At 42.7% G+C, this 72,089-nt stretch overlaps 5 protein-coding genes across 5 annotated transcripts; all 5 read left to right on the forward strand.

The window, feature by feature from the left end:
* Window positions 1-23,015: 23,015 nt before the first annotated feature.
* LOC306943709 (forkhead box protein Q1-like) lies at window positions 23,016-24,080 on the forward strand (the record flags this gene model as incomplete). The annotated part of the gene is made up of 1 exon (XM_079530238.1): window positions 23,016-24,080. The coding sequence occupies exon 1, from the start codon at window positions 23,109-23,111 to the stop codon at window positions 24,078-24,080; it is 972 nt and encodes a 323-aa protein (XP_079386364.1). The 5' UTR covers window positions 23,016-23,108.
* A 4,058-nt stretch (window positions 24,081-28,138) lies between these two features.
* LOC306943979 (forkhead box protein F2-like) lies at window positions 28,139-30,322 on the forward strand. Its single transcript, XM_079530562.1, has 2 exons — window positions 28,139-29,263; window positions 30,150-30,322. The coding sequence occupies exons 1-2, from the start codon at window positions 28,297-28,299 to the stop codon at window positions 30,311-30,313; spliced, it is 1,131 nt and encodes a 376-aa protein (XP_079386688.1). The 5' UTR covers window positions 28,139-28,296; the 3' UTR covers window positions 30,314-30,322.
* Window positions 30,323-40,283: 9,961 nt separating this feature from the next.
* On the forward strand, window positions 40,284-41,129 carry LOC306943710 (DNA repair protein complementing XP-A cells homolog; the record flags this gene model as incomplete). Its single annotated transcript, XM_079530239.1, has 1 exon — window positions 40,284-41,129. The coding sequence occupies one exon, from the start codon at window positions 40,284-40,286 to the stop codon at window positions 41,127-41,129; it is 846 nt and encodes a 281-aa protein (XP_079386365.1).
* Window positions 41,130-46,145: 5,016 nt separating this feature from the next.
* Window positions 46,146-46,550, forward strand: LOC306943584 (small ribosomal subunit protein eS17-like; the record flags this gene model as incomplete). Its single annotated transcript, XM_079530005.1, has 1 exon — window positions 46,146-46,550. One exon carries the CDS (start codon window positions 46,146-46,148, stop codon window positions 46,548-46,550), a length of 405 nt encoding a protein of 134 aa, XP_079386131.1.
* Window positions 46,551-50,577: 4,027 nt separating this feature from the next.
* LOC306943311 (forkhead box C1-A-like) lies at window positions 50,578-52,991 on the forward strand. Its single transcript, XM_079529553.1, has one exon. The coding sequence runs from the start codon at window positions 50,956-50,958 to the stop codon at window positions 52,498-52,500; it is 1,545 nt and encodes a 514-aa protein (XP_079385679.1). The 5' UTR covers window positions 50,578-50,955; the 3' UTR covers window positions 52,501-52,991.
* The last annotated feature ends 19,098 nt before the right edge of the window (window positions 52,992-72,089 follow it).

Below are 72,089 nucleotides of genomic sequence, written 5' to 3' on the forward strand. Positions count from 1 at the left end.
CCGAACGGATAGCGGCGCGGTCTTGATACCGGAAGGTTCCTAGTTCGAATCAGCCGTCCGACACGTTAAAATTACCACCGTTGAAGTGCCCTTGAACAAGGCATTGAACCACTACGATGAAATGTGTTCTATGAGCAGGGCCTGGCTGGAAACAAGTTCTTGAGCTTAGCCCAGATACCCTGGGTAAATATAGATTTCATTTCATTTAATTTCATTTGGTAGAAATAAATACGGTAACTATGCGGTATACAGTTACACAAAAGTACTGTGCTTAGGTACAATGTTTAGGTGCTTTTTCCTTACTTGAGAATTTGAATTTCTTGCTACCTTTGTACAGATTTCTACTACATCTCAAAGTCAAAATTATCGCGTACACACACACTGCCTCCGTGACCGACAGACATACACTCCATGCACACCGTCACACACATCCATGGGCAGACACAACCTGGTACACACACACACACACACACACACACACACACACACACACACACACACACACACACACACACGATCGAATTATTCCTGACACCATGGTTACAGGGAGCACGTGCAACCAAGTACATCATGACAGAAACGGCAACAAACCTATAATGTTACAATACAGTCAAATGTAATCGGTAATCAGTAATTGCCCTCCAATTGACACCTGTGCGTGTGTGTGTGTGTGTGTGTGTGTGCCCGCATGTGCATGCACGTGAGTGTTTAAGCGTGTGTACATACAAGAAACGAGGTGTGCTCCGGTGAACGTGCGTGAGGTTTCGTGCAAAGCCTGTGTTTCGCAGGCACTCCACTCACCTGAAGGGAGTTCCTCCTCCCTGCTTGCACGCATGGCCCTTTGTTGTCTACTAGCATACGTTGTGAGCCTTCCCCTCCCCTCCCCTCATCCCCCCCAACCCCCCCCCCCCCCCCCCCCCCCCACCCCCGCGTCTTTCTCTCTCATTCGAAAATAACCCAAACAGGTTCTGTGGACGTAGTAACGGTGATATTATCTAAAGCACACTACACCTGAAGGGGGATCCCGTCACACAGGGCTCTTTCCCCTCACCTCCCCCTCCTCCTCCTCCTCCCCCTCCCCCTCCTCCTCCTCCTCCTCGTCTGCACGAATGAGGCCCGGAGCAGAACTTCTTTTTTCCCCTTCCCTTTTTTCCTTCTCCTTTTTTTTTTTTTTTTACAGGCGAGAAACAAGTCGAGCACCGTCGGGGCAGGCAAAGCCCCTTCGAACATCTTTCAGAGGCTTCGCTTTTTTTTTCTCCCTCACTGGCTTTACCGTAAAATTGTCATTTTCTAGTCAAGGTCGGGACCTTTTGGATTTCATAGGCATTTAAATAAACAGCCTTTTTCGAAGACCCACAGTAAATGGCAATGCTGACGAGGGTCAAAGGTGACATATTATAAGCAGTCATGACAGTCCTGTGTGTGTGTGTGTGTGTGTGTGTGTGTGTGTGTGTGTGTGTGTGTGTGTGTGTGTGTGTGTGTGTGTGTGTGTGTGTGTGTGTGTGTGCATGGTTTTTAACAAATCATGCAACGTTATATACTGTATAAAAAATAGCTATGCAAGCTTGATGTGATGCTTCTTTTATCATAACTTTTAGGGGTTAATATCTGAAGAACAACGTTCAAATAAGATCGTTAATGTATCCATTTGAAAAGTATAAATGTAACCTAATGGACATTTAGCCTGCAGGTCTATTTGGTTACGGGCGTGTGTGTGTGTGTGTGTGTGTGTGTGTGTGTGTGTGTGTGTGTGTGTGTGTGTGTGTGTGTGTGTGTGTGTGTATGTACACAGTCTCAGATTTAAAGATGGAGTGCCGTGACTTTCTTGCCCCCCTAAAACATGATCATCAGGTATTATGATTATACTAGGAGAAATGTTTTTCTTCTAAAAAGTGTTAAAATCATGTATTTATGTGTGATCAACCTAAACTGAAGCCGCACCCTATTGTTGTATGATAAAGGGGGAGGCGTTAGGGGAGGGGATGATATTGTGATGCCACTATATCACCGTCATCTCGATTGGGCCTTTTGAGAAACCAAAAAATACTCAGGGAAGACATATTTCAATATTTTAACCCCACCTGGGGGTCTATTAGAGTAATGTTAACTCCATAGATACATAATTATACAAAACAGAAATCACAGCACTCCATCTTTAAGTATTTTGAAAAAGAAAAAAAACATATGTAGATAGTTCAAGACCGGTCTAAAATGTTTAGGCATCAGACCATGCTGCTACTGTTCACCTCACAGATTGGTTCTGATCATTTGGTTGGTCAGCTGTCTGTCTGCTGGCAAACAGCCAAATAAAACCTCTTACACTTAACCGACTACAAAGTAACGATATATTGTGCAAAGCTTAACAGCAAAAGCCCAACATTCCATGGCTTCCATCCAGACACTTGAGACAAAGGGAAAATAATGGAGTTACACAAACACAGGTGAGAAAGGTTCACCTGAATGTGTGCCATGGGAATGAATTGAGCGTTAGTGCCAGCGGTGGAAAGTAGCGAAGTGCATTTACTCAAGTATTGTATTTACCGGTAAATGCAATTTTGAGGTGCTTACCGTGCTTTTACGTTATTCTTTAAAAAAAAACTTAACAATATACTTCCACTCCACTAGTACTTTCATATTTTTTTTTTACAGTAGTTACTTTAGATTATAACGGCCGGGCTCCACCGGGCGCGTCAGCGTCGCGTCAGCGTCGCGTCTCCGTCACTGTCAGGGAATGTTCCCTTTTTAATCAATGAAGGGTGGCTCCACTGCCCGTGTTGCGTTGCGTTGACGGAGACGCGACATTAAAATTGAACCGGTGCGTTTTTTGACGCACGCGACGGAGACGCAACGCGTCCGGTGGAGCCCTGGCGTTAGGCTACTACAAAACATACCGTAACCACTTAAGCTGTATTTTATACTATACAAAAATAGCAAACCTACAAGCTCACAAGACATCTCTTGACAAAATGATGCAGTATTATGGGATCTGCAACTGCAATGGTTGGGGCTACAGTGATATACTGTATGTGTAGCATTGCGTGGGAAGCGGGGATTGAACCCCAGCCTCCCACTCGCCAGACCAACACGCAACCTGTCGTGCCAATAGGGCTGAGCCCGATTGGCAGGGCTGTTGCAGGCTGGGTCTTGGCTGGGGGCTACAATCACCCTCCCAGTCTTTGAAGCGCGTCCTCACGCTTCTCACTTCACACCGCGGACCGACGCACACGATGTTCCTCATGTCCCTCATGCGAGGCTATCACGCTCCACGTCCTGCCGACTACGCCAGATTGTAGCATTGCGCGGGAAGCGGGGATTGAACCCGGGCCTCCCACTCGCCAGACCAACTCGCAACGTGTCGTGCCAATAGAGCCCGATTGGCAGGGCTGTTGCGGGCTGGGTCTTGGCTGGGGGCTACATACAGTATGCATATGTTGAATCTTGGTCGATATGCCTATATCTTGTATCTCAATTGATGGTAGTGATTGACCAAGATATGGCTACACATCTCACATGTTTTTTCACTTATACGTCTGTGTCCTTCATCACAATGTTAAGAATGTAGCCCAATTTAGATACCATGCAATTTAAACGGATGCTATGGTTAATTGTTTACCTGGTATTCTACAATCTCAATCTTGTATTACATTTTGCATTCAAGTAGCCTATATGTAGGGTTCGTTTGAGTAGACAAAGAATAAAGGTCATGGCTGCTAACTGTTTTTGCATTTGTTCTTCTGTCAGTTGGAATAAAATTGTATAATGTGGTCACAATTGGAGATGAAAATAAAGGCTTATTTGTTCAGATATTGTGGAAGGCTATAACAATAGTTGAGCTTCATGGATATTCTCCGGAACTGCTATTGACATCTGACCAGTAACATGCAAATAAGTCAGAATCTAAAAACAATTTAATTCAAAAGAAATAAAGCCTAATGACCAATACAAATGTCCTCTGGCAGGTGAAAAAGTCAGGGGCACAGAGAGACAATTACATAGGACCATGATTACGGTTTAAACACTGACCATTTTCCATTTATACAGCACTCACTCTCACTGTGGTGGCATGACTTGGCACTTGCAGTAACTTTTGGACTCAAGATTCAGTTCACATGTTCACCAATAACATGCCACTGCAGGTTATGCGCAGAACGTAGCACAGAGGGAACAGGTCTTAGCCTGTTTATGGCTCCGAGTTGTTTCTATTTTGGTTTATGTCTCGACGCCTCAAGGCCTGCATGGGCACACAGGGTGCCAAACAGATGGCAACAGAAATGTATCAGGACTGTCAATTAAAAGAACTGTGGTGTAAGGTTACCTACAGGTGATGATGAACCCACGGTGTACCTCCTCTGGGAGAAAAGCTGCGGCGCAAAAGGCAATCACCATTAGATTAGAGTTTATGAGAGAGAGAAATAAAACGACAGATTATAACCGACTAAATGTAGTGTGTACAACATGTTAACTATACTCCATGTGAGCTGGATCCAAAGCAGCTTGAGAAGATGTTCACATTATGCTTTCTAGTGCACAGTTAAGGTCCCCCCTGAAAAACGCGTCCAGTGTGCATGACCACCTTTACTCTAAAATACACATTTATAACACAAGCACACGTTTTGATGTGTTGAAAATCTTATTAGCTATAATTACTAGCTTCTACCAAGCTACTTTTTTCCTCAACAATGTGTTAGAAATCATGAAATCCAATACAAATCCAATAATTGCATTCTGACCCTAAACTTAAATTACAATGGTAATCGAAAGCTCATTTGGTATGCCATTGCTATCGAGCCGTATAGCTATAGCCCAAACGATGCCTGGCTATAAGCTATACACCTTTCATGGAGATGCCATGAAAGGTGTGCAGTCATGTTGAAAATCTAGAAAGGTGCTCCCCGGCTAATTGTTTCATCTACTGCAGGGGTTCTCAACCCGTGGGTCGCGACCCCTCGGGGGGTCGCCAAATTATTTTGGGGGGTCCCCAAAATATTTTCACGATTTTTCAAAAATAGCAGACCTACAAGTTCATAGCGGGCCACTCGGTGGCGCGCTATGAGCTTGTAGATCTGCAAATCAGAAAAATCAAAACACTTTTTTTTTAAGACGTGGTGCCAAAGTTTGTGTTTTCGCCATTTATTGATGAATCAATTGAGAATGCATTTGGCGTTTAAATTAAATAACTCAGAAACTATAAAAGTAAAAAGTTCCAGCATGTGTCTCCACAGTCAGCTGAATTATAAAAAATCACACCTGTGTGAACTGAGTGGTGTAAGGTCTGTCTGACGTAATGAAATCATGTCTGACGTAATGAAATCACACCCGGGTGTGATTTCATTACCTGGCTTTGTTTGTGCAGAAAAAATTAGCATGGTTGCCATGTTCACCCTGTTCACCCGGGTGTGATTTCATTACGTCATTACAACAGGGTGAACATAGCAACCATGCTCATTTTTTCTGCACAAAAAAGCCAGTTGTAGTTTACACCACTCAAAAATGTGAATGGATTTTCTAGGTGAAAGGGATTTTGGGCAGTTTTGCGTGGGCTCTCTAACAGTCACAAGTACGCTATATGTTTACAGGTCATCAGTAATCACAGTCATGCTTTGTATTCAAAAGGGGATCTCTAAATGACAAAGAATAAGACCCGCACACTGTCATCAGGACGGAAAATGCTTTGAATTCAAATGTAATTGCTTTTCCTTTTCTCTACTCTGCCGTTTTAAGTGCTGGTTATCATCTGCTATACATGTTTCTAGTTGTTTTGATAGGACTCTCTACAGGGCGCTCTGCAGTGGGTGCACGGTGGACGGCTTCTTGTGTCACGTATATTTCGCAGCGGAGTGGTATGTTATTATTTGGCGTGTGGGCACGTTACAGGTAGGATAAGTGTGATGTGTTCATTTGTAAGGGTAATCCTACCATCGCCCAAAACCTCTCTCTCTCTCTACCCCTCCTTTTCATCCCTATTCATCCCTCAGCACGACTTGTGGAGGAACTCAAATGTAATGATACTAGAATTTCGCGGGCCTTCGGCCCGCTCATCCCAGAGTTGCGTTGCCCCGCGTTGCGATACAGAAGTCCACAGATACAGAAGTGCACAGTGACACGCGTTGTATGCAGCTGTTTTGTGTTGCAGCGCGCGTGTAGTGTTGTTGTTGTTATCCATATATGCGCCTCGGTTCGTCCCGTTTGTTCCACGCCAGGTGTCGACGCAGTCGTTGGCGCAAATTTCTTATTATTTTAACTGTGTATGTAATCGCGGCTAGTAGCACACCTTTTTTTTTAGGAGCACGATGAAAAGTTATCAAATAATGTGTTTGAGGGCCCTCCTATATACAGCTTTAGTCCCCACACGTCTCAATATTTGCCATTGACAAAGAACAGAGAAATTAGGTCGAAATGCCGCTAAATATGACGTAAATTAAAATGTATTATATATATATTTTTTTTTAATTGAATGTAAATACTTTACTTATAAAAAAACCTGGCAACCCGCACCCCGCGGTCATTTTCCGCTAACCGGAGCGGTGCTCCCTAGCCTGCTGGAGGGGTTCACATCATCCCATGCACCCTCGAGAGGAAAAAGAAGGGAAATAAATGCAGCCTTGAGCCTACCTACCAATGTGGTGTTGTGGAGCTTGATCACCTCCTCCTCCTCCTTTTCTCCCCAAATGCAAAAGTTGCCTAGTGTGAATACTTCCACAGCGTAATTACTAAAGGATAAACTATCAGTCTTCTCCGAAATCGGTCAATGTTTGTCAACTCAGCACGTGTTGACAACGCATAGTAAACAGAAGCCGTGTGTGTGTCACACCAAAAGTGGTGACCTATAGAATCCTGTACATAGAAGCATCACGCAATCGTCTCCCTCCCTGTGTGGGTCACGTGGTGGGCTTTGAGCAAATGGGAGAGGGAATGTAGTGTTGCCAGGTCCGCGTATTGTAAGCGAGTGGTAGTGTGTGTAAGTAGCGTGTTGAATGGCATTTTTTCTGTGCTTGTTTTCATAGACGTGGCAACAAATTAGGCGGGGGTGTCGGTGCTTGTGGCGTGTTTGTGTTGATTATTTATATTGATATTGTTTGCGAGTGTGGACGGGAGCCGGCTTTAGTGGCAGTGCGATGACAATTTTTACGCGGGTGGTGTTGAGTGTGGCCGAGCGGCGCGACATTAGGAGATAGGGAACGAACGACGCGGAGGGTAAGTGTGTGACGTGTTAGTGTGTTGTTGCAGTGTGTGTTGCAGCGTGTTGCAGCGTGTCAGTGACGTAGTAGCTGGTGACTTTCTTTTCGTGGTTTGGGCACAGCTTTTGGGCACACCTTTTCAAATGTATAATAGATGTTAAACAGTTAAATTAACCACTTTCATTTCCCTATTTTGCCATTAAACAATATAGGTCTACATTTTTATTTTTATTTTATTTTAAATATTTAATTTATCTATCTATTTAATTTGAACAATTTAGAAATATTGTCTAGATCATAATAGTTTTTGTCATAAAAAATACATTTTAACCTGGTTAAATAAAGGATAATGAATGAATGAATTAATAACTGATTTATCAGCTTTCCCCTATAGCAGCATGGAGTCAATATCAGCACCACATATGCTACAAATTTCACTTTCTGCCAAATTAAGTACACAATATCTCAAGATGTATGTGACAATGTGCATTTGATGTTCCATTTAAACTGTAAATGGCTTCCAAATTGTGGAAGGGGTCTATTTCTTACAAAAAAGATGCCATGTCATAAACACAACATCCAATCAACCCCTGGGTTGCATATACCCCTGAAGGCCCTGGGTATGCAACCCAGCCTGGCATAGATATGCGCTCCATGGAGCACTCCTTTCTAGTTTACTGGATGTTTTCTGAAAGCAAAATGTATATAATAATTATTGTATATTATTGTAAAATGAATATAACGTAATTACTATTGCTATAGTAATTCTACATTAACGTTTATTTTAAACTTGCAGTATACTACTACTACATATAGCAATTGGGAAATTGCCGTCAAGCACTCAAGGTCGTTCCTTCATTTTCTGGAGGAACAATATTCCACGTAATTTTATCGATCAAATCTTATCTTTCTTTTTCATATGAATTATGTTTGTCATAAACCATGTATCCATGGGCGTTGGAATTGGCACCGACAGGTAATCAAATCATGGATGAGGAAACGGTGTTCCACATCATTATAAGAATATCTTATCTGTCTCTCTCATAAAGTATGTTTGTCATCATAGCCCATGAGGATGTCTGCGTGTACTGCCAGTGGACCTGGGCGGGAGGTGTGGGTTTCTGAGCTAAGATGAAAAGTTTATTGTGTTCACCTCATACATCATGATGATCTGATTGGTTAATGCAAGACGTTTTATGCATTTTAATAGAAGGTTTAGGTATTTAGGCACTTTATATGATAAAATGGTGAACCTTTTTGGTGTATTATGCGACGCAGATGTACATAATGCACTTTACCTGACATGAGCTGTTTGCATGCCACCCTACCTTGTTGAGCACCAATATCGTTGACTAAGTTGAATTACGCTGGTTATATATGTATTTAAGTTGAATGTTCCTACATTCCTTTACGCTGCTGGTTCTATATGATGCACAGCCTGCGTATAGCTGCGTAGTGCAAGTATACAACTCACTGATCAGGTAACTAGTCTCATGCAGTCATTACCTGAGCAGAGCGGCTATTTAAACTTCTCTGCAGTCTAGTGCCTATACCTGCTCATTCATAGCTTTCCTCCTGCTGTGCGGACATGCGTCGCTGCTGCTTCCTCCCTGCCTCACCTGCTGCTAACCTGCTGATCATGAAGTTTTTGCAAAAGTTGAATGTGCCTACATTACGCTGTTGGTTCTATATGTATTTAAGTTGAATGTATATATACTTTAAGTTCTGTTGGCAATCTGTCGTAATCAATTAATCTTACCTTAGTACTGACAATGTGCCATTACAACCAATCATAATAATACATCAGCTGTGCAGAGTGCAGTCACCCTCCGTGGAGCAGATATACAGTAAATATGAGCAGTCTAACGTCTGCAAGATACAGTCATCCACACAGAGACATCAAGAAGACTCCAATTCAAGCTCCACTGAGAGAGAGAGAGAGAGAACCTCACGCCGACATCACGTTCCTGATTCTGGGCCTGCTGGCACTATAGGTGCCATGCACGCCAGTCCCTCGGCTGAGGTGAAGCTACAGCATGTAACCCTGCCACTAGACACCACTGCTGCTGCCTTGGCTGAGGTGAAGCTACAGCATGTAACCCTGCCACTAGACACCACTGCTGCTGCCTTGGCTGAGGTGAAGCTACAGCATGTAACCCTGCCACTAGACACCACTGCTGCTGCCTTGGCTGAGGTGAAGCTACAGCATGTAACCCTGCCACTAGACACCACTGCTGCTGCCTTGGCTGAGGTGAAGCTACAGCATGTAACCCTGCCACTAGACACCACTGCTGCTGCCTTGGCTGAGGTGAAGCTACAGCATGTAACCCTGCCACTATAGACACCCTGGACACTGCTGCTGCCTCGGCTGCTGAGGTCATAAAAAAAAAAGACAAAATAAATGCCATTCTGCTGAGATACTCATCCTCATTATTATAGCATTCATATGGTGTGTACACATTTAAAATGATTAACTTTTTGTCACTATACAACACAGCTCTATCCCAATAGCCCATAGTCAACTCCCAGTCTAATGACGTTAATCATTAATCCAATTTATTCCACAAGGTGGCCACTCCCCCTGGAATCCTCCCTCGAACCACTTTAGAACAGTGTCGGTCGGTGGTGGATTCCGCCGCCCCGTGAAAGTCCTTATAGGTCGAGTTTAGACTTTAGAGAGCAGGTTTGGAAGCTGCAGGAGCAGAGTGATGCAATATGGCTGCAGCTCCAACATTCAAAATTCCATTGAACCCGCCTCCCACTCTTAGCCCCGCCCCCTTTCACTATTAGCCCCGCCTCCCACCCTTGCTGAGTGGACGCATGCGAGGGCCAATGAAATTGAACGCTGCCTGTTGTTGTTAACTAGTTGTACGAACGCTTGTTTTCTATTGTTGTATTGTTTATTGGATCTTGTTTAGTCGATACACTTAATTGTTTTAGCTCATGCTCATTTGATTTAGCTATTTTGTCTCATCTGTTTAAGGAAATAGGTAGCTGATATATTGCACTTTTACCTTAGCACTAGGTATACTCTTGGTTGCTTGTTTTTGCAGAAAATGCACTAAAGACTTCTGGTGATTAGTAGTTTTTGTTCCCTACCTATGTTGAATACACTTATTGTAAGTCGCTTTGGATAAAAGCGTCTGCTAAATGACTGTAATGTAATGTAATGTAATGCCTCTCAGAACACATTCCACGGCATATAAGTCACATCTGCGTCTCGCTTAGCCTGCAGGAATGTCTCCTGGACACACAAAAACGTCACATCCATCCAGCAGTTTGTCCACAACAATACGACGTGATTTATCAGTTTCACTGAGGCCAACACGCAGCCCTCGCGCATTGTAGGATACAACACTGATGTTCATGTTGATAGAGGGAAAAGTTTGTGAACCGTGTCACACTGTCACTAGCCTCGGAAACCCAGACGTTTTTATTTCCAGGGAGAAAAAGAAAAGTCCGGGACCGAGTCCACTTCAATTCGGCATCGAGTAGCGCAAACGTCGATCACTCTCTGCTGATTTCTGATCGTCTGCACCTTTGTTAAAATGACGCACACACGCACACACACACTCCTCTCTCTCTCTGTCGCTCTAATGAATTAGTATCATTACGCGCAGCTGCGTCTAGATTCTCCCGGCGGATCCTGCCGGGAGCCGCCTATGCCATAGAAAGCATAGGTGGCTACACTGTCACAGACTATGCAGTCGCAAACTGACTCTCATTCCGAGCAGCAGGTAGATCGATCCCCCCCGCTCTGCCATTAGACTTTGGCCCAGGAGACATAAATCCCAGTGGGCCACAGTTCGGGATCAAACATTTCCTCAACAGTATTACATTCGGCGGTAATGTGAAATGAACCGAATCCGCTGTGGGGTGACTCGATTTTGCGGCATGTCATTGCCGCACCTGTGTGAAGTGAGTGGTGGAACTCCGTGTGGGGGTGGGGGGCGGAAGTTCCAGACCCACAGGAACGCACCCAGGGTGCCGGCCCGATTCCGGCGAGCCGCCCCGCGTCTGAAACGGTTGAGAAATGACAGTTACCGTGTGGGGGTCCCTCTACTGTACCCTCTACTGTACTGTACTGTCACTGTACTGTATTGGCACACCCGAAATCACCATATATACAGTTAATATGTGTGTGTGTGTGTTTGTGTGTGTGTGTTAGGTTGCGCACAGGTGGTGAAAAACAACCATGCTGTTTTCGTGCTCAGACGCACCCAGCCACCCACCCACACACACACATAGCTCCGTAAGGGAGTGGTTGCACCACTCAAAAATATATTCCTAATATAAGGACAGCACACAAACTGCCTATTTGGCTACAGGATTCATTTAACAGTTTGTACGGGTAACAAGGTTGTTAGATTAGGGGCTATATAAATATGCTCTCCTATAGTTACAAAGGCTAATAAGAATCTCTTTTGCACTAAACTCAATACATGTTTTCAGTGACCTTCAACTGATTTCAGCACAGCATGTATCTGCTAAGTGAATGTACAAACTCTGTGCAAGATGTATTACTTTCTACAAATGTCAGTTTATGAGACACCGTATAGTAAGAGATAAAGCATGATAAAAGATGTGCAGTGGTTTATGTCTGGTGATATATTGGATAAGAATCATGGACTATAGATTAGATAAGATGGCTTGGAATGTATTGGAAGATTTCATTCAAAGTCTGGCGTTTAAAGGAGTAGCATACAGCTGGAGAGTTCTGTGGGTGGTCAGAGAAGAGAGTTTGGAGAATACTTTTTTTTCAGTGTACAGAGATAGGATGCATAAAATCCATAAAAGAGAGGTCTGTTGTTGCTACATAAAATGCCCATAAGGCGATTTTGAAAGTGCAATACACAATATGCATTGGTGTTGGCCTAGAATAAATAGCCTACTACAAGTATACCGTGTACTGTAGGTATTACTTCCGTGTTCACAGCCATCTACTTTGTTGGGGATGTGATGACATCCCCAACAAACAGGAGTGGCTGTGAATGTGGTTAAACCAGGAAAGGACCTGGAGGAGCCTCTGGAAGTACAGAGGATAAATTAGACTAAACAGTTGACTAACATTGTCCCAATGTCAAAACCCTCTTAAAACCCATTTTTCCCTACCCTTTACTGGCTCCGGAAACGTCCCAGCTCCCAGTCACAAAACATCACACCTGCCGAAACTCTGTAAATGGAATATTAAAAGTCACTAATTAAAATATGTCCCCATATAATACAAATTAATTATCAAAGCATCAACATTTTAGCTTGAAGTTTTCTTACCAAATTAGTAGGCTGCCTCCAGGTCCCCAACAAACACTCAAATCAGGCTTCTGGCCAAACATTAGGCCTCAAACATGCACCCCTTTAGGCCCTACCCTTAAAGGGGCAGTGCTATGGTAGAATCAAACCATTTCTCTTATCCATTCAATTCAGAGCTATATAAACATTAGAGAAAGTTATAGAAATGGTTAAATCAATGACAAAATTTTACTGAGCAGACGTATAGAAGTATAAAATCGCTTCAATCGCTTCACTTTGGTCGCGCAGGTCAACGTTGGTTTGCGTGCCGATTGGCTGAAGACCCAGTCATTTAACTTTGGGAGTGTATAACCAATTAAATGACCCGCTCGTTAACCCGAGACGGCTCGGTTCAATATATTTAACATAATTCCTGCTACTATATCATTTAGTAGCAGCAAAATTAGTTCCTATATCTTTGCAAAGGGTTTGGTCGCGTCAGTCGAATTTTTCGTTGGAATTTCTTTGTTCGCGTTGCCCAGTTCGCGCCAAGCCTGTTCGCACCAAGCCCGTTCGCGCGCATCTTCTCGCCTTTGCATTGACTATGTAATCGCACCACTCTAACTATCCAGGTCTGAATGCAGCTGAAGAACATTGTGGAGTAGAATTGCAACGGTCTGAATTTCTCCTAAAACAATCATCAAGTCCCCCCAGTATTATATTACTGGTTGGCGTGATTGAAATGTATCTCTGGCCTCTCTCTACACACCATTGCCGAGTAGTATTCCAGTCCAGCTGCGAATGTATAACCGCTGCTTGTCAGTAACAGCTTATGCACATCTGTCTATCTGAGGCGGCTGCTTACACGCTAGCCCCCCTCGGTACGGACTACACCACCCAGAAACCCAAAAGGAGTACAAACAGAGAGACGGCTGCTCCTGCTTCTAAATGCTTCCAGTGTCTGTTATCACTCTGGCTGTTATGAAGCTGTTATGGGCTGTTATGAACCCCCGTTCAGCGCCTTACATTTGTTTCAGCATTCGTGAGCTGCGTCTCATCCCTACTCTGGCACTGAGCCTCACCCTTGCTGCTCCTTTCTTGGCACAGTTCACCCCCTTCCTCCTTTTTGTCCAAACACGAGAGAGGAGCTAAGATGTGTTCTCAGAGAGAAAGCTTGCACGAAATGCACATCCTAACCACTGTATACCACATTGCCCTCCAGCCCATCTCTCTGCTAAATGCCTCCCCCCTTTTCCCTTGCTCGGGCTTCCTCCCAGTCAGGCACAGGAAGACCTGTTTCTCTCTAGGCTGGAATCAAATCAGAGAACCCTGGAACCGTGTGCTAAAAGGGTAATGAGCTGTGTAGAGAAGCGTAGAAGAATGCCATCCTGTCAGTCAAGGTGTATTATTTTTTTCATACCCGTTACTGTATCACCTGTACAACACACAATGATTATTCCTTATCAGTGCATCTTTTTTCCCCCCCACTCGTTTATTAGTAACGTCAACCAAGCACATAATACAGTTTTTGGATGTGTAATGGCATTTAAGCATTAAATACAGGGTCCAAGGCTTCCCTTCGGGGTGGAAGTTAATTCTCTCAAACGTGGGTTAACGTTAAATCAACTGCAATACAATTTATCACATTTATAAATTATTTCTGCTTTTGGGACAATGCAGATTTGAACTTCAATGTATATGTATATTATAAATTATGATTGGGTACATAAATACATATACAAGATTTGAAGTATTCCCAGATAGGGCGTTTCTTCATTTTCAATTCGCTGCCCATAATGTTCCTAGCTTGCAATCTCCATCATGCATCAGGGTGTGACAGATTGAAGGCTCTTATCTATTGCAGTGTGACATGGGTGTACATTTCCAAGGTTTATGCCACCAATTGTTTAATGACAGGCAGAGTTATAAAGAGGGAAGAGCTGTTTAGTTTAGTGACGTATGATTCTGGATTCGTATATTTATCAGTAACAGGGATAAAGACGTAGGACAGACACCTGAAATAGTATGCTCTACGCTGGTTTTCCTCACCTGTAACGGTTCACATTTCTTCTGAACATTGTAAGTGTTTTCCCTCTGAAGTGGAGAGTAAAATACAAACTTCTTAAGTCAGCCACACACAACCCCCTCTTTGCTACTTTTTGAGTGGTGCAACCACTCCAAGGAACAGCAATGTCTGTGACGTTAACCTATGTTTGTGTGTGACTCATGTGTGACTCATGAGTACCAGTAGGGGCGCTGTTGTGCCAGAAACAGAGAGAGACAGATAGTGCTGCACTGTTGCCTGCTAATGAGAGAGAGAGAGAGAGAGAGAGAGAGAGAGGGGGGGGGGGGGGGGGGGGAGTTGCACCACTCAGTTCACATGGGTGTGATTTTGTTATATCATTGGGCATGAGTGAACTTGAGCTTTGTTTACTGTCATCTTTACCATTTCGGCTCACGCTGCTTTATTGGAGCTTGCCCACAAGCAGCAAAACTCCAAAGATCCAAGTTCTAAACAGGCCGAAGATTTTGGCTCGAGCACAAACTTAATACCAAATTCATCCAAACTCTAACTCTTATCTGGTAAGTACAGCGTTTGTTTTCAAGTACTGCTAGGCAGTTGCCAAAGAAAAGGCAGTTGCGACGAAACACAAGATGTGCATTAAGAGGGTGTGACTAAATATACATGAAGAAACAGTCACTATTGTAAGCTGTACTATGATTACCAAGAGCACTCACATGTTTGTGCAAAACCATAAAGCTCCAGTTGGGCACTGAGGCACTGGAAAAGTGGTTTGAAAACAAAGCTGTCAAAATACTATAATTATTGCCTGATGAAATACGCTGAGGTGGAATGTATTGTACAATAAGAATAAACACACTGCTGTCATGAATAACAAGAAGGAATGTCTGGAATCGGCATGGAATTCCTTGTCTATTTTAAACCATTGAGTCCATGTCCCACTCAGTTGAAGGGGCTCAAATAATCTTTACGCTCTCAACAGCATAATCTTCGGCAAAACATCTGAACATCTCAAATTATGTGCAGCCTCGCACGCAAATGCTTTATGTCAGAACAGAACGACAGACACAACCCTTAGGCTGAAGTTATGCAGACTTAATGCATGGCAGGTTGACATCTTCAGCTGGATATTTTTAGACAGCTTGCGCAAGTAGGTGCAACAGTTTACATAACAGGAATACGAAGAAGTCAAGATTATTCCCCCCCCCCTGATGTTTCAAAATCTCAACTCTAACCAACAAAATGTATTTGTAACGCACTATATATTTGACAAAAACCTCAAAGTTATATTCATAGAATATAATATAAAAACCACACCCGGGGTGAAGTGAGGGGCGCTATTATCATCATACATCATCGCGTATTTATCATTGATTGGGTCTTTATTCTGTAATATACTTAACATTTAATACTTACAGTATTCACTTTACACATTTGCACCCTTTGGGATTGCATTATAGTCAATATATTCAAGTAAGTAAAGAATAAAGACTGTGGGACAGTGTAAAGTAGCTTACTGTAGCTGAATACATTTACTTGGCACAGTGAGTATTTCTACTTTTGGTACATTTTGATGCCAATACTTTTGTACTTTGATTCAAGTACATTTAGAATTCTGTAACAGAGTACTCCTACATTCCTTAAGTAAAACAATGTAATACTTTTTCCACCACCGCTGTGGGTTTATACTTGGTGTTGTTATTCCTTCATGACAATACTACCTTGACAAAACAAACCACAACCTCCTCAGCTAAACAAATACAAGGATGGGTGAAGCAATAAGCATAATCTACCTCGTTAAAACGTTAAAACTAAGCTACAGAAAAATGAAAAACATTCATTACAAGCAAACACACAATACAGCACAACTCAACGCAAATGTGACACATAAAAGCCTATATAGTATGCCATGGCCATTACTTCATTCTTTAGTCAAGCACCTGCTGCAGTCCACTAAGAAAATTATTGTTTATACTTGGTATGCCTGCATGGGGCCCTCGGCTCCGACCAAATGATTTTCCTTTAGAAACAAACAGAGGGAAGGAATTACCAAGCCTGTGCCTGCATTTCATTTAGGATTAACTGTTAGGGCTAATAACAGTCCAATGGACAGTGCTATATAGACCTGAAAACGTTAATTAATTAAGCAGAGAAATGTAACATCATCTGTTTCATGCACGTCAATGTGGATTAATAGTCTAGTAGCCAGCCCATAGAGCCCCATTGTGAACCCGGACATGTTGAGTACACCAAGACTTTATGTTAGAAATGTTTAGTATGGATCCCCAGCATGTAGAAACTGCCGGATGCTAACTTGCATATGTTGAGCAATTTTCATAATTGGCATAATATGTGACCATACCATTAACAACCTATAGAAGGCAAAATATTCAAAATTTCATCATGCTTTATGTAGCATGTGACATGTCAAACTAGGGGGTTTTCATGATGCTGAATCCATTCCAAGCATTCGTTTTGCAAAAAAACACTCATTGGGCTAAAGCGGTCAATGCCGTCATCACAAATTGATGATGTCAGCAAGTGGACATGGTCGTTTTAAGCCCAATGAGTGTTTTTTTGAAAAACAAATGCTTGGAATGGATTCAGCATCATGAAAACCCCCTAGTTTGACACATCACATGCTAGATAAAGCATGATGATTTTTTTAATATTTTGCCTTCTATAGGTTGTTAATGGTATGGTCACATATTATGCCAATTATGAAAATTGCTCAACATATGCAAGTTAGCATCCGGTAGTTTCTACATGCTGGGGATCCATACTAAACATTTCTAACATAAAACGTTGGTGTACTCAACATGTCCGGGTTCACTTTTTGGCTACTAGACTATAATGAAGCTAACCATACTTTATTCATGCAGCTATTTGAACAGTCATTACAGGCAGTGCAGGTGTATATATTGAGTTTGTAGTTTCTACACCAGTAAAATTCTCTGTGCTCATTTCTTCAAGTACGAATGTAACCTAGACTAGTGCACTGTCTGTCAGAGTTCTAATAACTGTGGATTTTACAGCGTATATTCGCCTTTGTTGAATGCTGCTAAAATGTGAGCTGACCTGCAATAGCAGTTCCTCATGCAAATGAGGCTTTTAGAGGCTGTGTGTTGATGAGAACTACATTGGCAGCATACCTAGACAATTTGTGCATCTGAAGTGTCTGGATCAATGTCAACCATAGCAGAGGGTAGGTACTTTTACAGTCTGTGCCCTCTCGCTTCCCTCACAGAACGCAACGCAACGCTCTGGAATTTATTCACACTGCTCATTGAAATGTGTCTGTGTGAAATATGTTCATATGCATATAGTTCACAGGTCAGGTGCTCAAAGGTGTGCGTGCACGTGCGCGCGCATGTGTGTGTGTGTGTGTGTGTGTGGTGGACGTGGGTTTGTGTGTGTGTCTATCTGTCTGTGCAGTGCATATGTTAAAACCTGACTTTTTTCATTAACTGGAGGGCCTTATCTGATCTAAGGCTTCTCGTGAGGCCCCGAATGTAATCTAATGTCTTCATAAATCTCATTATACTGAGAACTGACAGAGGCGAGACGGCAAGGAAGACTGAGACAGAGTGAGCAATAACTGTCAATCAATTGCTTCATAAAACACGAACGAACGAACGAACGAACGAACGCACGCACGCACGCACGCACGCACACATATTAGATTGTTGAAGTCAGCAGCAATATTATACAATAAATATTGATGTACGGTATGTCCATGGGTTTATACAACCACATGAGCCCTTTCCAATATCATAACATTTGTAGCATTAACCATTTAAGCCCCATGTACTTCTTCGATCAGGGTCCCCCAGTGGTCTATACTAAGACCCCTATTGTTTTGCCTTACACCAATTATCTTTACCGAAAAGAGCCGATCTATAAGCTCACAGATCTGTTATTTTGAACAAAATGTTCGCCCCCAAAATATAGGGACACTAGGTTGGTTAAAGGAGCATTCAGTGATTTTGGTGATTTGGAAAACCACCCAGTCCGCCCCGGTAACAAAATGTGCACATGCACACACTCTACAGTGGGGGGAAGTGCAACAGGCCAACAGCATGTGCCCCCACTCGATCATGATTGGAGGAAAGTCCCTCTCATCCTGATTGGATGAAGGCTTTGCCACCCGCCACCAAAACTGAAACTAGGGTTTTTTGACCCCAGGGGCTCACTGGGGACAGGGAGGAACTCCTTATATGGTCAGCACACTCTATGGTAGGGAGGACTATCCCAAAAAAAAGAAAAAATAAGTGATATTTGAATGAAGTGAAATCACTGAATCTACCTTTAAGTGTGGTTGACCTAAGTGAAGAGTTGCAAGTGGATAAATCAATGTTTGTCCATGTTTTTTGTCATTGAATTAAGGTGGCCGGTATACCCTCAAAATTACATTTGTTATTTTTCATGAATAAGGTGAAAAGCACACAGCAACCTATCAGTGACAGACAGTGGCCTTGTGGTTAGAGTGTCCGCCCTGAAACTGGGAGGTTGGGGTTTGATCCCTGGCTTGGTCATACCTAGCCTGGGCAGCATTCCATTTCGGGTTTATGATCGTTGGGAGCGGATGGTAACTTTCGTCATGTTGTAGTCAATGATTTGTATAGTCATCTGGCAGGAAGGAAACCACAAGGCGGAATCAGTACTACGAATGGCGGAATTCTTATTCTGCCTTGTGTTTTCCTGCCTGATGACTATAAAACAAGACTACAACATGACATAAATTACCATCCACTCCAGACCGGTTCATACAGCGATTTTGGAACACAGACCAGGCTTTCCTCCGAGGTGGAAAGCCTGGTGACGCGAGGTTAGGTCATACCAAATACTGTAAAAACGGGACCCAATGCCTCCCTGCTTGGCACTCAGCATCAATGGGTTGGTAAATGGTAAATGGTGCATTTATATAGCATTTATAGGCGCTTTACATAGATTGTGCATTCCATTCACCCATTCACACACACATTCACACACCGATTGCGGCGGAAGCCATGCAAGGTACCAACCAGCACATCGGGAGCAATTTGGGGTTCAGTGTCTTGCCCAAGGACACTTCGACATGTAGACAGGAGGAGCTGGGATTCGAACCGCCGACCCATGGATCATTGGACGACCTGCTCTACCTCTTGAGCCACAGTCGCCGGTTGGATTTGAGGGGGTCAAATCAACTATCAAACAATCAAAATGATTCCCGAGCGCGGCACATCTGCGGCTCACCGCTCCAAGAGATGGGTCAAATACGGAGAACAAATTTCACTGCGGTGTGTGACAAATCGTATGATTTCACTGTCTCACTGACTTAGTTTAAAAAAAAGTCTATAACACTGTCCCAATGTGCATGCACCTATACTTTTGGATGAGGGGCTCCTGGAGAGCGTTCCTTCACTCTGGACCAACCTGTTGATCTCTGTCAGATAAACTATTATTAAGCAGATCAAGACCTATATACAAGGGCACCGGTGCACGTACTCACAAGCTGCTACATGCACGGCACAGAATACCTATATGCTATTTGAGCTCTTGTCTTTGTGTGGTTAGCTTACAGGAATCCATCCATGATGAGCTGCCTTTCAAAAACAGTGACTTCACCTTGGATTGGGTGTCACATACAGCACAAACAGATTATCACTCTGAAGCCTCTATCAAAACAAGCACGCACGCACGCACGCACGCACGCACACGCACACGCACACACACACACACACGCGCACACACACACACACACACACACACACACAACAACAAAGGTTCTTCATGCTATTTGAAGTGACATTTGGATAAACAAAAGCTGAAGCCTGTGAAATTGGTGCAATGTCTAGATTCAGTATCGATATACTATACACTATATAATGCTATTTAGTTTCTCAACACAGTAAAGGGACTAGCTGTGTGTTGGTCCATTTGACCCACTTTGATATATATATGGTTTAGTTGGAGAACATATAGAGAAACCACTAAACCTTATGGAATCTGACCAGGGGTCATCGCCATGTTGGCTTGTGTTGGACATTCCATTTTTGCCACTGACACACAAAATGAGTGGACAATAACATTATCAGAAACACATAAATAGATAGCCCTGAATGACCACATGCAGGTCTGTAACTCTGAGAGTGTTCAAATGGAACCAAACAGACCCTTACAGCTCCGTTTGGTTCCATTTGAACACTCTCAGAGTTAAGGGGGTCCTTGCAAATACAACATTTGAGAACCACTAGTACTATAGTGGACTCCTAATGTGCCATAGTGTCATAATAAATAATTTTCATACTCATTCTGAAGAAAACCTGGAGATTGACATTCAGTATGTTGGTGTTATGATCAAAATAAGAACATTATAATGGTGTGTCAAACAGAAAAATCTAGAATTTGCCCACATGGACAAGACATGTTGGTGAACCCTGAATCTGACTATATCTGCTGTTTACACCATATCAGGCTCTATAACAACAACACAGCGATGGGTTACTCAGTTTATCATGACTGCCAGGTGAACCGGCTGCCATGCAGTGTGTGTGTGTGTGTGTGTGTGTGTGTGTGTGTGTGTGTGTGTGTGTGTGGGAGGAGAAAAGTTCACACACAACTGGAGTAAACATAGCAGAGATTCTGAACTTAGGAGTGGCACTTATTGCAATGAAATGCATTGGCATTTAAGAGACAAAGACGAAATCGCATCATTACTCAAGTTCAGAAGTCTCACAGGCTTCCCGTATATTATGCACTCCTCGGCTCCAGTCTGAGAACTTTAGAAAGATGTGTCAGGAAGACAGACAATTAAAGAGCATGGATAATTCATTGTGCATTCTTAACCAAAGACTGATGCATATTTTGTCTATAGAATGCTAAGAAATAACCATTACTGACATCCATGGATGGACCTGCCTTCATCTAACACATTATTCACTATAGGAACTATAAGTTACACACACACACACACACACACACACACACACACACACACACACACACACACACACACACACACACACACACACACACACACACACACACACACACACACACACACACACACACACACACACAGAGAGAGAGAGAGAGAGAGAAATAAAGAACAGTGGGTCTATGTCGTAATTCAGGAAGATAAGGTTGAATGAATCTAGATTATATTAAGGATAAATGGGAAATATTCAGTAAAGTATATAAAAGAGCTTAAAGGGTAGGCTATACATATTCAGTCAGACAACTCACCCCGAAAGTGAAGACAACTCACCCCGAAAGTGAAGACAACTCACCCCGAAAGTGAAGACAACTCACCCCGAAAGTGCCCGAAAGTGAAGACATCTCACACTTGGAGGTGCAAAAAGGGTGAGTTGTCTTGTTACCAGTTATATAGCCCCAGCAATATAGCAAATAATATAAACAAATGCTATTTTGTAAATATTTCTACTTTGCATGAGCATCCCGTACATTTTCGCTATTGACAAAATCTCACAACCACAATCACGGCACTTAAGGAACAGGGAGCTATTCCCCAATCATGAACCTTAGAAGTCTGCATTTATATCCAGACTTTATTTATATCCAGACTCTATCTTTGCATAACCTTAATTGTTACATGGACATTTATTTGCCCATCCCCTATTTTCACTGTTGATTGAAACCTTGGTATCAAAACATGCCCTGTTCCTTAAACTCATCAAAAGCCCATGCAAATATATTGCAATAATTGAGTAATTACTCAATATAATGATAATCCATCATCCCATCACCATATGCAAACATATCTGAAATATACAACTGGCTTTAAAAGACAGAACTGTCTATATGACTGATGAAGCCCATTGTCATTTGTTGTGACAAGATACTTTGATGTAGCCTATTAGATGAGAGCATATAGGCCTATACGGGTATTCCCCTAACTGCCTTTATAACGTTGACATTGACAAATGGGAATATCCATCTAAAGTTTAGACACATAGCAAAGGGACTTGCCATGGATGAACTGCACATCACAATAAACAAATCCACACTTGCCGCAATAAGACACATTAAAGGATACGTTTTTTTAATAAAGGTGATCCTTAATAGCACCATCACCTCCTTGACATTAATGTGCAGGAAACGCACGCCACCTGGTTGTCTCAGGTGAAATACTCCCCGGCTGTGTTGTTTGCCAGATCAAATTCTGCAGGTGAGCCAACGAGCCTTCTATTGGGGCCGATGAAAGGGATTATGCTACATGAGCCTTCATTGACAAACAAATCATGTACGCATGTCATGAATCCTTGTATTATAATTTATGGTACATCATCCCCCGAAAAGCCGAAATACTAACATGTTTGTTTGAACTATAAAGGCTTTTGAAACTATATAGTCTATGCTCCGCCCTACAGGGCTGGCTCTGAGGTGAGCCTGATATAAACGGCACTCTGGCAAGACTGTAGGTGAGAGACGGGCTCCAGAGCTCTTGCAGGTATGACAACAACGAGCAGCACTTCCATTGGATTCCAGGCTCGTTCCGATTCCTCGCACTTGGCGTTATTTTGACAGAGGACACGCGGGCGACTTTGCACTCGGATATAGCACATGTCATTGATGCCTTGTTGTTGTTGTTGGGGGAAATAAACTGGACATATAGAAGAATCCTAACGGGACTGGAGTATAATAGAGGATATATATATATACACATATCAGAAAGCATGAAACTCGAAGTGTTCTGTGGAAACCATGTGAAACAACCTTTGGTGGACATGATTTGCAGTGATGCTGAAGGCAGCGTGCGGTCTCCCCTCTCGGGCGAAGAGGAGCTGGGCTCGGACGGGGACTGCTGCGTGCAGGCGCGCAGTCCGCCACCTGTTACTCCACCGCCGTGCACCGACAGCAGCAGCAGCAACAGCAGCAACAAGGCAAACAAGCCCTACACGCGGAGACCCAAGCCGCCGTATTCCTACATCGCACTCATCGCCATGGCCATCCGCGACTCCCCCTCGGGCCGCCTGACCCTGGCGGAGATCAACGACTACCTGATGCAGAAGTTCCCGTTCTTCAGGGGCGGCTACACCGGCTGGAGGAACTCGGTGCGACACAACTTGTCCCTCAACGACTGCTTCCTCAAGGTGCTGCGCGACGCGTCGCGGCCGTGGGGCAAAGACAACTACTGGATGCTCAATCCGCACAGCGAGTACACGTTCGCCGACGGCGTGTTCCGGCGGAGGAGAAAGCGCATCGGCAGCAAGAAGCAAAGCAGCAGCCATAATAAGGACCCGGAGATCTCCGACGAGGAGGAGGAGGATAGCACGACTACTACTAGCAGCACCGCCTCGAAAGTTGAACCCGGCGGCTGTGCCAAATTCACCAGTTCCTTCGCCATAGACAGCATCCTCAGCAAACCGTTCAAAACGGAGGCATCGTGTAAAGATGTTGTGACAGTTGTTGTCCCCCCTCCTCCTCCTCGCCGCCATCATGTCTTCAGCTGGCCGTACATGATGCCGCCTCCTCCTCATCTTCCTCCTCCTCCTCCTCATCCACCTGCCGTCCCCTTCCCACACCACCACCACCACGCCAAGACAGTGTTCCAGCTGGACTCGTACACTGCGCATGTGCTGCACGCATACCATCATCACGGCGGGGGGCTCTTTTCAAAGGGGCATGATCGCGACAGCAGAATGTGATGATAAGCACTTGAACCCTGCAGTGGTGGAAAAGTACTTTTTACTGAAGTAAAAGTATATCAATAGCCTACTGCAATATAGAACTCAACTAGCCTACTGTAAAAGTCCGGAATTCAAATGTAAAAGTGCAAAAGTATTGGTATCAAAATGTACTTAAAGTACTAAAAGTTAAAACTTAAAAGTATACTCATTATGCACAATCAATGTGCCATTTAACGTTTAACTGTATAGGCCTATATACATATTTTGAAAATAGCAGATCTACAAGCTCACCATGCATGCATCGCACTGCCACGCATTGTGAACTTGATCTGCTATTTTCAAATGGCCGAAATGTATAGGGCTGAAGTGGTTACTGTATGTTTTGTTTTGTCATAATAATCAAAATCTACAAAGTAACTCATGGTATAACTAAAGTTTTCAAATAGTAAAAGTACAATATTTGGATCCGAGATGTAGTGGAGTAGAAGTGAAAGTATTGTTGGAAATTGGAAACATGCACTGACTCAAGTGAAGTACAAATACCTCAGAATTGTACTTAAGTGCAGTAGGCTATACTTAAGTAAGTGTACTTAGTTACTTTCCACCACTGGAACTTGTAGCTTGTTGTAGAATTGGCTATTTTCCCAGCGAATAGATTTGGTATAAAGAGGGGGAAAGCAGCCCAATACCAACGACAAACCAGGTCTACTTTAGTCTCTAATAGAGACTATGGGTTTAATTGTTAATTCTGCTGTCCTCACAGTCACCGACTGGAAATCAACATGTTGTGATGGTGTAGCCTGGCTAATAAGCCAGACTCAAATCACACTGTCGTGTGGTAATCCGCCGGCAGGCAATTTGTTTTTTGCCAACGGCTGATTCGGTCTGGCTTATTAGCCAGGCTATAGTGATGGTGGACAATAAAGGGGGCGGGGCAACGGCGAATACATAATTTGTACCAACATGTGCACTTTGTAAGTTTGTATTGTATTATTATATGTTATTATTTTGACAATTAGGACATGAGGAGCCCTGCTTTTTTCTTTTGTGATAATCAAAACAAGGATATTTGTTTTTTTAAAACATATATGGCATGTTTATGCACGCTATAGTTTCACGATTAACCAGGAATGTTTATTCTAAATGTTACTGAATTTGGTCTGAAATGTTGTTTACAGTGACAAAGTGTTCAAGTCAGCAGTTTGTATATAAGCCTATATGTTTTCCTGTATATTTCTTCTGTTTTCCCAAGCAAACGTTTCACATGGCAATAAAGACTATATGTTTTATAATGCAGTGCAGTTGCACTTTTTTGTTCCTTATATTTAAAAAGCAAGTAAAGATACATTGTGAAATGAATGCCATTGATTGATTGATTGATTGATTGATTGATTGAAAGTATTTATTAAGTTTGCAGAATTACGTATACATTTCAAGCACAACTCAATACAAAAACTGTCAACTGTGAGTGGACGACCCAATAAAGCATTATACACTTAATTGTTTACAAGAGGGTCCACCTTTTTCAATTCATCATAAACATTTAAGACGATGAATTGCCTTTTTCCCGAACATCATAAAGAGAAGAGTTGGTTGGTGGGTCAAGAACTATAGCATATACATTTAAAGTGGTATATCTTCTTATATAATGTTTAAGTTAAAGGGCTCTATTATGATAGCATTGCTATGGTTATGTGGGCCCCATAACCATATATATGGGGTCTTTGTTCAAAACGGATGTAGACCTATAACTCTATGGAGACTGGAGAGATGAGGAGAGAGAACTCATCCACACCAGCTCTTGTAAAACATGGTTGCAATTGTGACTGCTGCTAATGTTTTGTTTTGTTTGTTTCATCACTACCTATATAGGCCTATACCAATTTGCATCCGTTTATCATTTATCCTCCTATATATATGGGTTTTCTCGCTCCTGTCCTGATTTAGATAAAATTGGTATATGCCGTCCTGGAAATGCATTTTCTGTTTACTAAACTGATGGTGGGAGAGCCCACGAACACAAAGATTGCAATCGGAATGGAGCTTTTTTCCCCATTTATTAATGATACGTATTTTAATAATAATAATAATAATAATAATACCATAATCAAAATATTAATAATATTAGCTAATCATTAATCTGAGTTCCCAGAAGTTTTCGCCATGCAGCTCTCGGAAATACAAACGGGAGGGGCGAGTAGTTGAACTCCCGACATTTGTTAAGATATAACATGTCTTTAATTAATGTGTCATCATTATCTCAAGCTACAGGCCTCTAAGTAGAAAGGCAAATACAGTATGAATGTGGAAGTGACCATTCACATGCAGTGCAGATCTGTAATAATAACGCCTGCATGATGCAAGTATATGGCTATAAGTATACACTTCCACAAGACAAGTAGGCCTACACTTCCAGGACTGATTGGGTGCCAACAGCAGCAGCAACAAGAAAATGCTGATTAGGCCATATATATTGGGCCTAATCATATAATAATAGCAATATAATAATAGGTCTAATGGTGCCCTATAAAGCCCTGCATACAAGCTATACGATATGCATCATATATAGGCGTTACTAGGCGTATAATATAATCACGGGATGAATTTTAATTTACTATAAGGGTACATTTATTTACACTCGGAGTTAAATTAACACTCGTGCAGCATTGTGCTGCTGTGTGCATAATAGTAAATAGACATGGCCTGTTTAATGTTGTCTTTTATAAAACGGTATGTTGGTTTGGTTTGGTCGGTGGCCGTTCTGTAAAACTGGACTCACAGATTATATGGAGAAATTCACTCCCCACTATTTATTTGTCCGCGTCCGTGAAGCTGCACTGTTACCGGATACGGGTATCCAATATTTATATTTTGTGTCTGGTTCTACAAATAGCTGTCGCCTCTCTCACCACACATGCGCAGGAAAATAAGAAATAGTACATGATGTCACTGTATAGTTCAATTCAATCCCATGAAGCGATGTCAAAGTATAAAGTATGACCCCAGCATGCATGCTTGTGTTGCACACGCAAGCAAACGGAGAAATGAGTTAGGGATTTGTTTGTCCCTTGTTGAAAAATGATTTTTATTTTCTAATAAATTCTAGATATAGATTGTAGCCTCCTGCAATATGGTTCAAAATGCCAAAGCGTTTACCGTGATAAACGAATGTGCAATGTTTATTATTAATATTTATTTATTTTACCTATGGCACTGAGCCATAGGTAAAATTGCTCAAATGCAATTCCTTAATTGCATTTGAGCAATTCCTTAAATTATATTAAGTATTCATACTGTGGTGGGCCTTATATATAAACTATCCAAACTAATTTATCCAAAAATGGCTTATGGAAGCTTTCACAAAATAAACATCAATGCATGTTGGGAAACATATAGAAATTAAAAAAACAGCACGGTTGTGTCTTAAGCTAAATATAGGTTATTTAATAAATTAATTTCTCCAGGGATAGGCTACTATCCAGGCGCTATAGGCGGTAAGCTGACACTTGTGCGCTGTGTGTGGTATGTTGGCAGGACCTGATGGGAAAAAAAAGAGAAAAAAACATGCTCACCCTGAACAGCGCAACTATAGACCGTTATGTTATGTTATGTTATAACTTATTGCTATCATTGTCAAATGGTCACTCTCAAAAGCATGCGTTTGCTTACCATGATTTTTATACAGGGAGACATGCCAAATATTAGCTGAAATGAGACGGAGGTGATTTGGGGAAGTGACTTCAAGTTGAGTGATGGTGGGAGGAGATTTTGTGTTATACACTCTTTTCACCCCTGTGGCCGACTTTGCGAAGCCAGAATGATGCCTGGAGTTTGGCCAGATGGGGAGGGAATATTTTCTGCAGTTCCTGAAGATTTCTTGGAGAGATTCGAAGGGATCTAGGGGGGCAGATAGATTTAAGAATTGATAGGTGGTCCAGTTTTGTTTGGCCAAGTTGGATATGCGGCGCGAGCAAAGTTGAGGAGCTTTGCTTCCCACTCCTAGGATTACTTCCAGCTATGGACAGAGCTAGGGAGAGGGGACTGCAGGGGAGCAGTGCGCATGGCATGCTGACACACAGCTGTTGTTCTTGAACCGGCGGTCGCTGCAATTATCGCATTATAGGGACCCTTTTTCGAATGAGTTTGTGGAAGAAGGTATATAGCCTAACAGGCGGGATATTTTTGTTTTAAATCTCGGCAGTGATTAAATGTTAAAACAAACGGTGCGGTCATCATGACGACGACTGAGCGCTCGCAGCAGCAACATCTGGACCAGGCTGCAGCTAATCCTCCGGCCGCGGATCAGCAGCAGCAGCGAGTGATGGAGAATAACGGCTCGAGTGAGTCCGCGAAGGGGGGGAAGAAGGGGAACTCTGGCCTGCGGAGACCCGAAAAGCCCCCGTATTCGTACATCGCCCTCATCGTGATGGCGATCCAAAGCTCCCCGACCAAGAGGCTCACTCTCGCCGAGATCTACCAGTTCCTGCAGGCCCGCTTCCCCTTCTTTCGGGGCGCGTACATCGGCTGGAAGAACTCCGTGAGGCACAACCTGTCCCTGAACGAGTGCTTCATCAAGCTGCCCAAGGGCCTCGGCAGACCCGGCAAGGGCCACTACTGGACCATCGACCCGGGCAGCGAGTTCATGTTCGAGGAGGGCTCCTTCCGTCGCAGACCCCGGGGCTTTCGGCGGAAATGCCAGGCTCTGAAACCCATGTATCGAATGATGAACGGAATCGGATTCGGCGCCTCTATGTTGCCCCAAAACTTTGATTTCCAGTCGAACGCCTCGCTGGCTGCATGCCACGCCAATGGCTACAACCTCGACTTAATGGGCAACACCGTGCCAGGGGGCTTCGACGGATTAGGGGGAGGAGGGGGACATCATCATGCCCCGCACATGTCACCAAACTCCGGGTATATGACTGCTTGCCAGGTGGCCTCCAATGCAGACTACTGCAGCCCGAGCAGCAGTGGGAGCCCCTTGCAATCGTCCCCAGTGATGATGGGCGCCTTGGACTGTCAGTCGCCTTATGCTAATGCTGCCACTTCACACTGGTCTTCATCTGGCGTGCCCTCATACATCAAACAATCTCTGGAGTCAAACTCCCCCACGTCCTCCACTTTGCACTCGGGAATGGCACCTTACTCTCTAGAACAAAGCTATATTCATCATAATGGTCGAGACTCTTCAGACATTTCAGGTAGGCCTATAGCAAATCTTTTTGATGTATTTTTATCAATCATGTATACAGTTGCTCTCTACAACAAAATTATTGAGGCCGATGAATGATAAGAAATAGATAGATTTGTAGTCACAATTAATTCATAAAAAATAGCAATTGCCACATAAAAATGGAAGTGACCCGCATGCTATTGGCCAGTTTCCTTTTCAAATTTCAATTGATTCCAAATTTGATATAATAATCAGGCAACATTTTTGTTATATTAGGCTATATAACACACATTCTTGGGAAGAAATATATTAGGCCTACACATCTGCATAAATTAGATTTTCAATGTGAGCGATTCTGGATTATTATTATCTTTATAAAGTGGGCCTATTTTTTAAATGTTTATAGAACAACTGCTGTAAGAAATAAACATGCACATTGGATGCTACTCGATCCAGTGTAAAACGAAGTTAATTTGACTATTTTTGTGTCACAAATATCCTAGTCAAAAAGCATGTATTCCACTATTTTAGGTAATTATGGAGATTTGAATATGCCTATATAAGTTTGCTTTACAAGCTCTGTTGAGAGAAGCTTCCACTGAAAACATTGACACAATTATAAACAAGTTAATTCCAAATATTGTTTAGTATAATTAATTGGGAGAGTTATAGATGCACTTTCAGACATAATTTAAACATTAAAAATGAAAAAACAAAACAAAAAACTGTTGATGTTTCTTGCTGCAACAATCATAATTCTCCCACTATAGCCACTAAAATAATGAGTATAGGCCTATATACTGACAAATTAAGGCATATACCAAGGAATTTAACAACATCACAACGAAAGATTATTTCCATTTGAAATCCATGTTTTACATGACCTCATTAATTTTCTCTCACTTATTTCACAGTGGGACTATCACGATATTCAAACCACTCGGCGCCTATGTGTGACAGGAAGGATTTTGTGTTCAATCTGAATGGGATCTCCTCTATGCATCCCAGCACTGGGGGATCTTACTATCAACTCCATCACCATCACCAATATCAGGACGTAAAGCCTTGCGTGATGTGATAAAGCAGTGGGCCCTGCATGCAGTGAAGGAAAAACAAGTCAGGGTTATCAAATCATGCTGACGGGGTTCTCTTAAAATCCAGTAAACATGCAAATACAAAAAAACACCATGTGTATAGGCCTACTTTCACTTCAATCCTTTTTAGGCTCTCTTATGTTTTTTTTCATGACCCAAGCTGGATCATGAAATTGATTGATTGATTGATTGAAAATTGTATTAACAGTTTGCAGAATTACAGTACATTTCAAGCACAAACTCAATACAAAGGCTGTTAACTGTGAGTGGACGACCCAATTATAAAGCATTACACTTGTTTACAACAGGGTCCACCATGTTCAATTCATCAAAACATTTAGAGACGTACAAATAGACACTTCTATATAGACAAAGAACAGTACAGGAATTCATCATAATGGAGGTAAAAAGGGAAAAGAAACATATACAGTAAATAAGAGGGCCTTAAAAATAATTCAGAGAGTGCTGCTGGTGTTTGTTTTTTTGTTTTGTTGCTGTATTCAATTCAGATCCGTGCTGCCGTGCGCCCGATGAAAGAACTGGCCTGCCTATACCGGTGTTTGCATTATCTTTTTTTCCCCAAGTTTCTCTTAATCAAACTCAAAGGTGGAATCAGTTCCAGCAAAGTTTTGAAAGGCAAATTAATCTTTTCTTATGACGAGGAATGTTTGGCTATAAAAGGAACCCCATACTGCTGCAACTGGCCCTTTTTCTATGCTATAGCCTATATGCTTTTATTGACTGCTAAGCACATCATGATGTGACAATGGTGTTTATTTTTGTATTGTGATTACATCTTATATCTGTGGATAATAAATGCCATATCCAAACACAAGTTAACTGACAAATCACATGTATACGGTTGCCCAAATCTTTATTCATGCACTTATATCTTTCCTACAAAGGTTGTTTCAGTTAATTGTCAATAAAGATTTTTTTTGTTCTTAATCTAACCGATCAATATTTCATGACAACATTTCTTGACTCAATTAATAATTATTTCGTTAAAATAAATTAACTCGAGTGCACGTTTATTTGTTTGTCAAATGTATTGTGCAGAAATATCACTCTTAACATATGGATATTATAAAAGTTGGCAATATTAAAAATGAGGCATAACATTCAGCTGCAGAACGTTATTAAACAATTCAACATTACTTATTACAATAATGTTTCATCAACTTTACTTTCCCTTGAGAAATAGCTCACAGTTAGTGACTGTAAAACAGAAAAAACGTAACGTTATGTGTATCATTTTGAATCCGAAACATTTATTTTCAATTCAATTGAAAATAAAAGCATTGTATAGTCCACAGAATAAAACTAACCTAACCTTGGGCAAGTGCAGGTAAAGAGACAAAATTATTATCACAAATACCATTGTTAGTATATAGTACTATTTTTTCAATATTTTTCAATACTAAGGCATGTGTAAACATCTCTTTTTTTAAATAATTTGCAATTGTCATTGTTGATGGCCCAATTACTATTCTATGCAGTTTTCTACATGCTCTGCTATATTATTCAGTATAACCATTTGATCTTTTACAATAATAATTGCATTCAAGTTGTTAAGCATGTAGGTAATATAAAAAAAAGGCCAACCAAAAATACATTTGCCATTTTATGCAATTCATGCCCATTTAGGAAATACAGAAAAAAAGAGCATTTGATAGAAATATTGGATTTTTACACAGTAGCGGATTTCGAAAAGAAAAGGCTTAAGTATTCAGTTCTGATGCTATACATGTACTCCCTGTTAATATGAAGAAAAAAACTAAAGCAGTAGCAAACTAGAAAAAGTGCCCTTCTGGGCACAGGTCTCAGGATATAAGTGTGTGTGATGTTTGGCAGACAAGGTTTCATGCAGATGCAGATGTAAAGATGTGACTTGGCCTGTTATAGCACCACCATGAGGCTGATTTGAAAAATGCCAAGTGGGAATATGCGTGCACACTAGTTTCACTGCACTCGGGCCATGCGTTTATGATTTGCAGCATTTTGTAGTCACTCCTGAAAACCTTGGAAGGCGATCTTAGCCAATCAGTGTAGAATCGGGGAAATCCAACATGAGGCTGATTTGGAAAAAAGTGGAATATAATTTGCAAATCTGCAAACTGTTAATAAATATTTCAATCAATCATATGAGCTTTGGAAGCCAATCTTAGCCAATCAGAACCGTGTTGATCACATGATTATTTATGGAGATAGTGTACACCGAATTGTGCGATGCTTGTTGTATGGATAAAATGTGTAGGCCTACGAGTAATCTACAGAAATGTGTTTTACCAAAATCGGCCTCATGGTGGCGCTATAATAGGCCGTTGTGGAATATTTGTGGCAGAGGTTTGTCGTTGGCATCCAGGGAGTGTGTGCACAGTTTGGCATGGATCGGGCCAATGTCGGAGATTAGCTGTACACGGACAGACGGACGACACACACACAGTGGGGGCATTGGGGGCCATTGCCCCCCCAGATTGGATTTTGTGCCCCTCCAGTCCAGATAGGCCAGTAGTAGGCCTACCCTACCCTACCAATATTTTAATGTTTTATACAAATGTTAAATCTATAAGTTCTTCATGATTATTGTAAATATATACAAAAATAAATACAAGGTAATATATACATGCAGAAGACATTATAATGCTCAACATATTTGTATTTCTTTGTTTGTTGTTGGTGCTGCTGCATAATTGTACCCTACTTGTAGCCTTTTTCAAGCATCACTTGAAAGTGCCCCCTTTGGAAAAAAGTGTCGGACGACTCGGACGGAGTGCAAAACATACTCTCTCCCCATGCCTTTGGAGACAAAAATAGCCTATCACACTTCAGTCTAAAGCAAGAAGGGTAAAATTCCACAAAAGTACACAATTGAATAGTATTAGTAGCACAGTAGCACCATCTAGTGGCACTTTGCACAGGTTGCACGGTGCCGCATAGTAACATTATTAGATTGTGGAATGAATAAATATATTAAAAAAACAGTATCTACATGATATTATAAACACAGATAATGTGTTGGGGTCAATACATGTTGCAATTCATATTTTGACACATACAAAATGTACAGAAAGTGTTTAATATTATGCTTTTATGTGGCCTTCACCCACCAGTTCATTAAAGTATACCTGGTTTTCACCGTAGCACCTGGGGGACTGTGCTAGCCAATACGTACTGAGTAATGTTAACTCAATAGACACATGCAAAACAGAAAAAGTCAAAACATCACGGCACCTCATCTTTAAGGGTGCATTAAAGGTCAACTGAGAATCTTATTACTGCAGATAGAAGGAAGGACATCTTATGAGAAATATACTACAGACTGCCATGTAAGCACAATCATTTGAAGGACCAAGCTTGCTAAAACTATAAATAAATGAATAATAATATGTCATGAAGTAGTATAGTACAGCCTGCATTTTCTGTATACACGGCAGAAAGCACACACACACACACACACACACACACACACACACACACACACACACACACACACACACACACACACACACACACACACACACACACACACACACACACACACACACACACACACACACACACACACACACACACACACACACACGTGGTGGTGTTGAGGGAAATTTGATACATTGTTTATATACATTAATTAATCCACTTTGAGCAATTTATTTTATATAAAATAGGGGTTTATTGCGACTGCAGGTCGCATTTACTATGAAAACGTGAAGCCCCCTATATGGTGCCCAGGTCGCATGACATCTGATGTCATAGTAAATGCGATCTCCTGTCGCAATTAAGCCCATATATGGAGATCCCTGATGTCATCAATATTGGCCAGCAACTCCACATCTGACCTCAAACCTCAAACCCCTAGATCTCCATATGTATATCCCTTTTGCTACCACCCTTAGATCTCCATATATGGAGCTGACCTGTTCTGACATTCCATATGTTGATCTGACCTCGCCCTTAGGCGTCTTACTGGTATGTGACCATACCATTAACATTAAAGGAGCATTCAGTGATTTGGGTGATTTGGAAAAAAAACCCGGTCCACCCCGGTAACAAGATGTGCACATGCACACGCTCTACAGTGGGGGAAGTACAACAGACCAACAGCACGTGCACCAAGGCCCGCCCCACTCGATCATGATTGGAGGAAGGCCCCTCTCATCCTGATTGGATGAAGGCTTTGCCACCCAAAGCCCAAACCGAAACTAGGGTTTTTTGACCCCAGGGGCTCACTGGGGACAGGGAGGAACTCCTTATATGGTCAGCACACTTTATAGTAGGGAGGATTATCCAAAAAAATAAGAAAAAATAAGTGATATTTGAATTAAGTGAAATCACTGAATATACCTTTAACTTGGTGCAAGATATATAGCCTAATATATCATCATTACAGAGGGTCAAGATGGTATGTATGATCACATACTGTATATCCCCCTATTTAAAAAAAATCACACCCGTGTGAACTGAGTGGTGTAAGGTCTTATATAGCCTGTCTGACGTAATGAAATCATGTCTGACGTAATGAAATCACACCCGGGTGAACAGGGTGAACATAGCAACCATGCTCATTTTTTCTGCACAAAAAAGCCAGTTGTAGGAGTGGTTTACACCACTCAAAAATTGGTCAATACCGACAGCCAGTCAGCAAGTGGATTCATGAATGTATGTATATAGACAATATTTTAGACCAATAAAATAGAAAATCCACACTGTAAACAAAAGAAACCTGTTTGGCTAAAAAAAGAAAGGAAATCACGTCACCTATTTATGAACATGTAACACTCTTACTCACACAGTGGACCTTCACCATCAGCAAACTCTGACTGAATCTCGGTCACTTGCGCATGCGCATGAATCCCACATTCGACGTCTCCAAAATAAGTAACCCTTCATAATAATAATATAGGGCCTAAACTTATGTTTACAGCCTATATTATAGGCTATAAACATACGTTTCTAATAACGACAGCCGATACATGCGCTCACGGGATTTCAAGCTAATAGAAACTGCAGGATTTTTATTCCCGGAAAGTTATAGTATGCTATAAGCCACTGTTCTTACAAATCACACTTGTGTGAAGTGAGGGCCACTCTTATCATCATACATCATCATACATCACATTCCATGCTCAGCCAATCAAGTCATCACTATGTGGTACACACAAACACACAAAGCTGGCCATAGGAGGGGCTAGCGTACCTAAAAAATAAATAATAATTTAAAAAATCACACCCGTGTGAAGTGAAGGGGCGCTCTTATCATGTCACTGGTGCGGTAGGCGGGTGTCCACAGCCTGCCCTCCAAAAAAAAGAAAACTCTTTCCCTGAGCATTAGTGAGGACCAAATATATGAACATATACAGGTTGAGTACTTTAGTACTTGCTTAATAGAGCGCCGAAGTCCTCCTGACGTCACTCACTCATCCCCTCGATTCCCCTGGTTCACGGAAGTGATTTCTCTATGGAGAATAACATGGGCTCATCTTAAAATCGTTTCATATAAGCATTGTGGTCCAAAAATAAACAAGCTGTCTCTGTGTTATTGTCAGGGAGGTGTCTCTGTATCGTTTGCGACAGTCAGTCACTCATATACGAGTTTCTAGCGAAAATGTAACTAATTCAGTTGCAGTAACAATAGCGTTCTCTCAGTCAGTTGATTCTTCATATCCATATGAGTGAAACGGCCTGGATGATTTATTTTTCAAACAGTTATTATATGAGGCGATCTAAAATCCCCTTATAAAAAATGGCGGCTCGGAATATAACTTGTAGAATATTTTGGACAGAAAGTAGCTGATAACATGTCTACGGGGGATTCTTATGAAAAACAAGCTCGGCAGATTGAAAGAGGATAATTCAAGCTTGGACTACAGCTGCAATGTTGGTGAGTTTAACGTTGTTTAAGACAAGCAGATAGCAAACGCAAATGGGATGAGTGGGGAGTCAATGGAGGGTATTGTAACTATAGATTCATCCCATTGTAAAAAAATTCTGAGTTGCAATTTGCAGCTAGTACTAGTAGTAGTGTCACACTTTGACTCAGTGCGAGGTGGTGTGTGCAAAAGGCACTCGAATCAGCTCTTATAAGCTTTTATTCACCTTATGCAGTGTCCACATGAAATGGGTGTTCAACACAAACTCTCTCTAGGTCTGCTCTGCTCCCTGTGGAATCCTAATGACTCCTGGGCAGTGGCAGGTGCTCCTCTTATAAAGGCTAGGCCCCTCCCATGGACCAATGCACAGGTCCTCTTATGAAGGCTAGGCCCCTCCCATGGACCAATGACAGGTCCTCTTATAAAGGCTAGGCCCCTCCCATATGGACCAAACCAACCATGGATTGATTCCACAATAGAACCAGTGCATTCTCAACGTCCAGAAGAGACATCACAATTCATAACACACATTTTAGTGTCACATATTACTCTATAAAGTATCCACATAATATAATTCAAGATAAGAGTTCTCTAAACAAACCCTCACTGTTGGGCATGTTCCCCACACCCCACAGCTGGTAGTTGCTCCCTATAATCAGTCAATCAATTATCAATCAACAATCAACAATCAAACAATATATAGTGTCCAGATCAGTGGCCTTGTGGTTAGAGTGTCTGCCCTGAAACTGGGAGGTCGGGGTTCGATCCCCGGCCGGGTCATACCAAAGACTGTAAAAAATGGGACCCAATGCCTCCCTGCTTGACACTCAGCATCAAAGGGAATGGATTGGGGGTCAAATCTACTAATCAAATGATTCCCGAGCACGGCGCACGCTGCGGCTCACCGCTCCAAGAGATGGGTCAAATGCGGAGAACAAATTTCACTGCGGTAACGTGTGTGACAAATCGTATGACTTTGACTTTGTCAAACAAATCACTCTGCAAGATAATTCAAACTTTACCCCATTTGTGCAATTCAGTCTCAGTGGCAGAGTGAACTGCCACATTACCTCCCCCCTATCCTGGCGCAGCCATGGTGGTGAACACCTCCTTGTGGGGTACATAGCAGTGACCAGACAGTTTAGTCAAGTCAAGTCAATTTTATTTATAGAGCACATTTAAAAACAGCCAAGGCTGACCAAAGTGCTGTACACCAAGAGAAAAAACAAGTAAATATACACATTGCACAATATAAAAACTCAGTTCGCAGAAATATCACATATTGCTCAACACATCATGATTATAAAAAACCATCAGAAAACCCAAAGAATAATGGCAGCAAATACAATTTGAGGGTTTTTAGGGTTGTTAGAGGGCAGTCTGAGGCCTTGGCCAGGCTGCTGTGGTACTGGTGCTGCGGTTGTAGTACTGCCTGGTGCTGCTGGTTGCTGTAGCACTAGCCTGAGCTAACGCTAGACATTTCTGGCCTAGATGGGAGGGCTCAGATTTGCGCACACCCTGGATTGGTTCACCGATCTGTCCGTCAGCTCCGGTCTCTCCTCCCCCCCCCCCCCCCCTCGACCAGAAGCAGAAACCACTGGTTGCTGGAGTATACCATTCTAACGGACTGTCAACGTTATTTCCACAGAGTCGGCACACGTTGGTTTTCTTCTTAGACGGTGTGGTGGGTTCTTCAGCCATTCTCCTCATTTTCCTCGCATAGCCTCGTTTGAAGTTCCACTGGTAATGATTTCCTCACGGTGTTATTTTGAGGGGTGCACACCGCTCAGAGCCCTGACGTCACATCATTTGAAGCGACGCCTATACGCGGAAGGGTTGACTCCCACGTTTAGGCCAGTGCAGCCCATGCGTAAATCCAGGCTTTCATTTTTCGCGCAGACGAAATGAAAGCCTGGGTATCGAGGCTACTGTAGCACTGGTGCTGCGGGTGGTTGCTGCTGCTGCTCTGACGCGGCCACCGGCAGTCCTCGCCACCACGCAGCAGACATTCTTGGCCCGGCCCTGCAGGTTGCCTCCCATGACCCCTATAGAGCGTCGCAGTCCCGCCTCCTACCCTGGACCAGGAAATGAAACCCAATGCATTTTTCCCAAAGACATTTCTTAAAGTATTTATTTAAAGACGGTTACGCCGCGGACAAAGCCAACTCGAGTCGTGACAACTCATGACAGCACAAACAATATTTTGGACCAAACAAATAATTACAAAGAAGAAAAACAACAAAAAAAGTGTTGTAACCTGCCGTTTTCTTCTTTCTAATTATTTGTTTGGTCCAAAATATGGTTTGTGTTGTCATGAGTTGTCACGACTCGAGTTGGCTTTGTCTGCGGCGTAACCGTCTTTAAATAAATACTTTAAGAAATGTCTATGAGGAAAATGCATTGGGTTTCATTTCCTGGTCCAGGGTAGGAGGCGGGACTGCGACGCTCTATAGAGCTGGGTGCAGCTCTGGTGGTTGAGGAAGCCGAGCTTCCGCTCCTCCTGCTCCATCTCCTGATCTTTCCTTCTCCATCTGGAAACTTCTCAGCCAGGTTGGAAATCGCTGCCGCCGCCGAGATGAGGTGGTGCTCAATGCTAGACAACCTTTGGTTGTTGTGAGGCACACTCTTCCTCTGAGGCCTCTGCTGGTTCTGATTTGTCTGTCTTTCTTCTGGTTTTCCCACCATGGGGATCTTCCTCCAGGTGGCCATCCCTTTAGGCCAGTAGCCTGGGCACCATTTCATTTAGGGTATATGATCCGGTCGGGAGCGGATGATATCGTTACGTCATGTTGTAGTATTGTTTTGTAGTCGACAGGCAGGAACAACGGGGCGGCAACTTCCTTTTCCCTCAAACAGATTTTTCTCAATAAAAGCTCTCGTAGCTTTTATTGAGAAAAAAAAATCGGTTTGAGGTAAAAGGAAGTTGCTGTTGCCGCCCCGTTGTTCCTGCCTGTCGACTACAAAACAATACTACAACATGACGTAACGATATCATCCGCTCCCGACCGGATCATACGGACTTTTGAAACGGAGACCAGGCTTTCCTCCGAGGTGGTGGAAAGCCTGGTGAGGCGAGGTTAGGCATATACCCATTTGTTGTGGACAGACAAGTTGTGGACAAGTTGCAAAGTTGCAGTCAGTTTTACTGTTTGGAGTAGGCGAGATTCATGTATACTTATTGGCCAGTTTGTGACACAAAAGATCTTGTAAGATTTTGGAATAAATATATATATATTTTTTTTTGCCTTTTATGGTTATTTTTTTTTTAAATTTCAGTTACAGATATCGTGATATATCATATACATTGAAATCTCTTGCAATATATTGAATATCGCAATATATCAAACATCGTGATATTATCATTACCGAGGGCCTAATATCGCCACAGACATCGTATTGTGCGGTATACCCATATCTTCCCACCCATACGCTTTAACAGCTTTCAATTACAAATAAACCCTCTGCTGCACTTCACTTCTTTCTAACATCATCAGCACTGGAAAAGGCCACACCAGAGCCCTCTTTTCTGTTTGCCTCCTACTACAACAACCACCGGGATAATGGAATCAACAGAGCTCAGATCAGGCTGAAACCTTCCCCCAAATTTGGAGTCATAATACGTCATAGATGATATCATGATATATGATGTCATAGATGACATCATATAGACTGGCCACATGAGGAGTCCGATATCCACATGTGATGCACATTAAACAAATACCTTGTCAGTAAACTCACCCTGTGAGTAATTGATGCCTCAATCTAATGTCAAGTTAGTATTTTCTGTAATCTTGCATCAAGGAGACCTGTGAGTCCATGTGCGAAATTAATAGCTATACCGGTATCTGAAAAATGAAGGACTTCCCGTTCCTTATAATCGCGTATGATCAAATTAATATCAAATACCTAAATATTGTATCGAGAAACGTAAAAACGGTCTGGTGTCAAATTCCGGAGGCGAGCTGTCGTAGTTGTCCCGCAACGGTGTAACAACCACAGCGTGAAGTGAAGAAAGAAACAAATGAAGGCACAACATATAAAACATTGATTTAACATTTAGTCAATGTCATTCCAAGGATCAAAGATGGATTCGGCAGAATCAACGGAGGTGCTGGATGCATCTGTCCCCGATTCAGATGCTTCCCAAATTGGTACCTCCGGCGCCACTGAGCTCTCTGCCGCGGTACGGGCGAAAATCGAGCGTAACAGGCAGCGGGCGCTGATGCTTCGTCAAGCCCGACTAGCGAGCCGATCTGTGGCCGCAGTGGAGGGCGCGACCTCGGCAAAAGTGTCCAGGATCATTGACTCCGGTGCTGGATTCTTCATTGACGAAGAGGAGAACGGAGAAGAGGAGCACAGGGTCACGACTGTGGTACACCAGCTAGCTCCAGTGATGGAACCGGACTACTTGATATGTGACGACTGTGACAAACGTTTCATGGATTCCCACCTCAGCAATACTTTTGACCTGTCCGTGTGCGACGGCTGCAGAGACAGCGACGAGAAACACAAGCTCATCTCCCGTACGGAAGCCAAGCAGCTGTACTTGCTCAAAGACTGTGACCTGGACAAGAGAGAACCTCCGCTCAGATTTACGGTGAGGAAGAACCCTCACAACCCCCGCTGGGGAGACATGAAGCTCTACCTCAAACTGCAGGCAGAGAGGAGGTGCATGGAGGTGTGGGGCTCGGAAGAGGCTCTAGAGGCCGCTAGGGAGACCAGGGAGGAGAACAGAGAGGTGAACAAACAAAGACGCTTCAACAAGAAGGTCAAAGAGCTCCGCAGGGCGGTACGGAGCAGCATGTGGACTAAAGACGCCAGCGTTCACCAACATGACTATGGGCCCGAAGAGCTGCTGGATGAAGAGGAAGACCTTTACCAGAAAACATGCACCACCTGTGGACATGAGCTCACCTATGAGAAGATGTAGACACACGCATACACGCACACAATGGTGCTCAGTCGCTGAACACCACAAATCCAAGGATATTATTCTAGGAGACACAACACAGAGTGGAAGCTGTTGGCTTTCTCCTCGGCAACGATCAGTGTGGTATATATATACGTATATATGGTACGCAGGTTGCTCTGCTGCAGAACAGAAAGTGGCTGCCCATGCACTGCCATCCCGGTGCCCAGGGGGACATTGCTACCTCGCTATCTCAGCAGGGCCACTGAAACGAAACATAATCAAGCACCCACACCCCCTGCACGTCCACCACCTCTTTGACCTATACTGACCCCTCCTGGCAGGCGGTATATAGGTTAGTCAATCCAGGAATAGTTTCTTTCCCACATCCATACACACACTTAAAGGAGAATTCCATACTAGTGGGCCTTTATTTGTAGTTGTTACGTCCCCACCAAAGATGTCCAGGTGTTATTTTGTGCAAAAGTGCATTATTGGCTATTTCCCCTACCATAAGACCTCAATGGGGGTTGGGTTTTTGTGCTAATTCGCTTATTTCCATCGAAATAAGTAGTAAAGTGTGCCGCTTGGGATACTATTTACATTATGAAGAGGGGATATATACACAAAAATGGAAATAAGCGAATTAGCACAACACGCCATAGCCCCATTCAATTCAATGCAATTCAATGAGGGCTTATGGTAGGGGAACTAGCCAATAATGCGCTTTTGCACAAAATAACACCTGGACCTCTTTGGTGGGGACGTAACAACTACAAATAAAGGTAAGAAAGCCTTCTAGTATGGAATTCTCCTTTAACTCCAATATAAGCAAATCACGAAAACTGAGAGACTAGTTTATGCTGCCCTCCTGCCCTGCAACTACTACTACTACAGAATATTAAACTTTTGACATACTGGGAGGGTGTTCTTTTTTCGCCTGTATGTATGTCCAACTCCATTTCAGCACAGACAGCTGCAGTAGTGCTCTGTGACCTGGGGTGGCACTGTTGGGCGGCTAGTGCTGTGTGACCTGGGGTTTGCGCTGTACTGTAACTACAGTAACTAGAAATGCACTCTGTCGAGCTGCCAACTTGTGCGCAAGCAGAGCGCGCCACGAGGTGCGCTCACCAAATGCAGTTTTAAATGCAGCAGTGGTCAGTGGTCCCTCATTGCCCGGTGGAGTACACACATACACAGCAAATACATACCCCCTATTGACCTTATACCAATTTTGAAAAAGACTTTAGTTACATCATCGAGAACACCTGGTTTCTCATTGACTGGTGGAATGTACCGACACATACCCAGAGTAATCTAGTAAGAGAGTAATGACTCTCATTGTAACAATGGAATGCGGAAGTGCTCATTATATCTCAATGGAATAGTTCCAGCCATAGGAGCAATGTTTGGAACTATTGCCCATAGGCACCCGCTTTGCGGCGAGATCAAAGCATGTCACCACTCTCTTACTAGATTACTCTGCACATACCCAGCCGATCGCTGTTCTTGGTCCCTGATTGGCCGAGCGACGCCACCGACATACATGGTCCCTGATTGGCCAAGCGACGCCACCGTCATACGCAGCCGACTACAGTACTGCAGCTCTGCTTGCGCAAGTAACAATAACAGTATAGTACTATAGTTGCACCGCTCAGTTCACAGAGGTGTGATTTTTAACTTGTTGGTTTGAGGTCGTTTTCAACATTGTGTATTGTATATTATGTTTTTGTGTGACACATGTTTTACTTGCACAGCAGTTGGAGTTGGATATATGGGCTGGCCGTATTTTTCCAAGAATACTCAAGCTTCTAAAGACTGGCTTCAGTAATAACATTTGGTCCACGTCAGGGATAAAACCTACAATAACATAACATGTCAAACGTTATGGCAATAAGTCACCTATCAAATTGAGTAACTCTATTCAAAGATTCCTGTATTTATCTAAATCGTTATGTTAGTGATGACAAGCATAAAATGCGGAACAAAGTGCCACATTATCAGCTTGACTGGAGTTGCCGGGGTTATTGTCACGTCGATCAGCGTGTTTAGGTTTCAGTACCAGGCATTGGCTAGGTTATTGCATGAAATGTCCTCTTAAAGGGGCATTCCACTCATTTTCAACATTTTACTATGTCATTAATATACCTTAGAGCTGTTGTGTGGAAATAATAAAAAGGTTCCCCCATTCTGTGTTTCCTAGAACTAGAGGTCTGAAAAAATCATTAACATGGTGAAACACATCTTGATGATGTCATCAAGATGTGTTTTTTTCATAATTACAGTTCTAGGAAACACAGAATGGGGGAACCTTTTTATTATTTCCACACAACAGCTCTAAGGTATATTAATGACATGGTAAAATGTTGAAAATGGGTGGTTTTCCCCTTTAACATTCTCAATGAATGATCGATGTGTTGGTGGTAGTGCAGCAAGTTTTTGAAGTACATGCATGCCCTTTCCCATTATTTTCTCCCAGACTAGTAGTCTAGTTTCCTCCATAGTTTCCTTAATGGAACAGGACCTTGGTCCAGGAGAGTGTCGAAATCAGACATGCGGGATCGAGGAGACATTGCAGTATCCCTGTCCTCTCTTTCATGTCTGACTCAATCTTGAAGCAGATGTGACAACTCAGGTTCAAGATCTTCAGGGTCTCTTGCTTCAAGGTTATTCAAATAACCTGCACTGTGGCCGTACCTCATGAAGGTGAACTCTATGAACTGTCCACTGACCATTCCATGCTCCAGCAATGGGTCGTGTCACATAAATATACCTTTGAACATGTGGAGGTAGCTTTTCAGGTAGTAGAGGCCATAACATCAGATGGTGAAGGGACTATTAGATATATGACATCAGCAATTGCAATCTGACCCAAGGCTCTCATTAGGCCTCGGCCTCTGGAGCCTCCATCTGCGATCACACTCTAATGAATTTCATTTTTATAGGCTCAAAGCGAACAATGGTTCATTCATTCATACATTGGGAGGTGAAGCGGCGAACAGCCACATTTACACACCAATGGTGGCAAGCTCACACCGACCAGCTCATTGGAGGCAATATAGGGTTCAGTGCCCATGCAAGGACACTTCGACATGTGGACAGGAGGAGTCGGGATTCAAACCGTCGACCCAGGGATCATTGGACGACCTGCTCTACCTCCTGCGCCACAGCCGCCCCCACTCTTATAGCACATGCTCAGCCATCAACTGCAGGGCACGCATGCACATTATAATGGATTGCATTTTATAGCGCTTTTCTATGCACTACGTGCTTACTCAAAGCGCTTTACAATGGTCCATTCATTGGGAGGTGAAGCGGCAAACAATCAACACCAGCATCCTCACTTCCCGGGCGGCTGTGGCTCAGGAGGTAGAGCAGGTCGAGGTAGAGCAGGTCGACCAATGATCCATGGGTCAGTGTCTTGCCCAAGGACACTTTGACGCATGTGGACAGGAGGAGTCGGGATTCAAACCGTCGACCCAGGGATCATTGGACGTCCTGCTCTACCTCCTGAGCCACAGCCGCCCCGCTGAAGGATTCTGAAGGAACTTCTTCCCCATTCAACATCTTGGCAAAAACATCTGACAGTCACAGAACACCAGAAAGCCCACTTTCAGCTAATTGTGAACCTACTGTATAGGCCTATATATATAACAAAATCATCAAGGCATGCATAGCAGGTAAAAGCTACACATGTATGCATTGTGGTTATAATCTATAGCCTACAGCATTGAATTGATAATAATTGATTGATTGATAATATTATTTAATAATGATTTTAAAATGCTACTTTATTCAGCTGACTATGTTTATTATAATTTTGGTGGAATAATATTTGTGCTATAGACCTGTATAGAGGGTATACGCATGCTTAAAGTGAATGGCACATCGAGTGGCAAAGCAACATGCAAAGTGAGTTTAACATTGTTTAATGTTGTTTAATGCAATCAGATAGGACTTTTCTGTTTGGATGAATGGGCTGTCAAGGCCAGAAAGTAGTTTTTTGCCACTCAGTGGGCGTTCCTGCATAACTTCCTGGTTTGATGATGATGTCACGTGCATACCCTCTATTGTTTAATGGGGTACTCTGATAATTTGATTTAAGTAACTTTGCATGAAATCTCATAACCCTATTTTTGTGGGAAATGTTCGGTGCCATAGCTGAGGTGTCACAGTAAGCCCATCTTGACACCTCACCATTGATTGCTTACAGCTCCATGGATTCGTCTATGGGGCACGGGCTGCCCCGTGACACGTCCATATTGTGTAATCCTCCTTCCATCGCAGACAGACAGACACACGCACAACTTCAAATTTAGGCTACTAGATCGGTGCCCGGCTGTAGAGCACTGAGTCGGTAACGATGGAAGTTGGAGATCCATGCCCCACCCGGCTATGCAATACCCGTTGTACCCGGGTCAGAGTACCCGTTCCACCCATCTCTCTGTGTCCCTTTTATGCCCATATATGGAGATTTCTGGATCTGTCTCTTTGTGTCCCTTTATTCCTATATATGGAGTTCTGTGTCAGGCATGCCCAAATATGGAGTGTTGTGATGTCAGAAGACTCAGAACAGGCCAGCTCCATATATGGACCATGGGCAGGGGCCCTGTCCAGAGCCCGGGCAGAGGCCTCTTGTGGCGGTTCCGGACAACAGTGGGTCCGACCGACTTGACAACCGGGCACTCCCTGTGGGGGTGTGGGAACGCATGTGTCGAATTTGAAGTCGGTGGGGCGAACAGCTCTCGAGTTATGTGGATTACAGACATACACAGACAGACGTACAGTACAGACAGACGTACAGAGACATGGTGCATTAATAGATAGATAGTAAACTTGAAAAAAACTCGCCTGCCCGTTGCTGAGGTATTGCTGACAAGCACGTTCATGTTTGGGTACACAGCATTGGATGATGTCAATATTGTGACATCAGACAAGTCCATATGTGGGCATAGTCACTTATAGACACTTATATACTCAATATAAGTGTCTGTATGTATAAGTATTCAGTGCAAATTATTCTTTTTGAAATCCAAGATGGGACGTGTAAGGACCAAGACTGTGAAGAAGGCTGCAGGTGTGATTACAGAGAAATATTACACCCGGCTCGGGAACGACTTCCACACCAATAAGAGGGTGTGCGACGAGGTCGCCATCATCCCCAGCAAGAAACTCCGCAACAAGATAGCCGGTTACGTGACCCACCTGATGGGGCGTATTCAGAGGGGACCAGTGAACGGGATCTCCATCAAACTGCAGGAGGACGAGAGAGAGAGGAGAGATAACTTTGTGCCAGAGGTGTCTGCTCTGCACCAGGAGGTCATTAAGGTTGACCCCGACACCAAGGAGATGCTCGAACTATTGGATTGGGGTGGTCTGTCCGAAGTGCAGGTGACTCGGCCCGCGGTGGGGATGAACTTCAAGCAGCCACGAGGCGTTTAATGGGCTTTTTGTGGCTCACGAAGCTATGGCGATTTGTACTATAGTAGCCTCGTAGCCTATTACTCCAGACACGTGCGCGTGTCGAACTGAAGAAGGCAGATTCTTGGATGATGTGAAACATTTCATGGTCGAGACCATCGTGCCAACAGCATCATCAGTGGCGTGCACAGACCAGACGTTTTGAGGGGCAGGTGCTCAATAAAATAAAATAAAATAAAATAAAATAAAATAAAATAAAATAAAATAAAATAAAATAAAATAAAATAAAATAAAATAAAATAAAATAAAATAAAATAAAATAAAATAAAATAAAATAAAATAAAATAAAATAAAATAAAATAAAATAAAATAAAATAAAATAAAATAAAATAAAATAAAATAAAATAAAATAAAATAAAATAAAATAAAATAAAATAAAATAAAATAAAATAAACCAGCTCTAGACTCTAGACTCACTCTATTTCACTCTATTTGAAATAGATAACATAAAACATTTCCTAAAATATTTGATATAGTATCCCAACAAAACATCTATGTATAAAATAAATGTCTCTGTACGTACAGTAATCCACGTAACTCGAGAACCGTTCGCCCCACCGACTTCAAATTTGTGCAGTGCAGCCCGGTGTCGAGTCCGTCGGATACACCGTTGCCCAGAGCCAGCACAAAGAACTCCACCTATGGGCATAAAAGGGACAGACATATATAACTAAGTAGGCCAGTGCCCCATGCACTCTAGTAATCTGAATGAATGAATGAATGAATGAATATGACTTCAAATCTTTAAAGTGGTTAGCCGGACGTAGCTGGATAAATCAAGCAGAAGATGCTGCTTCACATCATGCAGAACACATGCTGACTGGACTGGGACTCGTGGTCTCATATACTAGGCAAAATGATTAGAGTTCAGAAAATGTTTTGTTGTGGTTGGCAGCTCCTAGCACACTCCAAACATTATCCCGCACTCATCTGTGTTAGTCTTTGTATCTAGGAGTGTCAAGTCAGCCTGAGAGCATAATTAACTGGGGACTGAGACTGAGGTAACTTCCTTGCACTTCCTGGTACCCAGCTGGGTTTTCAACCTCTTGATTTTATAGACAACCGTCCAGCTGCCTGGCATCAGTAGACTACATTTATATTTGTTCAAGCATTTGAATGTGGTTGGAATCGTTGGATACGTCCTGGCTGCGCTTATTCGTGTTTCACATGATTAATGGCCAATTTGTTCATTGCCCATTGCTTTGCTAACCGTTCTAAGGTTAATCGTATACATGTATTGTTGACTTTGAACGCGTGATGGCAGTAGAGTCTTTTCAATGAACCGACCTACCACGGTTTTGGGTTTAAGGTAGATTTTTAAGTCAGCAAAATAGAGACAAGTTAGACAACTCAATACATGTTTTCACACTTTGCATAATATTCCACTGACTTCTCACCACATTTTACGATGCCTTCAATACTCAAATTCAATACATTTCCAGGGGGGGGGGGGGGGGGGGGTAATTTACGATCACACGGAAAGTGGCCAGTGGCCATGCACCGTTTTGCTTTTTGGGAATATAGGCTATACTAAAACGTTTCCCTATTTACCCACTAGAGGGAGCCAATAGCCCAGTGAACATTGAAGAGGCCTATTTTTGTGACTGGGGAAAAGGGTCTCGTTTCACCTCCAACCTTTTAACTTCATTACAACCCCCGCCCACCCCTCTTTTTCTCTTTCGCATACCCCTCTCTTACTCTCTCTTATATAGTCATCTGCTCTCTCTCTCTCACACACACACACACACACACACACACACACACACACACACACACACACACACACACACACACACGCGCGCGCGCGCGCGTGTGTGTGTGTGTGTGTGTGTGTGTGTGTGTGTGTGTGTGTGTGTGTGTGTGTGTGTGTGTGTGTGTGTGTGTGTGGGGGGGGGGTAACAATGTTTATTTTTTGTATGGGTGTTGAATGCAATCAAACGCACACGAAAACAAAACTAAAACGTGTATTTTATGCTCCTTTATTATAATAGGCTACGAGTGGATCAAAGTCAACATACATGTAATACCTTAGTGGTATATGGTAACCGTCATAAATGCATGGGTCTATCAAATAAAATAACGGCGCAAAATATTTATTAATTTGCTATGACCATCAACTTCATCATGTGTTTGCTTCCAGAAATATATTATTACTATAGTCGACTCCACATTACAGTGTATATAGTCGACTCCACATTACAGTGCGCATGGCTTTGCTGGCGCATGTATCCCCATTCCCCAATATACATTAGTATATGCATTATGCACCTTAAATCGTTAACCCAATCACCAACGTTCTCATCACTTGTGCGATAGTCTTATTGATTGATTGATTGATTGAAAAATCTATTGAACAAATGTACAGTTTGTAGAATGGGTACATTTCAAAGAAAGTATAGGTCAATTCAAAATCTAGCCTATACGTATATAGCCCCTATATGAATAAAACAAATACAAATAAAAAATAAAATAAAACCCTGCATGGTTTTCTTCACTAATAACGTCGATAACCTAACATGTCTATATGGGACTATACGTGGACAGACCATGCACGGGATTAAAAGTAAAAGGGACGTTGTGAATTGTATAAACAGCCCCGAGGCTGTGGAAAAAGTTCATTCCCGGGTCCATGTAAGAGGAGACCGGCGGAGCAGCAGGCCAGTGCACGGCCGTTTAATTAAGACGAGCTGCATAGGATTAGAGCTATATATGTGACCGTAACTTTGCCTTAAAATGAACATTAACAATTTCATGCCTACTCGCTTCTTTCGCACTATAAGGCCTGCCATGAAGCAGTGGGCGAGTAGAGCCCAAATAGGCCTGCAAAACGCAGGGCAACACAACGATGGGCATCTTCTTTTTTTATACCCTATATAGACCCAAAAGCCTTCCGATTTTTTTGTTTTACCAACCATTTCGAATATTATTTCTGCGCAAACTTTGAAAATAGATATAGGGGTATATAGGCCTATCAACAAATATACATTTGAAAAACGGAATCAATCGAACGTCTGGCTGATTAAATCAATTAAGCCATAAAAATGGCAACTGCATGGGCACAAATAGCCCAATTTAACTTGAACTACCATAATAATTTAAATTCTAAATAAAATTAAACCCCAAAAAGTAGAAGAAGCTGTTTGGATTCTTAGGCCAAACAAAACTGGAATATATAGGCCTATAATTATGTGTATTGAAGACCTTAATATAACTGTTAGGCCTATTTTTGGTGAAAAACGACACGTTAAGCCTTAAAGGTGTCATTGCAATGCCATTTGGCTCCTCGTCTTTTAATCTTCCCCTGAATATTTTAACGATCAACACCTTTGGTCAATCTCAGCCGACCTGTCCCTATTCTCGCTGTTATGAGATCAACACATACCGCCCACTGCCAACGATGTGAAGCACTCTTGTGCTTTGCTTTGATCCGGTTGCGATCCGTTGATTGAAAAATATAACAGTCAGCATCAGTAGCAGCACAAGTCGCTAAAATGGGGGAAAGGCGATAATTCATTATTGTATCGAATTCTAGCGGCTAATGTTTCTTTTCGCTCAATCAATTAAATCAGTGGCAAACGCGCCTCACGTGTGTGTTAAAATCCCATGATTGCAGGCCCACTCCCCCCCCCCAAGTCCCTATATTGACAAAGAACATTGACGAACAAGAGAGAGGTCTGCACATATCAAATTCAATTGTCAATTGATATTAGTGTGCCACTTTTGAAGTTTGCATATATATTTTTATGTGTAATAAATAATACAGTGGCATGTCATAGTTTTCCCCCCCTCCCTTCCCCATGCAGTCTGCAGCAATATGCAAGATGCCATAGTCTGATTGTGTGTATGTGAGCTGCGTTCTCACGTCTGAAATGTTGGCTGGAAGTGGGCTGGGAGTTACCGACACCTCCTCATGGTTGTTCTACAGCCCTGTGTGTGGCCAGGAGCCGGTTCCATTCCTGCTCTTAGTATTACTGGCCTGACTTCCAATTGGACGACGTGGATCCTTTTTGTTTTTGGGAGGAGCTCCACTGGGCAGCAAAAAAGGAGGAAAGAATTTAACTGCGCAAAGCAAAAGTCCCGTGTGTAGTAGTGGAGTTCAGAACTTTTTCAACGTGTGCTTCAGAACCGCACAGAGATGGCAACAGCTTAAACACTGCTAAGATCCTAATCAAAGCTCCACCGTTATTATTAGGCCATTGTTTTTAAATTGAGCGGACAGTCAAGTCAAGCGACTGTGATTTGAAGCAACCTCGGGCTTCCAGTGAGTCAGAGGAGGGGAATAAACGTGGACCTCTCCGGGCTGCGTCTTCTGGAGCGTTCCTTCTTCTCGGCGGATCGAATAGCGGCGGAGGAGGAGGCGAACATCATGCAGGCACGCTACTCCGTTTCCAGTCCCAACTCGCTGGGCGTCGTGCCTTACATCAGCGGCGACCCGAGCTACTACCGGGCCGCGGCCGGCGGAGGATACGCCGGCATGCCGGCGCCCATGAACATGTACTCTCACGCGGCGCACGACCAGTACGGCGGGAGCATGGCGCGGGCTTATGGACCGTACACCCCGCAGCCACAGCCGAAGGATATGGTCAAGCCCCCGTACAGTTACATCGCGCTCATCACCATGGCTATCCAGAACTCGCCCGACAAGAAGGTGACCCTGAACGGGATTTATCAGTTCATCATGGAGAGGTTCCCGTTCTACAGAGACAACAAGCAGGGCTGGCAGAACAGCATCAGACACAACCTGTCTCTGAACGAGTGCTTCGTCAAGGTGCCCCGAGACGACAAGAAGCCGGGCAAGGGGAGCTACTGGACCCTGGACCCGGACTCTTACAACATGTTCGAAAACGGGAGCTTTTTGAGGCGGAGGCGGAGGTTTAAAAAGAAGGACGCGCTGAAAGAAAAGGAGGACCGGGTCCAGAAGGAGACTCCGACCCGGGGAGGAGGAGGAGGAGGCCGGGAGGAGCAGCCGGTGCAGGGCTCCTCTCAGCCGGTGAGGATCCAGGATATTAAGACGGAGAACGGCAACGCGACGCCGCCGCAGGCCGACTCGCCCTCCCTGGGCGCCGTGCCCAAAATCGAGAGTCCGGACAGCAGCAGCAGCATGTCGAGCAGCGGCGGCAGCCCGCACAGCATCCCTTCCTCCAACCGCTCCATCGGCATGGACGGATCCTCCTCCTCCGACCACCACCACCACCAGCAGCAGCACCAGCAGCAGCACCAGCAGCAGCACCACGGAGGCCACGGCCAGGCCTCGACGCAAGGCTTCAGCGTGGACAACATCATGACCTCTCTGCGCGGGTCCCCGCAGCAGGGAGCCGGCGGCGAGCTCCCCCCGAGCCTTATAGCCTCCACCACCCGGACAGGTATAACGCCGTCGTTGTCCTTAAACTATTCCCCCAGCCACCAGACGTCTTCGGTCTATAGCAGCTCGCCCTGTAACCAAAACTCGATCTCCACTACCTCGAACGCGACCTATCATTGTAACATGCAGGCCATGAGTTTATACGCGGCCGGCGGCGGCGACAGGTCGGGTCACCTCGCTCCTCCGAGCACCACCGCCGGCGTGGACGAAACGTTGCCAGATTACTCCATCACGACCACGGCGGCCTCTCTGAGCGGCCACGGTAACCTAAACTCTGTCGTGGGGCAGGAGGGAGGGCACCACCCTCACCAGGGGAGGCTCACCTCGTGGTACCTCAACCAGGCGGGCGACCCCCTGGGCCACCTGGGCGCCGCCTACCCGGGCCAGCAGCAGAACTTCCACGCCGTGCGAGAGATGTTCGAGTCTCAGCGGATCGGCTTGAACAACTCGCCGGTGAACGGGAATAACAGCTGTCAAATGTCCTTCCCGCCGAGCCAGTCCCTCTATCGCACTTCGGGAGCTTTCGTGTATGACTGCAGCAAGTTCTGACCAAAAATATATCTATAGGGGGGCTTTGATTTTCCCCCATGGTGGTTTCTCAATGAATACACCCAGTGAATCGTTTCACTCGCCTGGGCCTACCTACCTACCATGGACATAATATGAAACAGAATACTCAAAAGACAGCATGACTTGATCTTGGTTTATACAGAACAGTGTTACTGCCGACACGTAAGTCTCTTCTCGCTTTTGTGACTTTATATTATGTTTAGGGATATGTCAGTTTTCATGGACATATTATAATATGTAAATTGCATATAGTAATTTATTTCTAAACTGTAGCCAGATATTATGGACCAAACACCAAAAAAGTGTTTCTAAATTGAATTGCCTTAATTGTCCGAAATTGTTCCATTATAAAAGAAAAAAAGGAACTTGTATATCGTCGTACTATTTCAAAGATTCATCTTTTGTTGAAAAGTATTCTGAAGGATTTGCATTGTTTGTTTAATAAATTGTTCATTTTATGTGAGTTTAAATACGACTGGTTTCTTAAAAAAAACGAATTTAGTAGACATATGTTTTATGGTGTGTATAGGCTGAGGCTCGTCGTGCGCGCCTTGCAGTTAATGCTGTGTGTGTGGGAGGCAAATAGGCCTCTTATGAAACACATTTGACCCTGCATGTGTTCCGCTGCTTTGGTAACTCCCTAATGTCACATAGGAGTAGTTAAAGTCTCAATCAAAGGTTAGCAATTATTGATAAACATTTTAGAGCGGATTATAGCTCACCCTAATATAAAATATCGTGAATTTGCGACCCCCGCCCCCTTCTTTCTTTCTTGTTTTCTTTTTTTTATCAACAGGGTATAGAATGGGAAGAGACTGCATGGGAAACAGAAATGGCTCTATTGGACTATTGGAGCTTATACAGTCGCCATAAATCTGTCAACATTGAATATCAGGCTATATGCTATATTAGGACTTCAGAAAATGAAATGTAATTTACTCACATCAACTAAACCAGTATCCGTTAAGTTAAAAAAAAGTGCAAATATAATTTAGTTGTTCAACTTGTAAAGGAAGGGGGGGGGGCATGCAAGGGACCGATAATAACCAAGATCATAAGCAAATGTGACGTCCAAACGTATATGCAGCAAAGTGTGCAGGGACATCTTAATTTATAATTACATATAATTCACAATTTAAATGTTTATCTCCCGCTGTCTGACACCGTGTCGACCCCGTGCATGCAGGTCCTGTTGAAGCCTGGTGCAGAAGCAGGCTGCTAAAGTCCACACACTATATACACAACTTTGTTTTGGACAGCCACGTGTGTTTACCGCTGCATTCCATTACTTAGTTAATATCATACCGCGCATGCCAAACATATTCTTGTTGTCACCGGAGAGTATAGCTATGGTTGGATTGTTAAAAAAAAAAGAACCGTAAAAACATAAAAGATCTAACGTGAAACTGCAACATCGCATGGGCGCATATATAGGCTAATATATATAGTGACAATGTATTTTATTTTATACGTAACTGCATTGGATTGCAATGTAAATCTATAGAATATACTAAATATCTAGCAATCAAAGCAATTTACTGAGGTCCATCACACTATATTGTTTCATTGTTATATCATTTGTGTCACCTCGATTTATTTAAATTAAATTGCTCACTTTTATTCAAATAGTAATAACACTCAAACTACTTATAACGTTTTGGTATACTGTTATGATTCTTTCCTGGACTGAAATTCAAATATTCTAAATAGTATACTTTTCTTTTCTTTTCTTTCTTTCTTTTTTGGATGCAGTCAAACAATAACCGTTTAGCATGTCTTCGTTTTGCAAATACTGTAGTGTACGCATTAGGCTTGATAGGCCTATTCATGCTGAATATATTCAAATATTAACGTTTTTGCGGATTTTGTTATAATTGTGTGTGCGTAAAATGCTTAGCCTATATATGGGAATTGCTTTGTAAACAATAATACTAAATAATAACAATCGTCATAATCATTGCTACATTTGTCACATTCTCAGAATCAGAATCTCCCAAATAACATCATAATGGTGGATTATGAATTAATATGCATTTTTACGTGCATATTATTTATTATTTCTCTCAACATTTTCTAGTTTTTTACAGAAATAAGGAGAGGATGGTGGAAAACTTGACATTCATAATTGTGACAGATTCCATACACCGGCATTTGCCCCGTGGCGTGCATTGGATGCGTCATTTGGAACATTAAATCAAAGCAATATTATACATTTTAATAGTTAGGCTACAACCAAAGCAGCAGCGGAGAGGCTCGAGATATCGATTATCCTCTCATAATAACACGTTTTGTGTTCACGTGTCTCTGTTGTTATAGGCACATTATACGCCCGTCACAGAAACAAAGAAAAAAACATCAAAAATCATCCAACTGGCAAACAATCATTTTTCAATTAAGCTTTCGAGGTACAAATGGCTCACTGGATTCTCTCACTCCTGCAGCAAACTGTGTAATCAGGCTCATAAAAGCCATTAGATCCTTTTCCCCCTCAAGTAGGTCTAATAAACAAACGTCGTGTTAGCCCAAAGATTGATGGCGTCCTCACAGGGTCAGGAAGGAATAAAATTCAATCAGAGCGCTGGAATCATTTTTCACGAGACGGAAAAGGCAGAGACTTGAGATGGGGGTCAATGAGGAGGATGTCGGCCGCGCCAGAGCGCCATCAACAATATAACAGGACACGGTGCGACTCCAATATAGGTATATAGCCTGCCCTGTATATTATGGGATATATAACAACACAACTGTAGAAAAAAAAAATAATAATCTAGACATTCATGCATGGTCAAATTTGTTTAGGACATATACGAAATAAATGAATTGACAAAACTCTTCAACCACTTAAACTCTATAGTAAAACCGATGTGAGTTTCAACTGGACCACTTTTTTCCTTCTACACCGTCACCAACCACATCTACACACCGTGCGTGCGTGAGCTTGCAGATCTGCTATTTTTTTGGCTAATGTTTCCCCGCAGCACATCACGGGATACTGCATGGGGTTCAAGTTATTATTATAGGCTATACCATACGTTATAATAGTAAATTGCTGTGCAGAGTTTAGACATCAGGCTTGCTCCTATTTAGATTTGTGATGTATTATTAATTTTGTTGGGTGTTTTCTCTTCAGGGCAGGGGAGGAGGGCATGACATCGGCACTGCTGTCTGTCTTGGGCTTTATGTTCGACATTCGCGTCACCTTTCTTCTGTTTTCCCGAGATGTTCCGCTACATTCCTTAAAATGCACGGATTCGCATGCATGCGCGTCAACACACACACACACACACACACACACACACACACACACACACACACACACACACACACACACACACACACACACACACACACACACACACACACACACACACACACACACACACCCGTCCTCTCTATAACACTCCCTCATTTCATTGGGTCAAATACCAAAGACAAAAGTGACTGTGTTCTGCATGCATGCCTTTGATATTCAACTAAACACAACACCTCATCATGCGTATATATAAGCCTATATAGTAATCACTAATCAGAATGCTATTTGTAAAATTAAAAATTAAAAAGCAAAACAAACAACAACTATTAGAACGTTTTATTAGGTGAACAAAACTGTTATTTTTATTCATTTTTTATTGTTTTGGGTTTTTTCTACATGGGAAGGAATAATTAAGTTTATCATACGTTATGCTAATTTAAAAAAACATATAGGCCTAAATTAGAACAAATGCGACATGTGGTTTCAAATAAATGACCATATATTATATTATAATTGAACAGTTGCGGTATACTATTAATAATTCCAATCTGAAAACGACAGGAGAAGCCATGTGGGATCATGGACAAGGACCACCAGAGAATAATAATGCTGTGAATATATAAAGGTCAAAGTTCGTAACTGTAAAAACAACAGCAAGAAAAAAGAAAGGGACGAGGTGCCAATGCCATATAGATTACAACGTTAACTGCTTTTTAAAAAGCATGACGATAAACAATAAACCTTTGTTGTTGTAATATAAACAGAACTTTATAAATGGCAAAGCAAATAAAGTGAATGGAAATGAAGCGCTTCTCTGTGCGTAATGCATCGTGTCCATCCATATATACACCGCATCAGATCAAGACGCATGAAGATATAGAGGAGGACTAATAACCAACACTTTTTTTTGTTTTATTTTTTTGTTTCTATACGTCCACAACCGGGTGCTATTTTTGTTGTTCGGCTGCATACGTTTATAATGGGCGAATGGGATTTGTTTAATTCTATTTATTCCTACTATATTTCTTCCATCCCGGTATACAAATACAAAGCAAAACGACAAAAACGAAACGCCCTCATATTTTGCAGCCAGACGAGTGAGTGCAGGGGGGGGCACTTCTGTATATATATATAATATATTCCAATGATACCCGAAAAGAAACCTCCTCTGCTGTTAATTTCCAGCTAAATCATCCCATGTTCCACCAGAGCAGATATGGGCCGCGACGGCTCGCCGTGGCCCTAGGGACCGTGCACCTGTGTGGCTCCATGTGTAACTGCCTCCGCTCAATGGAAAAAATGCTGTGTTTTACCTCACAACTGTATAGCCTACAAGGCCTTAACTCCAACTGCCATCTGTTTCCAATTAGGAGCCCCTCATACGCACACTGTGCTTTGCAGTCAAACCAGTAAAAAAAGAAAAGAAAAAAAAAGAAAAGCCTGGAGGTCCAGCACTTGTCTTTAGTTTAGGAGGAAAACAATCCCTCCGTATATATAGATTTATAGCTTCTTCTCTATCAATGTCCCATTATTATATGTCAGTGTTAAATTACCGTGATCATATTGATCATATATATATATATTTTTTTACATTGTAACATCGGATCAGAATGCTATGGCATCCAGGGCCGAGCATATAACTGATTGGAATACACCAAGTAAGTTAAACGTTTGCAGCTATACATTTATACAATTGTTATTTTATTTTCTATTTTAAGTGTTTGGAAAACACGCCATTAAAAACGGAAATGCCCCTCAGATGCACACAGTCACAGACCATATTTTATTATGACCAATACATTATAGGTAAAAGGAGGACCAAATACATTGAAACGTGCGCCCAGCGTTTCTCAAAGTGGGGTCCGGGGACCCACAGGGGTCCTTGACTGGTTCCAGAGGGTTCCCGACCAAATCAGTTTATATCAGTTTAACCACCTATAGGCCCTATCGTGTAGACCTATACTTAAAAAAAAATATTGAGAAAATGTGACATTTTTTAATATATTTTTTAACAAATCGGGAGGTTCCTGGTACAATTAGGCAATTTTCCAGATAGCGGTCCGCGGCCAAATAAATATAGCAAATGGACATACTAATTTGGAGGTCCTTGACATGAATCAAGTTTGGGAACTTTGGGAAGCACGGTGCTCGGTGCATGATGTAGGCCTTTCTGCGGTGGAATAATGGGCCAGTGTGATTTCAGAGCGAGGGGAAACGGCCGTGCCCGACGACCTACGGATAACCCGAGAACCTTGGCACGAAAACTCTCAAATCAACAGAAGTTCTACACAAAACCTACCTCTCGGCACTCTGCTCCAGAGTGTGACGCTGATGGCTTCTAATTATAGCACCTTTTTAGCACCGTGGACTTGAATGTCCCAATTATATGAACCAGACATAGGCCTACTGTTTTTTTGTACAGTACAGATATAAGGCCTACTATTTTCGATGGTGTCATATATATATATATATATATATATATATATATATATATATATATATATATATATATATATATATATAAATATATACCCACCCACTGGCACCCAGACTTATACGTGAACAATTTTCACTCAGGTCACGTCACGTCACAGCTGGTGTCATGCTTATGCTGTGTTCACACGGGCAGGCAGACGCAACGACGCAGTCTACCATTCATTGTCAATGGAAGCCAGCGACATGTATGACGATCCAAAACGCAATGATGCATGCTCCAAATGATCCTCATTTGTCTTTGCGTTTGATTGATTGATTGATTGAAAAATGTATTAACAGTTTTGCAGAATTACAGTACATTTCAAGCACAAACTCAATACAAAGGCTGTTAACTGTGAGTGGACGACCCAATTACGCATTACACTTGTTTCCAAATGGTCCACCATGTTCAATTCATCAAAAACAATTAGAGACGTACAAATAGACACTTCTATATAGACAAAGGACAGAACAGGAATTCGTGTGAACGCATCATTAACGCACCATTAACGCCATACCGCGATATATATATATATATATATATATATATATATATATATATATATATATATATATATATATAATTATTATTATTATTTGTATTTGCACGTGACCCGTTGCAACGCTAGATTCAAGAGAGAAATGTGATAGTCATTAGCATATATAGTCATATGCTTATTGCTAGATGCACTCGATGATTTAGGTCAAATGTTAGATTATTGTGTAGGCCTCCTTTCTGCAGAGAAGGGGTCAAGGGATTAAGGGAATGAAAAGTATAACAACAAACCCTGTTGGACTTTTGGACATAGTGTGTATATATAAAGCTATATGGGGGGCTATATGGGCTCAAATTCACCACAACATATAGGTATAGCCTAAACTATTATAGTTTAAAAGGCCAAATGATGGCTGAATTGCATAAACCATAGACAAACATAGACATAGATAAACGCGACAATCAAACGCCACATCACTATATTATTAGTTTGACCTGCACTTTAAAAAAAAAAATCGTGAAAACAACGGCGCAAATGCCTTATTATGTTATTTATTATATCTAGGATGATGAAAATACATTTCGTAAAACCAATTAATGAATGTATATAGCCTTGAATAGACCTTTAGACGTCTCCAGTTGTTCCGAGAGAGAGAGAGAGAGGGCTCAAAGTGAACAAACTTGAACTATGTCTGCAGCAGCACATGTCACATGATAGGACCAGGACGGGACAACTTCAAAGCTGGCCGGCTACTGCCATTTGAGCCACAGTAGCAGTTGTCTGTGTCTTTCGCGGGTCTCATCTCATTTTATGGTGTATAAAAGGAGGCCTGCACGCCGGACGGACTGCAGCTATTAAAACATCAACAGAGAGAGGAGAGGACGACTGCGACATATAGGTGAACAGAACTACTGCATGGTTTTACATGTCAGACCATGGGCACTCAGAGGTTGTTTTATAAGGGTTGAAATCAGCAACGTGAGAAATGTTATAATATTTCATATATATAGTGGTCAGTGGGACAAAGTTTGTTTCTTGCATAAAACGACTAAACATAATAAATTGCCAACAGTCAGTAAAAAATATATAAAAAATAGTATGTATGTGTGTACAGTGTGTGTGTGATATATATATATATATACATACATACATACATACATACATACATACATACAGGTATATATATATATATATATATATATATATATAGGCCTATATATACATACATACAGGTAGGTATATATATATATATATATATATATATATATATATATTAATGCAAACAAGTTTTCACGTTCTGATTTTCAGAAATCTTTAGGTATAATGTACACAAAATTCACAAAGTTCTTCTGACTTCCTTCTGCTTTGTAACTATACATGTATAATTAAAATGTTTTTTCTTTCTTTTTTCCCTCCTCCGCTCCATGCATGCCATTTACAAGTCCCCCCTTTTCTCAAAGTATCATCTTCATATACCGGTATATACAATAAGTCACTGTCTGATTATCACAATCACACAGTTCATTCTCAGTATTAATATTGTACATTAAATGCTATAGCAAAACCACTTTAACCATATTTTATACTGAAAGGGATCTATAAAAAACGCACTGTGATGGGCTTAGATCTGCTATTGTCACAAAAAAAGAATTGTGGAGAAAAAAAACACTGGAATATATTTTTGAAACTTTTTTATAACAACATAAATCTTACAGGGATCACTGACTGGCACAATATATTTTCAAATGGGGGTGTGCAAATACATATTAACATATATACTCCTATAAACACTCACAAGATAAGGATGCAACACGCACGCACACACGCACATATGCGCGCACACACATGCGTGCGCACACCCACACGTGCACGTGCACACACACAGCTCCTTGTTATCTCCAGACCTTTCGCTCTGTCCCTGGTATTCCTCACACCTTCTAACTCGGGGCGGATGTCATCAGAAGTGATAGAGGAGACAGCCATGGAAGTGACCCATCACAACACTCAGGCCTCACTCCAGTCCCGCACGCGCGCGCACACACACACACGCGCGCGCGCGCGCGCACACACACACACACACACACACACACACACACACACACACACACACACACACACACACACACACACACACACACACACACACACACACACACACACAGCTGGACAAAGTATACCCGAGTCAAAGTATAGATCATGGTTCCCAAACTTTTTCACCTCAAGGACCCCCAAATCGACACAAATTAGCCCACGGACCCCCGTTTGAAAAGATATGCAAGGGACCCCCATGAGAGAAGATTTTTACGGCTCTAGCAGATTCTCAACCTGTTTAATTTCAAGGACCCCCAGTTTGACATGCATATTAGTCTACAGACCCCCCATTTAATGGCATTTATCTCTGGGACGCCCAATTTATATTGTAAAATCAATGTTAAGTTAACTCTGAGAGTGTACAAATTTGTACACTCTCAGAGTTACAGGCCCATAATGGTCCATTTGGTTCCAAACTATAATTTAGCTGGGGACCCCCTGGAACTCCCTTCAAGGACCCCTATAGATCATTGTTTCCCAAACAGTGGGTCGGGACCCATCTGTGGGTCGCGGACACACTGTCATGGGTCCCCTATAATAGTTCTTGTTTCATACATTCATTGTTTTTAATTATAATTTCAAAACATTTTCAAAAAACATTCCCAAGGGGAGCCCTCTGGTCAAGTGGTCCTTGACCACTACATATATGGCTTTGGCCTGACAGCGCGTTGTGTGTTCGAGTCCCGTTCATGACGACCTTTGCTGCATGTCTCTCCCCTTCTCTCTCTCTCTCTCTTTCCTGTCTATCTTCACTTGATACTATCAATAAAGGCAGAAAAGCCAAAAACAAATCATAATAAAAAATAAAAAAAAAACATTCCCAAAAAAGCAAAACCTTTCACAAATGAATAACAAAATCCATGGTGATTCTTTCAGTGTTGTCATGAAGAAACGAAAGGAAAAATCTAAGAAATTCCACAAACACTAGAACAAAAATGTAAGAAGTAAAATAGCCGATCTACAAGCTCACAACACGGCGCGAAGCGACGTGTTGTGAGCTTGTAGATCTGCTGTTTTCACTATAGTTTGGGTCCCGACTCCCGGGCGATTATATCTAATTTCTGTTTTGGGTCACGGGCTGAAAAGTTTGGGAACCGTCTGGTATAGATACTCCATCCTGGCCAAATTATTTTACGTATTACGTACGTATTAAGTATTAATATTGACTGTAGAAACTTTCAAAAAGCCGCATCGTATAAGAGTCACTTTGGCTTTTAATCCATTGCTTTAAATCCTTGCTGGTGTAGCTGATGTTTCACTTTTTGATGGGTTCTTATCATAATATTATTTATTCTGCATTATTTTATCAAAATGTTATGCGTACCATTATTATTATTATTACTATATGTAGCCTATATACAGTTATATACTTTTCCTGATTGTTTTTATGTATTTTCTATTGTGCAGCAATCTACATTGACACGTTGTGAGTTTGTAGACTGGCCATTTTAACTATTCAAAAATGTTCTGCAAAATAGAAGAAAAAAAAAGGCAAAGAAGTTTAGGGATAAGCGGTTTAGCGGTGACGAAAATGGAGGCCCTTGTGTTTATGAAAAGTGCCATTTAAATAAATTGGATTGGAAGTGAAAGTTGCTCCGTCAAATTTGTATACTGGAGCACTTGCTTTTAAAAATAGGCCTACTTATAAGTATTCAAATCAAATGTATACACGCATGCTGTAAAACTACCATACTAAATACTTACTCATTCAAAAGTACAATGTGCAAAGTACATTTATATTTTTAATATCAAGCCATTGGCACATTGATGCCTGTGACATTTTCCAAGATTTTCCAGAAATGTCCACCAAAATATAACTTAGCTTAGCTTAGCTTTTGTAGATCTGCTATTTTCACAATTATTGAAATAGGGCTTATAAGTAGTTCATGTAGGCTACTACTTCCTAAAAATGTAGTAGTCAAAAGTACAACATTTGTTTTTGAAGTACAGACACTCCAAAAATGTATAATTAAGTACAACAATAGTCAAGTAAATGCACTTTGTTACTGCAACCACCGGTAGAATGAATGAGAGAGAGAGAGAGAGAGAGAGAGAGAGCACTGCACAGTGAGGGAGAGACAGTGATGAATAGGGCCTGCATAGTAAACACCATCTTTCCTTAAGACGGACACAATAATATGTTGTACAACAGTGGTTTCTGGAAGAAGAGGAGGTGGGCCCAATGGGAACCAAACAAACATGGAGTCTGATTGAACAGTGACGGTGCTGTGTGTGCGTGTGCATGTGCGTACATGCAGGGGAGGGGGGGGGGGGGGGGGGTTATGTATGTGTGTGTGTGTGTGTGTGTGTGTGTGTGGGGGGGGGGGGGGTTACGGGTGGGATGCACTCCGTCAATCCATTGCAAAAGTCAGCCTGCACCGCCACGAGGAATGATGAAAATCATTGTTTGTTTGTGTGTCCATGCGTGCGTGCGTGCGTGTGCATGCGTGCATGCATGCGTGCGTATGTGTGGGATGTCGTGTTTGTGGTGGTACATAGGATGCTTGTGTATAGGATTGTGTTGCTCTTGTGTCTGTGGCTGTGCAGGCTGCAGGTCCACTGGGACTGTGTTGGAAGCGAGACCACCAGAACTGCAGCGGAGTCGGACCTCCCTCTCTGTCTCCACGCCTCGTGTATATGTGCTCCCTTTTGGCTGCATCATGTCCCCCTCAGCGCTGTGTTGCCTTTACGCAGCACTAAGTGTTCCAGTCTGCCAAATAAATGTGCTCTCCCGTGCATTCATATAACAGTTTGTTATATATAGGGTGTCTTCAGAGTTCACAGAGCAGCAGTAATAGGTGTAGTTCACTAAATGATGCAATGCATGCTGGTCATTTCAACTCTGCTGGAGAAAACAAAACAAAATGAACCAGTTCATATTAACCACTTTAACGCCGGTGTCCCTATTTTGGCCTCCTGACGTCGAAATTAAAAAAAAGTATTCTGAAAGAATATATATTCAAAGATTTGTGCCGTATTTTCACGATTTTTCAATAGCTAAATAATGCTTAGTTAAAACACCAAAACGGGTACCCATTATTGCACTTATATGTACCTAGCGATCGTCTATTTTCAAATGTCCCAAATGTATATAGGGCTGAAGTGGTTAATGTACGTTTTGTAATAATAAACAAAATCTACAAAGTAACTATAGTAACTACAGTTTTCAAATTTTTGTGGAGCAAAAGTACAATATTTGACTCTGAAATGTAGTGGAGTAAAAGTAAAAGTAAAAGTTTAGAAAATTGGAAAGTATACCTCAAAATTGTACTTAGTTACTTTCCACCACTGTCATATAACCAATAAGGACAGGCGTGTGCGTGTGCGTGTGTGTGCGTGTGCGTGCGTGCGCGCGTGCGTGCGTGCGTGCGTGCGTGCGTGCGTGCGTGCGTGCGTATCAGAGATGATGATGATGATGAGAGAGAGCAAGAGAACAAAGAGAGAGAGAGGGAGAGAGAGACCATAGAGACTATGGCCCCATTTACACTGGCAGCCAAAACCAGCCTATAGTGAATCAGATCTGTGCCACATCCAGATTCGAATCCGATTTGATTAAATAAGTCTAAACACAAACAAGTCACATGGAATCCGGACTCAGATCTGATTTCAGGAGATCTGTCTCTCAACCTGATCTAAATGAGATTCCATGACTCGTTTGTGTTTAGACTTATTTAAACAAATACGATTCCAATCTGCATGTGGCACAGATCTGATTCAAGGCTGGATTTGGCTGCCAGTCTGAACACACAACCAGATCTGTGACAGATCCGATCTGGTCACATTGCAAATGCAGTGTGAACGGTCCGGCCAAAAGATCAGATTTGAGAAATGAATCAGATTCGAATGGGATTTGACTGGATGTGACTGCAGTCTAAAATGGGGCCTTAAGTTATAAGGAGCAAGGAGGAGGAAGCTTTGCTGGAGTGACAGCCTTGCACTCATGAATGCTCCGTGTTTCTAAACCAGATTATGATCAGTCCACGCAACCGGAATGGCAGGAAGCAGGGATTTACCTGCTGAAGCTGGGAGGTTTGCACGCACGCACACACGCACGCACGCACGCACGCACGCACGCACGCACGCACGCACGCACAAGAATAACATTAATTAAACACACAACAATTAGAATATTCTACTGGCTACGGTGGTTCTCAAAGAAGGGTCTGCGGACCCACCAGGGGTCCTTGGGGCGGTTCCAGGGGGTCCTAAATTGGTTGATATAGCATTAAAATCAGTTTAAGCACTTGTATGCACACCATTTTATGGTATAGGGCTATTTGACAATAGCTGATCGACAAGCTCACAACTCGTCGCGTTGTGAGCTTGTAGATCTGCTATTTTCGATCTTGAAAGCTTTTTGGAAAAATGTAATCTGAATCTTATGGGGGTTCCCTGGCACAAAACCTTTTCAAGTGGGGGTCCCTATGGCCAAATACATACACATTTGGGGGTCCTTGACATGGAACAGTTTGCGAGCCAGTGACCAAAGAATATGCACTGAAGCAATATGTTTAATAGAACTCAACAGGAATTATGACCAGATGGTACTGCATGAAATCATCATGTGGATCCGCTGCACGATGTAGCGCTAACCTCAAGTGGATACAGATCCTGTTGTATAGTCTTATATAATACCATGGAAATACTGGGAAAAAGAAGAAAAAGAAGAGAAATACAATGAAACGGAAACGTTTTACCTTCCTTCTTGAAAAGTGTGTGATGCCCTGTGCGCGCACACATCACACAGCAAAATCCCTGTGTTAACTTAGCAATTTGTTATAAACACACACAAACAAGCACAAACGCATGGCCACATGCACGCACACGCACGCACACGCACACGCACACGCACACGCACACACACACACACACACACACACACACACACACACACACACACACACTAAAGCGTGGGAAACGGTGGTTTTCAAAGAAGACTCAAGATGAGTCTCAAGTGTCGCCTGTCAGAGCCAGTGTCAGTGGACAATGTGACCTTTGACCCCGCGGCGCTCTTCCTCCGGCATGGCGGTGCGTTGTTTCAGCACCTTGTTGTTTGTCTTCCATGCCAGTTAACTCATTTTCTCAGAGTCCTCTTTTCGTACGTTTAGCATGCCTGGTCGCATTGTAATGGCTGGGCTCCCAAAAAGCACGCACAGGAAAGGGAGAGATACTGTAGTTCAAAGTGGGATTATTACGAGCGCTGCAATATAAACTGAAACATTGTTATGAGAAGAAAGAAGGCAAAAGTTAATTCTTCACATTGTCGTGTTGTGTTTTTGTTGGCAAAGGTGGCATGGATATCAAGAGGGGAGAGGGACTGAATACTGATAAGCTCTAAGATAATATAACACGTGTTTCTTTTACTGACATGTGTTTTAACTTCAAAACATTAAATGGCAATTATTAAAATGCACGTACATTTTAACATTCCCTCCGGTGCAAAGCCGATTCAGTCAATAAGTCAATCATTTAATCAATCAATAAGTCAATCAATCAATGATGGACAGTTGTGTTTGTGCAACTTTAGACACATCACAAGGCTCTACAGGAAAACGTGGTCACGTCTAGCTTCCTTCAGCTCAGCCTACGTTTTCAATCCCCCACAACAGCTAGCCTATATATGCTAGCTGGTATAGCTTGCTAGAGGTAATGGCCGGCCCGGCAGCAAGCCCATGCCACTTCTCTACAGACTACACTGTCAAATCTTGAGAGTGTCCAAATGGCACCAAATGGACCGTTGGTTGTATTTGCACAATCTCAGAGTTACTGTTAACTGTGTTGTATTCAGCCCTATGGTGGCTTCTACGAGTAACGTTTATCGTTCGATGGAAAAATGAATTGTTCTTTCAGTGGATTATGTTTGAAACGGCGCCAGCACTGTTTGAAGAAAAGGGGAAAAAAAGAAAAGAACGAAAGAACGCATATAGTCTGAAGTCTTTCAGAAGTCTACTGGGCTGTTTGGTTTTGGGCAAATAGCCCATCTGACAAAGTCTTCATAAAACCTCAAGTATTGAATGTATTTTTTGTTTTTTTGCAATATGCTCAGCTGCAGAGACCGCTTTGATGAGGCCAAACACAACATGTACTGCACACACCAAAGTAAACAACAAAACAAAAACAACAACAATAATAAGACGAAGATGATTTCACAAAGATGTACGAACCCAAACAAACGTTTGTTGTATACAATCCAGGCCTCACAGCATGGGGGAGGAGCTGGTGGTGCTGGTAATGGTGGTGGTGGTGGAGGAGAGGATGGGGGGTGGGGTTCACAGACCAGTTAAAGCAAATACATACAATATGACTGCATGGGATCCTCAAGGATTTCTATGAGGTGTGCAGCAGGTGTGAGGTCTTCCCCGTCTGGTTAGGGGGGAGGGGGGGGGGAGACATCCAGATGTTGTTTGTGTGTGCGACGGCGAGCGAGCAGCAGCGCTACAAGCGGCGGCGGCGGCGGCTCCTCTCACACAGATCAGTGCCTCGTATCTCCGTTCCATCTACCAAAGCTCCTCCAGGCTCGTGTAAACATCCCCCCAGTCAGTCCTCTGCACACAGAACCTCTGATGTTTCCACCATTGTGTTTACAGTGAGAAGTCAGGGCAAATACGTGAACCTCGGGACAAAGACGAGGCGGGGCGGACAATAGACGCTCGCGGCGGGGCTGTGTATCGGCTTGAAGCGGCGCTGAGAAACGAGATGCGTGTATATAGTGCATGAATCCCACAACGACGTTGTATTCTGATATAGGGACACGTATAGGTATTCTAAAATCAGGGGTTCTCAAACGTTTTTTTTCTGGCTGGGGACCCCCCCGGAAAAGGCTTTGGCCGGTGTATGCTAATCAGTAAGGGCCGGGTCGGGCCTCTGTTTGTGTATTTATCTATTATGAAGATGGTGCTGACTGGCATTTCAGATTTACTCTCTGTGTAGAGTTCCTAAATTCTGCCCAAACCCGACGCGACCCTATACATTTTAGGGCCGGGTCGGGCCTAAAATCTATGCTAATTAGTTGCTAATCTATGATAATTAGCTGATCAGTTAGGGCCTAGTTAGGGGCGGGCCTTAAATTCCAGGCCCATTGAGAACTCTAATGTGAGGCCACTTTGTTGACTGACGATTGAAGGCCGGAGGATGCAAGGCTAAAAAAAAAACCCAACATATAACCACCCAATTACTACAGTACATATTATCATCACATAATTGTCTGATCCACGGCCAATGGGGATCGGATGTTCCTATAGGGCTGGACAACGTGGCTGAACCCCGTGGAGCATAATGGGATTGTCATCATGACCCCCTTAGTTCACACGCTGTGCTCTGCCCATATAGTCCCCCTCGGTGGGGAAGATATTCATATAGTCCCCCTCGGTAGGGGAAGATATTCAATTACACTCAATTACGTCCAGCATGTACAAGGAAGGATCCAGAGGCACATGTGGAAACAAACAGTGAGTTCATCAAAAGTTGAAAACAACAGCCAAGAAAAATAGTTAAATGGACTGTGTGTAACGGACTGGTAGCATTCTGTTACAGAAATTGGGGCTTTTGTCTCGGATTTACCGAGACAAAAAACATGAGGCCACATTTTCAATCAAACCAAAACCTCGTACAAAAAGCTACAACTCCGAGATCAAAGCACTTAGTTCCTCCTTCCCCCCCCCCCCCCCCCCCCCTTCTTTATTTTCAACCTTCTGTTTTTCGGACGCAGAGTGGAGAAAATCCCCCCGCATTGGACATCAAAGCGAGAGACAGAGAAAGTCATTTGGCCTTATCTTAATTGGGCCCCAATTTCAATAATGATCTTACACATAGGGACCAGAGAGGAGAGAAGCTGCTGCAGGCGGGGGGGGGAGAGAGGGTGATGCCTGATACATATACGTGTCGCACGCCCCCCCAAAACAGCAGCTCTACAAGCTCATCCATGCGCTGTAATGCTTGCTGTGTGAGCTTGCAGATCTGCTACAAAGATCTGCCACGGGAGTCCGTTCTTCCCGCGGCCCTATAGGCTGCACTCCACTGCTCCGCTCGGGCTGTCTAATCTCAGCCCCAGACATGTCGCTTATGGGCCCGTGATTAATGATGACCTAATGTTTTGTTTACTCTGTGCTCATAACAGGCGAGTGGATTGCATAGGGCATGCCATGTGGGGGAAACATGAAAGAAAGCTGCTGTGTCTGTGACCGGCGCTCGCAAGGGTTCGCCGTTCCAACCAGAGCGCAGAAATAAACAGCTCTGCACTTCGACCACCTGGCACAGAACCGCACACTGCAAAAAAAACAACAACAAAACTCCAAGCTGTGTGTGTGAGGCGGCCCATCCATCAACAATGCACAGGTCACACACGTTATTTGACCTTGGGAACAACACGCATTGACCTTCTTGTTCACGCACTCTCTTAACAGTTTAAGGGCCCCAGACGGAGATCACCGTCAAGATCAAGTTCACGGTCAAGTTGCCCGAGACAGAGATTGATAAATAGGACGGAGATTAATGATATCAAAACCGGTCGCATCGCTCCACAGCCTAGGAGCGCTTGTTGCCCAATCTTCGGTGTTGCACAACAGTGACACGTCATCGAAAATGTTCCCTGCCTGTTTAGCGGACGAAAACGAAAATCTTAAAACGTTCATAACTCGCGATCTAAATCATCCCGTCTAATTATGAAAAAATATCCTGTGTTAGACGGCAACACAAACAATATTTTGGACCAAACAAATAATTAGAAAGAAGAAAAAAACGGCAGGTTACAACACTTTTTTTGTTGTTTTTCTTCTTTGTAATTATTTGTTTGGTCCAAAATATTGTTTGTGTTGTCATGAGTTGTCACGACTCGAGTTGGCTTTGTCCGCGGCGTAACCGTCTTTAAATAAATACTTTAAGAAATGTCTATGAGAATAATGCATTGGGTTTCATTTCCTGGTCCAGGGTAGGAGGCGGGACTGCGACGCTCTATACGAGCCGAGCGGACATATGGGGTCTCTGACAAGTGCCTGACAGTAAGGGTCAAGAGTCCAGTACGTCGGGTCCACTTTAAAACGTCACGAACCAACCCTGCTTCTGTCTGTGGTTGTTCTGGTATTTAGCAGAGCCAATTGAGAGGGACTGAGGCAGCCAGTGCTAGTGCTTGTTGTTGCCTACAGGAAATGCTGCTACCGCTAATGAAAATAAACCCAGCGTTGACTTCAAGGAGGGCTCCGAGCGTGTGATTGGGATCGTGAAGTCGGGGGGGGGGGGGGGGGGGTTCATTCTGAGTGCCTCAAATCGGTGTGACGGAAGGGCCTTTTATTGGTTTTCCATTCTTAGAAAAGAAAAAGAAAAAGGAAAAAAAATCCAATCTTGACATGTTTGTCATCTCAACTCCTTCCCTTTTCCTCCCCTGAATGTTGACACTACTTTGCCCCATGCCTCACCACCGCCACTCCCCCCGCCGCATCAGGACACAAAAGCAACTGTCAAAGATCTTTCCTTATTGTTGCTTGTGTGAAAGGACGACTATTTTGGAACGATGGGTGTGTTGGAGGGTATATGGGCGAGCCCATACGGAGAGGCGTGCAGACGGAGCCCTCATCTCAGCCAGCTGTAGGGAGGTACAGGGCGGCTGTGTTTCACCTCACCTTCAGGACTCTGATGCGGGCAGTAACAGGGCTGTGTTTCACCTCACCTTCAGGACTCTGATGCGGGCAGTAACAGGGCTGCATGTGCACTCCTATAGCTTCATCCGCTTGCTGTGAAGTGTCCGAATAAAAGCCCTGAGCTCAAATATGTACAGCATTAAATACCTACTAGTTTCCTGGCCAGTTGTCTGTGAACATTACTATACAAGATGTACATGTTCTAACCGGTAATGTCCATCTATCTGAGAAGTAAAAGTTCTTGGAAAATCTTTATTATTAACCCATTTTAGACTGAGGTCGATAAAAAAAAGGCTTCTAAATCCTAACATTTTTCTGAAAAACCTATGTTTCTATGTCAGTGCAGGTGCTCAACCTTTTTCATGTCAAGGACCCCCAGAATTCCCTCTATTGGGCCACAGACCCCCATCTCAAAATATGTTGTTCCAGGGACCTCCCAGAAGCTAATATGTTAAGTTAAAAACGTTCGCTCCGAAATATATATACCAAAGATTTGCGCCACATTTGAATGTTTTTTTCAAAAATAGCAGACCTACAAGCTCATAGCGCGGCACTCGGTGCCGCGCTATGAGCTTGTAGATCTGCTATTTTTCAATAGCTAAAGTATAACATAATGCTTAAAACAACAAAAGGGGTTCCCTGCCCAGAATGGATTAAGTTTGAATTCATTTTGTCACTGGTCGTTCAGTAAAAACCTCTGTGATGATTCCATTTGAAACTCAAGAGAGTACAGTTGAACCCCTCCTACACAATAGATAACATAATCAAAAATTGGAAAGGAGAAAAAGAAAAGAAAAAAGGAACTGAGTGTTTTTTCTTTTTTCTCATTTAAAAAGACAAATGTCGTGTTGGGAAAGTTTGAGAGCAAGAGTGTCTGTCCTTTATTTTGTTTGTCTGTTCACATTTGTCACTGTTTAACTGTTTTTAGTTTTTTCTTGTTTATCACATTTATGTACCTTTTTTATTATGTAAACATTTACAGCGACAGGTACATTTACACTACCTGTCGCTATTATTTTTTTCATTTTATGTCACTTAATTACTCATTATCTGTCAATGATATTCTGAAGTTATGTCATAATACAAAATGCCTAATAAAAACAGTATTAAAAAAAAAGAGAGTACAGTTGTAACCCAAATGGAAATCTTTCGTACTTTCAGAGTTGAATGAACACTCAGGATTTCTCTGTGCACAACAAGCGGCAACAATAGTAGGCCGAGGAGGAGGAGGAGGAGGAGGACTTTGACGTGAGGAAATTCAGTGTGCTGCTGGGGATCTCCAGAAAGCCCTTTCTATATAAGCTTTCCAGTCTCTGCCTTTTCCTAGTTAGTCATTCTCCCTCCCTGCTGCTGATTAAAACTGGCCACTGTGGGGAGGCTGAAAAAATGACGAAATATTGAGCACCACCGACAGAAACATAGGTATTTCAAGAAAACTCTCATGATTTAGAACGACATTTTGAAAACGTCGACGTCAGGCCTGGACGGGAACCCCTTTTGGTGTTTTAACTAAGCATTATGTTATACTTTAGCTATTGAAAAATAGCAGATCTACAAGCTCATAGCGCGCCACCGAGTGGCGCGCTACGAGCTTGTAGGTCTGCTATTTTTGAAAAATCG

This window comes from Electrona antarctica, assembly GCF_951216825.1.
Source record: "Electrona antarctica genome assembly, chromosome: 19".
Taxonomy (NCBI): Eukaryota; Metazoa; Chordata; class Actinopteri; order Myctophiformes; family Myctophidae; genus Electrona; species Electrona antarctica.

Excerpts from the sequence above, each read along its gene's own strand:
- LOC306943979 (XM_079530562.1), top strand. The coding sequence starts at position 28,297 with ATGACGACGACTGAGCGCTCGCAGCAGCAACATCTGGACCAGGCTGCA. Across the intron at positions 29,264-30,149 it reads AGACTCTTCAGACATTTCAG|TGGGACTATCACGATATTCA; the intron begins GTAGGCCTATAG and ends CTTATTTCACAG.
- LOC306943311 (XM_079529553.1), top strand. The coding sequence starts at position 50,956 with ATGCAGGCACGCTACTCCGTTTCCAGTCCCAACTCGCTGGGCGTCGTG.